This window comes from Salvia miltiorrhiza, chromosome 2 (genome assembly GCF_028751815.1).
Source record: "Salvia miltiorrhiza cultivar Shanhuang (shh) chromosome 2, IMPLAD_Smil_shh, whole genome shotgun sequence".
Classification (NCBI taxonomy): domain Eukaryota; kingdom Viridiplantae; phylum Streptophyta; class Magnoliopsida; order Lamiales; family Lamiaceae; genus Salvia; species Salvia miltiorrhiza.
In genome coordinates this window covers 53125836-53197924 of record NC_080388.1, presented here as the reverse complement: position 1 = coordinate 53197924, position 72089 = coordinate 53125836, and the positions used below count along the sequence as shown (strand labels likewise).

Genomic DNA, 72089 nt, shown 5'->3' with positions numbered 1-72089 from the left:
GACTGGCCAGGTCCAACATAATCACTCCCCAGTCACACGGGATATACTATCCCGAACTTGGAAATTCTGTGTCTTCTAAATCCTCAACATACTATACATAACAAAACTTAAGTTCACACCAGCAAGCTAAAAACTTAAACTTAAGGTCCTATGTTCTAGACTCTTGTTTCGAAAGTTCAATATTTTTCGACTCTCCTCTCATGTTGCGGTGGTGGTGGCGGAGTATTATCCCGCCTATCCTTCACATCACACTCTTGATGACATCTTTGAGGCATTTTTGAAATCACAAAAGGAAAACTCAACTCGACCAACGCTCTAAGCATCCTCGAAACTCAAGTTCAATTTACTAACTCAACTTTAAGGAAACCCTCACGGTCACTTTAACATTCATCTGTAAGGCAATAAGCACTCACGAAATGCTAACAAAAAGACCACTCTGGTCAACCTAATATATCCATCAGTAGAATGCCTCTTTTTAGAGGACTTACATAAAGGGGTTATATAAACCCTACAAAAACCATAGTATCTATCGTAATGTCCCTTCTAAATCGACACCATTAATAGTACTATGTCTTGGTCTGGACCTCCTACGATAATTGCTACCAGTTAACTCATCTAGTTGCTACTTTAGCACACTAGGAACATCCATCTATTTAACATCAGTAGGGTACTAAATTCGCATGCTTATCTATCATCATGTCAAAATCTCAAGTACCAGTATCTCCTAAGTAAGTTATATACATCGCAATGTAATTGCAACTAATCAAAAACGAGGGTGTACCGCGCATACTCTCAAGATCATCCTTAGCTCTAGCCTACATCGTCTTCTCTTCTCATCCTCATCAACTCTAGCCCTCCTCGGCTACTTCTCATCCTCATTATCGTTTAACATTTTATCATCTTTGGTAACTGATACTCAAGGATCGACTCGATATCTACTACACTCTTCTGGAGTCCCTGGTAGGAAACAAGCATCCGGTCAGTAGATCCGCATAGAAAAATCTAAGTATCTGTAACAAATCCCATCTCCTGTGGGTCCAGCGCTCAAGACGACCTGTCCCATCATATTGAGAGGCTTTCTTCCTTGCTCAATCCTACCACTCGATTGGTAGCACGGGGATAAGTTGCACGATGCCATCCTGAAGGAATATTAAACTGAATTAACGTTCCGCTTTGCCCGATGATCGTTTCTTGGATTATTATTAATTTATCATACAACGATTAATCCTAACATGCTCCTATGAATTTAACAGCTGCACGTTGGAGTTCAGAAATACCTGAAGAATTCCTAAGAATTCGTCAATCTGTCGCTGAACAGGTCAGCCAACTTCAACGCTCCGTTTGACCCCTCAAACGACCTCCAATCGTATTTTGTGCAGAAATACGACTTCTTCGTCTTCGAGAGAGCTTTCCGTGGCCGCCTGATTCGTCTGAATCGGAGTTCTGTGGAGGAAGTTATGGCCGTTTTACGGAGACTGCCAGAACATGGTTTCCTGCGAAAATCTGACTCCAGCTCTGATCTTCTCGACTGTATCCCGCTCAGCTTTCACCGTTGGATGGACAACGATCTATGAAAGTCCCAAGAGAGAAATAAGTCCCACACGTTTTTCTTCCCTGCGCCCCACAGCTCTCAAAACCCTAATATTTTATCAGTCTGTTTTCCTGAGAGCTGACAGCTGTATTTAATTAAAATTAAATACGTGTGGGCACAGAATTAGTGTAGGAGGCGTTTTTCTCTCCTTCTAGGGCTAGGAGACATTGGGCCAGTCCAGGGACCAGATACAAGGAATAAAGATGGGCCTCAAATAAATTAATTTATCTATGGTCAGCCCAGACCATAATTAATTTATAAATATCAGTTCATTCCACTAGAGAACCGATACTGACTTACCCCTTTATTGCCGGTGATGAGTCGGGGGCTTGTATTTAGACTTATTAAATCTCCGTATTTAAAATATCCGACATCCATTAATTAATTAGAGCTCTGACAGCTTAAATTAATTAATCTCTTTATAAATCCTTAAGCAGTACCACTCAAACTTTATTATTGCGCCTGAACTTAATCAACCTGCAGGGTTTAGCGCAATAAACCTTATTGAGCTCCTTAAGGGGATGTCATTATCCTATACCGGATACGGGTACTAATACAGATAATCAAATATCATATATTAACCGCTATCACCCAAGATACAGAGTACTCGAGTTAGTATATAACTTTCACCCATAGTAAGTCAAAGTGATATACGAATTAACATATATATCTGAATACTTATTAGTATTAAGATCTTATAAGTCACCGAGATCTTGATTCTTCACTTAAGTCAGATAGAAGAATACATCTCAACTGTGGTCCTATCAATACGTAATGACGTACCAGTATAGACAAGTAGCCAAGACAAACTACTTCCATCTATACTGCAGCCTAAACCAATAACTTGTCCTAGAGTTATTTCGGCTGTGATCATATTATATCTCTTAAGGTTATTCCAATTATATGGTCTTCTGTGATCTACAACACACCATATAATCTACTTATATAGAGATAAAGAACATACATATGCAATCATGAACACAATCAGATAGGAGATTAGATAGTGAACTTAGGAAACATTGTATACAAGCATAAAACGTTCTTGCTTTCAGTATACAAATCCAACAATCTCCCACTTATACTAAAGCAAACTTTTAGTATACAATGCGTCTATTTACCAATCACCTAACACTTCTCCCACTTATACTTAAAGTTTCCTAAGTGGGTGGCATCAATCTGGCATCAATCGCATTCCCATCTTTCAATGACCATTTGCGATAAGCCTTTTGTGAAAAGATCAGTAGGTTTCTCCAAAATGTGAGAATTTATTCTTTGAGCACATAACCTCGATTTACGAATAATCGTATAACTTGGTACTTACTCTCCATGTGTTTGACCCCTTGTGGTTTTTGGATTCCTTAGAGTTTGCAACTGCACTTGAGGTACCACGAAGGTGATGCTCTCACGCAAACTAGGAATCACTCTTAGACCCTGGAGGTAGTGGTCAAACCAAAAGGTTTTACCTCCCAAGGAAAACACATAGCTCGAGGTAATTATTCTTTGTTCCGGTCAGCCTGGAAATCCGAAATCATACAATCCAAAAAGGAACTAAACTGTCTAACTAGTAAACGATCCTTATTCTCTAGTCATGGACTTGAGAATATAATTTTACCACAGTTCAGTATCCTTAACTAGGAATATACAGATATCTTACAATCATGCTAACTGCATAGCAAATATAAGATCTCGTACATAGTAATCCATACATGAAGCTATCTACTGCGGAAACGTAGAATACTGCCTTCATTTCCTCAACCTTAAAAGGCATCTTAAGAAATAGTCTTTATAGATAAAGGAACGCCATATCTAAAAGGTAGCAATCCTTTCTTGGCGGTATTCATACTACAACGAGTATTCTCAGTATCAATGTAAGACACTCGAGATAAGCCCAACATCTTTTTCTAGTGATCCCTTATAACCTTGATCACAAGGATGTATACTGTACCTCCTTAGTCTTTCATATGAGACTGTTCGGATAACCATTACTTTATGTCTTAACAATAGCTCCATATTGTCGCCAATTAGGAGGATATTGTTTACATAAAATGCAAGATAAACCACATCACCGATGACACGAGAGCGATTGACACGAGATGTTTCTCTCCCTCCCTCACGTAACCTCGATGGTTTAAGTGAGCTGCTATGGGTAAAATGATCCGAATGTTCTGAGCATGGCACTGGCGAAAATATCATCATAACCTATACCTTCACACTGGGCATAACCTTTCGCCACCAGTCTAGCTTTAAAAGCTACGACCTTGCTCATTCGGACTTATCATTCTCTTGTATACTCACTTGCAACCTATGGCTTTACGGCATTCTGGTAGCAAGATTTTTCTTAGTATACAACCATATTCTTAATGGATTGCTCCATTGAGGCGTGCCAGAAATCTACATTCTCGTCTTCCACTAATTCCAAGTAGATATCTGGGTCGATTCTCTTATATTCACTACCAGGGACTGAATCCAAAAATTCTCCCAAGAACATAAATCGATCGGGTTGTCCGACAACCCTCCCACTACAATGGATCTGTGGTGGCACATGTGTGTCAACAGTGCGTGCAGTGTCTTGTGGTACAAAACTCTTGCACACTTGGCTTGGGTGATGGAATCGCCTGTCTAATGTCTTCAATTTCTTGAAGCACACTATCTGACTTGGATTAGTGATTATTCCCATAGCCCACTTCTAAGAATCGTGTGTCATTGCTAATAACCACCTTCTGATTCTTTAGGACTAATTGCAAAGATGCATAACTCATCATCGAACATATTTTTTTTCAAGAGTGACCTATTTCTTCTCTCCACCACACCATTTTATATAGGGATTACATGGTGTAGTAAACTGGGTTGGAATCCCAAACACTGACAATGAATCAGAAAAGATCATTCCTAACACATTATTGGCCCTTTATCCCCTTTGTCATGAATGACCTGGTCTCCATCTTTTCCTCTATACAGGATTCGCAGGTTCGAAATAGTACAACCTGGATTGAATCCAATGTACTTATTTAGACACGAGCCTTTGGATCCTATTAAGATAGATGTGACCTATTTCTAGGGTATCAATATATGTGTAAGATCCTCATGAGAGATTAGCCTTAACTTTTCTCTTTCTTTTGTTCGATGATGTAAATGCAATATAAAGGTATTTTGTAGACAAGTTATAGTATGAAGAGAGATGTTCAAAATACCAGAATAGACAACTTTGTCATTTCTTATGATAGAAACACCACTATCAAAAATGACATAAGATCCATCTATTCAAAATTTTGGAACATGATAAGGAACTCTCAAAAACTAAACTATGTCTTTAGAACTTAAAGACAAGGCTTCAATTGCAACAGCTGCGACTCTAGTCACGTTGCCTATGAAGACAATCATCTCATCACTTCTCAGCTTCCTTGTCAGCTTAAAAAGGCCATGCAAGGTGTAACAATCATTATCAGTTCTCTCGTTATCCACTACTCACAACTGAGTAGAAAATGAGCTGATATGTCTCAGTTACTATAGCAAGTGAAGTACCTTAACCCTTTGCCTTGAGTATTGAAAGAAAAAATCTTCAATACTCAATCTTATCACACCACTACTCCCACTATTTCCCTTGCCTTTCTTGCCCCTTGGACCCTTCTTCTTCCCGTCATTCGACGAAGAAGATGGCTCTCCTTTGGCAATAACAAGTGCTTGCACATCTCTTTCCCACAACTTCCTTAGCCGTAACTAGAGCATTCAACAACTCAAAAAGAGTATTATCTTTCTTGCTCATAACAGCGTTGAGGCGGAAGTTCTTAATTAAAAGACTTGGGAAGAGAGTTCAGGATAATATCGACTTTTGCCTCACCGTCGATACTTCCACAGAGCAAGTCAAATCCGTCAAAAAAAATTTGCATGACATGCACGTGCACTGAGCTGTGCTCACTCATAAAAATAACGAGATTACTCTCATCAAATTTAAATGAGCAGCTCAGTCCAACTCTCCAAACATTTTCTTGAGATTCAGCATGATGCTAATAGCATCGTCCATGCCCTGATGTTGAAGCTACAAGGTTTGTGTCATTATACTCATAATATAGCATATAGCCACATTATTCGTCTTATGCCACCTTTTATGTAATTCCTTTTTCTCATCAGTTGACTCATTGTTCGGACCATAAGAACGTGGAGTAGTAAGCAACACAAAGAAAACTTGTGTTAATTTGTGATAAAGATAAAAATCCAAAACTGCGTTTCCATTTTATATATGTGGACCGGTTAAAAGACTTTGTGTAAGAATAAAAACAATAAGAGACATAGACATATCTGAAAGTAACGAACATAAAGCACATAATTCGTAACAATAATATTGTAACCTTTTGATAAAACAATATTAATGAAACCTCCAACCGCTCAAAGAATCCCATGTGCAAGCCACGTTGGGTGGACGTTTACACACGAACTCCTCAACCAGACTATTTACCTAGTCATTTAATTTCCATCCATGTCAACTTAACCTTTTGACAAAAGAAATTAATAGTTGGCACCTTAACTAGACCATATCATCATCAAGAAGGGACTCCTTTGGGAGTTGTACATTGTACTTGATATGATATCTAAGCAATGACCACATTTTAACCTTGAAAATTAAATTCTCGAAATTAGCATACTCACTCGGACCATGCCGCTTTCAATTTAATTTTCTTGGTTATCTTATTTAATTCCATTCTCCGAAGTACTTGTGAAAATTACACAAGTAAGCCACGTTGGGTGGACGTTTACTGCATAACTCCCACTACTTCAATGGTTTAAATATTTTTTATAGAAACCTCTTCTGACAAACTTATGAAAAACAAATATGAAGTAAGCCACGTTGGGTGGACGTTTACTCACATTGCTAATCACTTTGTCTAGAGACCGCATGTGGAGGTCTACATAATTTTAAGAATAAAAATCATTAGGTAATAACCACAATCTAACTCTGAAATTAAATTCTCGAATTTTGACATACTCACTAGGACCATGCCGCATTCAATTTAACTTTCTTAGTTATCTTATTTAAAATCCATCCTCTAAAGTACTTATGAAAATCATACGAGTAAGCCACGTTGTGTGGACGTTTACCGCATAACTCCCACTACTTAAATGGATTTAAATATTTTTTAATAGAAGTCTCAACTTAACAAACTTGTGAAATCAAATATGAAGTAAGCCACGCTGTGTGGACGTTTACTTATATTCTCAATCACTTTGTCTTGAGACCGTTTGTGGAAATCTAAATAATTTTTAATCATCTATAAAATTATTAATACAGCTTAGTCTTTTTCTTTCAAAAGGTTTGATCATGCTCAACACATAATCCTAAACATGCTCATCTAGAACGCAACATGTAAAACATGCTCGCAGAATTCTAAAACATGCTTAAGAAAACGATAAACCTAGCATGCTTGTCTAAGCGCAGTTAATAAACACATATTAACAAGCAAAGACAAAAACAGCATGCAAAGAGCATAAAGGATTAACACCACGACATGCAAAGAACAGAATTAAAACAATAAAGTTCTTCGTGACCCATTCGTGGAATCCCAATTCTAATCTATTACATTTAAAACAGAAAAGAAAAGGCTCAAAAACGTAAACTCGGCCCGAAACGCTTCAAACAGGCCCGTCTTTGAAAATTAGGGTTTGGGCCCCCTAGGGTTTGACGAAACTCGCGCCACCTAGGGTTTGGAATCCCCTAGGCGACGCCGCCTCTCTTGGCAGCCTGCCCTCCGCCGCACAGCCGCGCCCCAACGCTGCAGCAGCCCGCCGGCAGCGCACGGCGCTTCCAGCAGCAGCAACAGCCGGCAGCAGCCCTCGGCGGCAGCCTCCTGTGCGAGCAGCAGCTGCCCGGCGCGGCAGCCCTCGCCTGGCTCGGCCTCGGCGTCTCCAGCAACAGCAACAGACAGCGACAGCAGCGCGGCAGCGGCTCCAGTGTGCGGCAACAGCAGCAACAGCAGCGGCAGCGCGCCGCCCGCCGGGCGCGTAGTGCGCAGAGCGCGCAACCGCAGCCCCGGGCGCGCACCGCCCCTGCCCGCTGCTTCCCGTCGCCCGCCTCGCCACCTTCCGCCTCGCCTCGCCCAGGTAGTCTCGGTGACAGCAGCACGGGTTAGCCCGACAGCCTGACCAGGCGCGCGCGGCGCACGGCGCGCAAGCGCTCGTGCGCGCGCTGCCCTCGACACCGGCAGCCCGTGCCGCACCGTACCCGTCCTGTCCTCCTTACACCGTTCTTTCGTTGTTGATTCGTTGTCATCTTCGTCTCGTTCCTCAGTTTTTACAGATTTACAACGGAAAAACAAATACAATTGAAATCCTAATCTAACCACGGATTTTCTCGTGGTGAAAAACGATTACAACGTCAAACGACGTATTCCACGAATCAACGAACCACGAAGAACCACAGCAGTAAAGACAACGCACATTATTAATCGTACATAAATTAATAATAGAGCCAAGAAATTAATCCTGGGCTCTGATACCAATTGAAGGAATATTAAACTGAATTAACGTTCCGCTTTGCCCGATGATCGTTTCTTGGATTATTATTAATTTATCATACAACGATTAATCCTAACATGCTCCTATGAATTTAACAGCTGCACGTTGGAGTTCAGAAATACCTGAAGAATTCCTAAGAATTCGTCAATCTGTCGCTGAACAGGTCAGCCAACTTCAACGCTCCGTTTGACCCCTCAAACGACCTCCAATCGTATTTTGTGCAGAAATACGACTTCTTCGTCTTCGAGAGAGCTTTCCGTGGCCGCCTGATTCGTCTGAATCGGAGTTCTGTGGAGGAAGTTATGGCCGTTTTACGGAGACTGCCAGAACATGGTTTCCTGCGAAAATCTGACTCCAGCTCTGATCTTCTCGACTGTATCCCGCTCAGCTTTCACCGTTGGATGGACAACGATCTATGAAAGTCCCAAGAGAGAAATAAGTCCCACACGTTTTTCTTCCCTGCGCCCCACAGCTCTCAAAACCCTAATATTTTATCAGTCTGTTTTCCTGAGAGCTGACAGCTGTATTTAATTAAAATTAAATACGTGTGGGCACAGAATTAGTGTAGGAGGCGTTTTTCTCTCCTTCTAGGGCTAGGAGACATTGGGCCAGTCCAGGGACCAGATACAAGGAATAAAGATGGGCCTCAAATAAATTAATTTATCTATGGTCAGCCCAGACCATAATTAATTTATAAATATCAGTTCATTCCACTAGAGAACCGATACTGACTTACCCCTTTATTGCCGGTGATGAGTCGGGGGCTTGTATTTAGACTTATTAAATCTCCGTATTTAAAATATCCGACATCCATTAATTAATTAGAGCTCTGACAGCTTAAATTAATTAATCTCTTTATAAATCCTTAAGCAGTACCACTCAAACTTTATTATTGCGCCTGAACTTAATCAACCTGCAGGGTTTAGCGCAATAAACCTTATTGAGCTCCTTAAGGGGATGTCATTATCCTATACCGGATACGGGTACTAATACAGATAATCAAATATCATATATTAACCGCTATCACCCAAGATACAGAGTACTCGAGTTAGTATATAACTTTCACCCATAGTAAGTCAAAGTGATATACGAATTAACATATATATCTGAATACTTATTAGTATTAAGATCTTATAAGTCACCGAGATCTTGATTCTTCACTTAAGTCAGATAGAAGAATACATCTCAACTGTGGTCCTATCAATACGTAATGACGTACCAGTATAGACAAGTAGCCAAGACAAACTACTTCCATCTATACTGCAGCCTAAACCAATAACTTGTCCTAGAGTTATTTCGGCTGTGATCATATTATATCTCTTAAGGTTATTCCAATTATATGGTCTTCTGTGATCTACAACACACCATATAATCTACTTATATAGAGATAAAGAACATACATATGCAATCATGAACACAATCAGATAGGAGATTAGATAGTGAACTTAGGAAACATTGTATACAAGCATAAAACGTTCTTGCTTTCAGTATACAAATCCAACACATCCAATCTAGTAACAACCATAAGGCTTTCATCATTTCATAGTCTATGAACCTGTGTTTGAAAATCTGCTAGGGTATCTCTGTACCACATACTGTACGCCTCGTCCTCGTATCCGATCTTCCCTGAGTTCGATCTCACAACAGTCCACTTTCGTGCAGTGCCAACAGTCCTGGCCAACCTATAAGGAGAACTTAAAGGTGACTCTAGGAACTAACTCTACTTGGCTCCAGCAACAGAAATAAACAAAACATAACTTAGCAAAACTCCTACTAAGTGATATTGTTATCTTAAAACTCAAGCTCAAAACATCTAAATTCTCATCCCGTCCCGTCTTTACTTAGTAGGGAATCTCTCTAAACAATGATATTAGATCCCTTAATCTAAATCATCGTGACTCAGTAAGACAACTCAACAATTCTCTCTCAAAGCCATCTCCAAAGACTATGGCTCATGATACCTCCTCAAGTACCATTCAGGTTACGTGAGCAAAACTCGCATCACAAAACATCTCAAACATATCGTACAATATCTCATTGCAGCATGCTAATAACTCATCATTAATCATGCTATTATACTCAAGCTCATAACTCAAACCAACAAGTACTTAAAGCAATTGCTAATTCTCTCAAGCTTTAGCTCTAAGTTCTCATTTCATCCTTCTACTTAGTAAAAAAAAAAATCTCTCTTAACAATGACATTAGATTCCTTCATCTAAATCATCGTGACTTATCACAACTGCTCAAACAATTCTCATCACAAAACATCTCAAATACATCACATCATAACTCATAATTATGCATCCTCAATCATATAACATCATATGATATAAACGCTCTCATGATTCATCATGTAACATCAACATATGCTCTTACAACATAATAACTCATTATTAATCATGTTGTCATCCTCAAACTCAAACTATGCACTTTTAAAGTGTAACATCATAACTCATCATATAACCTCAACATCATGCTCTTCAAAATTTAACGTCAAATAAACTTTGAAATTTTACATACCTCGTTGAGCCTGGTGTGATGGTGCGCTGAGCTCACGGTTGTTAATAACTATTAGTCTAGTGACTCATTCTAGACTAAACTCAAGACTTCTAATTCAGAGCTTAACCTTCGCTCTGATACCACTCTGTCACAGCCCGCCTTAACTAAGGATAGTTAAGCCGAGTGATCTACGACTAGGGATGGGGTTAAAGAATAAGGGAAAGAAAGGGGCATCATTTGAAACCGTAAATCTTACTTAACTTAAGAAAAATCATCGTATTTACTCATTAATACTCTTTTGAACAGTCTATGAAAGACAACATAAAACTTAATTAATATCATTAATCAAGTTATACATCATATGAAACCATTCTCTTAAGACTCAAAGTATGACATAACATACTATAACATCAACAACATCTTGCAGCGGAAAGTAGCTAGACATATGTATGAAGACATATTCTAGACAGGTTAACTATTTATTAACAACCCTGGAGACTCCGCTCATTGCAGCACCATCATCACATCAGCTCAACCTGCACATTTAGAAAACATATGCAGGGCTGAGTACAAAAGCACTCAGTGGGCACGTATGCCTAGGTATAAAAATACATGCTTCAAAACTGTAAATTGTCATGCCATCATAAATAGTACAGCAAGGGAGTTTTTCGCTAAAAAGGCCCAAGCTTACTAAGTTCATTTGTGATTCTTAAAGTTCGTCTGCAGACTAAGTTCTCTTGTAATCTATCATATCTGGAACTGTGTGCCGGAGAGGTGGCCACCTCTCACGGTCACTTGACCGGCCAACCCGCTAGATGACTCACGGTCACTGGTGTACACTAGTCCTGGCAGGATAGCTATCAACTGCTCAGGACCCGAATTCGATTGCATCATTGGCAAAGCCACATCAGATAGATATCATACTAAAATTTAAACATTTTATGGCAAGACAATACTTGAAATAACTTTAACTCAAATATTTTGTAACGAAATAACTTGCTCAAATGTAACATTAAACTCATTTGATAGATATATAAAACTGAAATTAACAGTTAAATCATCTCATGCATTCATTCGTATAAGAGGCCTACGACACGCAGGGGATCTCTATATACGTATAGTAAAAGTAATGCCCACCTGATAGCAACTTTTGCTTTGGTAAAGTAGCTCCTTGACTGGCTATTATTACTCTCGCGCTTCACCTTTATTGCGATGATATAAAGTAAGATATTTGCTCGAATAAAATCCTCAATTAATGAGAATGCGTAATTTAACTATGCATGACTCGTATTCCGATAATTATTATTCTGAGATAATAATCTGGGAGATTCTATTATAAATTCTGATTGTCGGATTAAATAAATAAAATTAACTAATTGAGGATCGTCTCATGAGGGTGGATAAATAATTAATCCGCTCATCTTAGAGTATTCTAACTCACTTACTAATTAATAGCCTCGTTCTAAATTAATCAATAATTAGAATTAGCTCAATTTAATTAATAGATTAATCTAGACTACCCTTAAATTGGGCCTGATTTTAAGCCAAAAATAATAATGACAGTCCAAATAAAAATTAACTCTAGCCCAAACTAATTAAATACAGCCCATTATCAATTTAGATCTGCAGCCCACATAATTAAAATGAAGGCCCAATTTTCGGCCCAAAGGTAAAAAAATCAGATGCCCCAACACAAGCCCACACATTTTAAAACTCCTAATTCCTTCTCCTACCTCACCCACTCGATTCTCTCCCAATTTCTCAAAATTGGTCTCAGCCATTTCTCTCTCTCTTTCTCTTCAAATCTCCCTGCGTCTGGACGTCCGCCGCCTCCGCAGCTCCGCCGCGAACGGCCCCGGCGAGGCCGTGTCCGGCCGAGGGTGCCGTCCTCGGCCACCCGCCCCTCTCAAAGAATCGATGCCTCCTTCTCTCATCTCATCACGGTTCGATGCCGCCGCCTCTGGAAGACCAGCGAGCAGCGCCGTCGTCGCGTCGCCTCCGCGTTCGATTTCTGGCGAGACCCCGTGCTTGGAGTTCCACGAACCGCGCTGTGCTTCAAAGGAGATCAGCAAGGGCCGCCGTTGGTTTTGTACATCCGGCGAAGTCGATGCCCTTCGCCCGCCTTCTAATTCTCTCACAGAATGGCTCAATTCCTCCTTTCAAAACGAGCCCTAGCTCTCCGCCGATTCAGGCGAAATCGCCGCGCCGCTGGGCTACGTCCGCCGCTGCTCTTGAATCCAGCGAAGTCGAGGCGACCGTAGGCGCCGCTTCTGAAATCCCGGGTCACCGCCCTGGTTCGACGCCGTTGCGTCTCCCTGGAGTCCGGCGGAGCAGGGCAGTCAACCCCCTCCTCTTCCGTGCGATTAGCGTCGACGTCAAGCCGTCATCTTTCCCCGTTTAAATGAAACAGGTACCTCGAATAAGCCTCCCTCCCCTTCTAAATGCTAAGTTCAATATTTAAGTCTATGTGGAGTCTTGGTTTTGCTACTGATTTGTGAGAGTTTTCTCATTGCCTTTATCTCAAGTGGAGAAAATATATATATGTATAAATTGATTTCTGTATTATGCTTAGTCCCCTTAAGCATATAATCATTTGTATACTCTGTATTCTTTAACTGATCATGGTTGTTGGATGAAATGTGAATGGATTGAAGTAAGGGAGCTTAGTATATACCTGTGAAGTTTGGTGTTTGGATGGCTGCTGTGATTATTGAATTCAATGGGGAAGGAACTGAAATTGCAAATGTTGTTTCCTCAACAAATGCAGGAAGAACCAAGTATGAAATGAAGAAACTTAGGCCAAGACTCACCTCTCGATACTTGGCAGATGGCAGCAGGAATTAACTTCTCTTCATCTCCCTTTCTGGTGGTTGGTGTATGAGAGAAGGAATGAAGTGTTAGGCTGGTGGTTTAATAAGTGAGTTGTTGGCTGTAAAGTCAAAGGATTGGAGATGGTGGTTGGCTGAATTTGAAGGGAGGAGCCGATTGGTCTTCTCTCATTTTTCTTCTTTTTACACTCACGCGTTATCTCCCGCATGCTTGTAGGTATGTAGCTGTAGTGTTTTGTGATAGTGATAGGTTTTGATTGTAAGTAGGGAATAGTGGTGATGTAAATAATTCCCTACAGTCATTGTGTAAAGTTGTATCTGAAAATCTAATTTCTTTGTATCATCGCATATCTATAAAATTGGTTCTAGGTTTTGCTGAATAACTATGCTTCGATGTAACATCTCTACGAATTAAATAACTAATTTAACTCGTTCTCATTAGTCGGAACTAAATCACGACTTTCAAGTAACTAATAGAAATAAAATCTCTATCGCATATAAAATAACAACTTTAACTTGACTTTGCTAAGTCAATTATAAATCTGAAAATATAAATTATTGACTGGCTCAATAATTTATATTGCGGTTTTTCTCACTCGAGTTAACAAGCACAACTAAAATAATAATAGGCATAGTATACATACAATTTAGAATCATAGCTGAATTTTAAACATAAATAATTACTGGATTTCATTTACTGAAGAATGCGATAAATAAATATCGCATTTACTTATCTTAATCATAGAATAAAAGAGCGGGCTATTACAAAAAAGCACGACATATTTTTATTACAATAATTTGATTATCCATATAAAAAATTATACATATAAAAAAATCATAAATTTATGGACCCGAACGGGCTAGCCCGAAACCGAGTGGGTTAGGGTTAGGGTCGAAAAATTTTAGCCCGAAAAATAAAAAAACCGACTAGCCCGAACCGAAATTAACCCGAAACCGAATGGGTTGGCCCGAAATCGAGTGGGTTGGCCCGATTGACATCCCTAGAAATGGCAGGTCCTAATCAAGATTCTTCCTTTTTGGCTGTTTAAGACGCAATCACCAACGTCCAAAAAGAAATCATTGTCCATTTTTGGTTAATCGCAATTTAGCCCTTGCACAATTATTAAATTTAGCCCTTGCACAATAAATAAATGGCAAAAAGAATTCATGAAAGAAGAAAAAAGTCTTGTTCATCTCAAATTTGAACTAACGGATCATACTCAACCTTTCTTTTTATTGTAGGTTAACAGAACCGATCACCTACCCACGGTGGATAGGTGATCGGGTCTGTACTAGCTAATTGGAAAAATATCAAATAATTTATTAACGTTTCAAACTTTAGATAATATATATATATATATATATATATATATATAGGGTGTGGTTCTAGAGAGAACTACATTATTTGTGAGAACGGGAGAACCATCAAATCTAATGCATTCACTGTAAAAATTAATGCATCCGCTGTTAAAATTAATGCACTCAAAAAAATAAAAAAATGCTCCCTTCAGGATTCGAACCCAGGATCTGCATTCATCCAACAAGATGATGCATCCACCGTAGATCTTGATGATCGAATGGCTGAAAATGGTTCTCCGGTCTTCTTTTATTTATGGTTCTTTCCTGAACCTCTCCCTATATATATATATATATATATATATATATATATATATATATATAGGGTGCGGTTATAGTGAGAACCACACTTATCGTGAGAACATAAGAACCATTAAAATCAATGCATCTACTATATAAATTAATGCATTCGCTATTAAATTTAATGCATCCGAAAATAATAAAAATTTTGCTCCCTTCAGGATTCGAACCCAGGATCTGCATTCATCCACCGTAGATCTTGATGATCGAATGGTTTAAAATGGTTATTTGAACCTCTCCCTATATATATATATATATATATATATATATATATATATATATATATATATTTAACAATCTTAATAAGAGAGAACTTGGCTACTGTTGATAGGAATAGTATATTGTAGAAAAAATAGTGCCCCATGGTATTTTGGTAAATTTTTTTTCATTCGTGGGTTTTTTTGCAAAAACAACAAACAAATATCTGTTCTTTCTTTATCTTCTCTGCTCATTTTCCTTTTTCACTTTTTACTTTCTATATGTTTACAGTTTCGCAAGAAAAAGAGAGTGATTTCCTGTAGAATCTTTGCCCGGTGAAAGTGAAAAATCTGATCTTAATCCAACAAACGATCACACTAGACAAATCCATTATACCAACAAAACAAGGAGGTGAGTTTGATTTCTGCACCCTGCTTTTTATCATTAATTTTTTAAATAACCCTAGAATTTTTACAAAAAACAGAGCTCACCATAACAAAATCGAATTAGCGTCTTGTGCCTGGGTTTGTTGCTTTGTTGTTTGCTTTGAGAGTATCGATCGGGAACAGAGAGTCTTGGCTGAGTTTTAGCTGATTTGTGGATTAGTTTCTTGTGTCGTTGTTCTCTGTTTTGAGAGTATTGGCTGGTGTCGGCGAGTCTTGTGGCTGGGTTTCTTGCTTTGTTGTTTGCTTTGAGAGTACCGATCGGGAACAGAGAGTCTTGGCTGAGTTTTAGCTGATTTGTGGATCAGTTTCTTGTGTCGTTGTTCTCTGTTTTGAGAGTATTGGCCGGTGTCGGCGTCGGCACCGGCATCAGCTTTAGCTGAGTTCTGGCAGTTTCTTGTGTCGTTGTCTGCGTTCAGAGTACTGGCCGGCGTCGGCATCGGCATCAGCAGCGGCTATCTTAGCTGTTCATAGTCGGGCCAAGGTGAGAAGAGTGGGTCGACGATGGGGAAGACAGTGAGGTCTACGAGAGAACAAGCTATTTTCTGGTTATTCATTGGAAATTAAGAAAAAAGGGGAAAAAGAAGAAGAAGAAGAAGAGGGCTTTGGGGGTTGAGATATACTCTTTATTGCAAATGTGAAGTAAAGAGAGAGATGAAGGTGTGAGAGAGAGTAGAGAGACCGAAAGAGTTACAGGGTATAGAGAGGAAATTGTGGGTGCAAGTATGCATAAGAGAGAACGCAGATGGAGTATATTAATTGTGTGGATTTTGACTAGGGCTCTATTTTTAATTGATAATAATAATGTATGGTTGGGCTTGCTCATGAGTGCACGTGATGGTCATGAAATATGATTGGAGGAATGGACCTAGAGTTTTAATTTAAACTTATTTTAATTGATTAATTGAATATAACTGATTTAATAATGTATGGTTGGACAAGCTTCGATGCATTTTTCTTTCAAATTAATTTGAATGTGGATTTATTTTTGTTGTGTCTTATTTGAAAATTACAATTTAAATACAGTAAATAAGTAGGATTTTGATGAAACTTTTACATTCTTATTTTTTCATGGGGACTAATTTTTATATAGAATAGTATTAATATGATTTCCTTTTTTTTTTTCTATGTGTAATTTGAATATTCATTCTAATTTTTTTTATCTAAATTATTATCAGACACGTGCTCGTTTATTGACATTCACTTCTTCAAGAGTAGTGAGTATTCTCTGACACTTGAGTAAGTCTCCACAACATGGATTTTCTCTCTTATGTCTTCAAATCCGAGTAAATTAAAATGTATTAGTTTTTAGGCTCAATGTTAAAAAGAATAAACAACTTGAGTTTGCCTATGAAACATCATTTTTTTCAACACACCCACATATTATGTACTAATGCACCATCATAAATATAGAACTATAGTTCTTGAGAATTAAATGTATAAAACTATAGTTGATTCATCATCAACACACCCACTTATGATCTCCAACATTTTTTTTACTCTCTAATTTTGTGTTTTTTCTCCCTTTTTGTTTCTACTCCAAGAAAGCTATTCCACCTCTCCAAATTCAACGGTGCGCTTTGTTTTGTTCCATTATTTTTTTTGTTGTGATCTTTTTAAAAGTCATATCGCAATGTTTCTGTTGTAGTTATTGGTTTGAAGTTTAGAGAATGGGGTTCATTATTCTAGGACTAGGAGCAGATTGGGTTATTGCTTTTAGCCTCTAGGTTTTTTAAGGATTTGTTACTTTTTGCTATACGGGATTATTATTGTCGATTTCTGGTTTTCGACGGGTCCCCTCGGGGTCCACTCGTGTTTGCTCCCATCAAATTTCTGTGCTGGAACACTTCCATCCATTTATTGCAGCTTTGGTGAGTCGCTGCCCTACTTTGATTTCATAATAGTATTTTTGAGTTTCATTTTCTTTTCATATTTTATATCACCAGCTAAATAACTGACTTCTCATGTGTCAGGACATTGACCGCATTTTTCAGATATTTTATTATGGCAAAAAGAAGACGTGTGTTTTCAACGGAAGGTTACTTACTATTGATTCTATGTCTCTATGTGTGTGTGTTTTTTTTTTTGTAATTCATTTGTATTACTTTCCAATTCTTTGTTGCTTTTATTTGTTTTGAAACAAATTTAATATTATGTTTGTGTTCAGATGGCTCAGACGGCCCTGTGACAGCTTCAAGACGTTTATTTTTTAGTTTACCTCCTCCGTCTGTAACTGATATGGCTGTGCCAATTATCTTTGACCCTGAGTGTTCGCATGCTCCAGCTACTGAGTCGAGAAGTTTGCGAGGTGCAGAATATTTGTTGGATTGTGTCTAGATTTTGCACAATTTAATTTGACATTATGTGGCCCTGCTTAGCAAGTGATGTTGCTATTACTTTTTTTTATTGACTATGGTTCATAATTTTCAGATGAGACTTCACAAAAAAGAAAGAGGCGTGTTCTCGTTGTTGACACTGATGGGAGTGTTCCACTCTCGCAAGTGACAGGTTTATGATTTCTCTTGTATTTGTTTGAAATTTCTTTAGAGCTTTTAAGAATTTAGCATATATTTGAAAAATTGATGTGTTTTGTATTAACAATCGTTTTGTTTTCATTTGCTAGGCTCTTCTTCTAAAAGTGGTCAAGTTTTCTTTGGCCCAACAAATGCGATCCCTTGTTCCATATTGTCAAATGGTATTGTTATAATTAATTTTATTTAGTGTTATTGTTTATTTACTTATCTTGACTTTGTAACTACTCTTGCATTTTGATGGTTCCGCAGGCTACTTGTGCCGATTGGGTTCCGATGTGATGCAACGGCCTTTGTCTAATAATGTTAATGTTTCACGGTCTAAATGTTTATCTAAAGCTTCTTGTGGACAAAGACGCTCAAAACGTATGTGTTTATGTCTGTTGATTACCTTATTAAATTATTAACAGTTGCACCTTTGTTTATAATGAATGTTAGTGGTACAGATTGGATGATGTAAAATTTTTCCATATTGCTTGTCTGTAAATTAATGTGCCTTTTGCTCAAAATGGATGGTCAGATTTTTCAAGGAGAATGCTAAAATTATTCTCAATCAAAGGCTTTCATTCTTTTTTATGTTTCTTGTTGTTTATTTAATTTGTTTATTATAATTTTGATATGCATATTGCTCACTTTTGATTTTTTTTTCATTATTGCATAATTAGGCCGCACATCAACTTCACGCTCGGCTATGCAAAAAGATATTGAGATGTTCAGAAGATTAATTGAAATACCCAATAAGGCTTATGAACTACCACATAAAGACCCTTGTCAGCATTGTAAAGCTATTCGATTCGCTAATGAACCTCCCACCTTCTGTTGCGCATCAGGTAAAATAAAGATGCAGTTGCCCAAAATGCCAGATGAGTTATGGAACCTCTATGTAAATGATATGACAACTTTGGGGGTCGAGTTCCGTCGGCGTTGCAGGACATATAATAATTCTTTGGCATTCACATCCATTAAGATGACTTATGATGAAGCTTTGGCTAAAGCTAACAAAGGGGTTTACACCTTCAAAGTGCAGGGTATTGTTCGGCATTATATCCATGAACTAACACCCAAGGATGGTGTGCCGAGGCATTTGCAGTTATATTTCTATGGCACTGAGAGAGAGTTGGATAATCGTGTATCTCAATCTGAAGGATTAGACCGTGTTATAGTTTCATTGTTGGTGAACATCTTGACTAATAATCCATACCATAATTTCTTCACCAATTTGCAAAACAAGGATGACCTGGATAGTTATGCTATAGTGTTGCGTGCCAATCCTAAACTTGACCAACGTGTTTATAATCTTCCAGTAGTTGACCATGTTGCTGCAGTTTGGAACGAGGGTGTGGGAACATCTATGGAACAACCTCGTGATATTAGGGTCAACCTAAGATCAGGTGGTGTTCGCTATGTGCACTATTACTATGGATGCTATGATCCTCTCCAGTACTGTCTAATCTTTCCGTATGGCGAGCCAGGTTGGTATGCTGGAATACCCAAAACTATTGACAACGTTGATTTGAATTTGAACCAAACTGAACAAAATACTGAAGATCATGAAAATAATACCGTTGATCCGCATAGGCACGAAGAAGCTGACACCCTACTTGTTGCCGAACAAAATAGTACGTGTTTAATCGTTTTGATGTATGTTCATTTGTTAGGTCTTCTGCAATGTGGTTTATGTTTCTCTACTACTATATTTTTCATATTATTTTTTGCATTCTATGATGTGTTGCATTGATTTCATTATTAACTTAGTATTATGTCTTTGTGATTATATTAATATACTAGAAAATTTTGTTGCTTATATGGGAGTTATTTAGGCTGAGTTCTTATTATAGAACAATAGTTTTTTTGTTGTTGTTCATGAAAAAAGGTTGGTGCGTGAATCAATTAATAGGAATATTTATTGATAATTTTTTGTTTTATATTGTTTGTTCTACTTTTTGATAAGGACTTATCTATCATTCCATGCAGATTTGTTGAGGAATTTCAAAACTCCTTCATGTGTTGCTATGAGAGAATATTATTGCTATCTGTTTCAAATACGCGCCGACGATATAACAAATATCCTTAGAACTGGTAGAGTAATTCAACAGTTTCAGATTGATACTTATGTTAAGATCGAGACACAAAGACTAGATTTTTTTCGTCATAATCAGTCAAAGTTTGAAATGAGGGCTGAATCGTATCAAGGGATAGTTGAGAGTATAACATCTAATGGTGTTATTAGTGCAAAATCTGTTGGTAAGCGTGTTCTTCTTCCTAAGACCTTTACAGGTGGCCCGCGTGATCTACGTTGTCGTTACATGAATGCGCTGGCACTTGTCGCGAAATTTGGACGCCCGGATATTTTTCTCACTATGACTTGTAATCCAAAGTGGGTGGAAATTCAAAGTGAATTATTTCCTGTTGAGAAGAGTCATAATAGAGCTGATTTGTATGCAAGAGTTTTCAGGGCAAAAAATGAGGAACTAAAAAAGGAAATTGTAAAAGACTCTTTGTTTGGGGTAGTTGCAGCTTATTTTTATGTGATTGAATTTCAGAAAAGAGGCCTTCCACATGTTCATTGGTTGATAATATTACAACCACGATATAAGGTGACTTCAACTGAGGCTTATGATCGATTTGTATCTGCTGAGATTCCAGATCTTGACCTGACTCCACATCTACATTCTTGTGTTATTAATCATATGATGCATGGGCCATGTGGTGAACTCAACCCAAAGAATGCATGCATGATAGGGGAAAAATGCAAAAGTTATTATCCTAAAGAGTTTAAGTTAAACACTGAACATCGGTTGGACTCATACCCTGACTACAGGCGTAGAGATGATGGAAAAAAGGTTTTGGTGCGTGGTAAGTGGTTGGATAACAGATGGGTGGTCCCTTATAATGCTTATTTGTTGGCAAAGTTTGATTGCCATATTAATGTCCAAGTTTGTACGGATGTTAGATCAGTGAAGTATCTTTACAAATATGTTTGTAAGGGTAATGATCAAATAGCATACAATATTGTTGATGTTGAATCTACAGAGCCAATAGATGAGATTTCTGATTTTCAAAAGTCACGGTGGCTTTGTGCTCCGGAAGCTATGTGGCGAATTTATGGATTTGATATTTTTGATATGTATCCATCAGTTTTGCAATTACACGTGCATTTGTCGGGGTATCAACAGGTTTTCTTCGCGGCCAACCAATCTCTTCCGAAAATTGTAGATTCTGATCGTGCTAACAGGACACAACTTACGGAGTTTTTTGAGATGAATAAATTTGTTGAAGTTGCAGCACTAAATTTATTGTATCGGGAATTTGTTGAACATTTTGTATGGAGCTTACAAACTAGGAGGTGGACACCGCGCTCTAGGTTAGGAACAATTGGTAGACTTGTCTCTGTCAATATTACAGAAGTGGAGCGTTTTTATCTAAGGCTTTTGCTGAATCATGTTAGGGCTCCAACATCTTTTGAAGATTTGAGAACATCAAATGGAGTATTGTTTTTGTCTTTTCGGGAGGCAGCTCTTGATAGAGGCTTGTTGGATTCTGACAACGATGTTAGGCATGCGATTCACGAAGCTGCAACTTATCAAATGCCGTCTGCTCTGCGAAAATTATTTGCGATTATACTTGTTTTTAATTCCCCTTCTGATCCCAAAAATCTGTGGATTGAATTTAGAGATGCTTTATCTGCTGATATAATGCGGGATTATCTATTAGACCATGTAGAGGGTTATCGGTTATCTCTACGGTCCATTGATTCTTTTTTGCAAATGATGGGTCATGGGATCGATGAGTACTCTGTGGTCGATTATATAGTTGGGTTGACTCGTGAAGAGATAAATAGTCGTGAATTTGCAGCTGAAATTAATATGCCTGTTGCAGAATCTGATTTAGCTTCGGTGGGTCGTTTTAATGAAAGACAACACTTTGCTTATCTTGAGATAATGTCCAGTCTTGCTTCACCAATTGGCTCAGGCTTTTTCATTGATGGTCCTGGTGGCACTGGAAAGACATTTTTATATAAGGCAATCTTGGCCACTGTTCGTTCAACCGGTGACATTGCACTTGCAGTTGCTTCATCTGGTGTTGCAGCTTCTTTGTTACCAAATGGTCGAACAGCTCATTCTAGATTTAAAATTCCGTTAAATTTAGATGAATCTATGTCATGCTCGATAAGCAAGAATACTGCGCCTGCAAAGTTAATAATTGCAGCCAAGCTAATATTATGGGATGAGGCATCGATGGCAAATCGAAAGGCAGTTGAAGCTTTAAATTTATTGTTGCAAGATTTGATGGAAAACCAGTTATTGTTTGGTGGGAAAACAGTTGTTCTTGGTGGAGATTTCAGGCAAACTATACCGATTGTTCGAAGGGGTTCTCGTGAAGAGATAGTGGATGCTTGTTTGGTATTTTCATCCATATGGCTTCTTATTCGAAAAATTCATTTGACACAGAATATGCGGGCAATGGAGGATCCTGTTTTTACAGATTTGAGGGTTGGTGAAGGCATAGAGCCAAATGTTCATGACGATTATATTAATCTTCCTGATGATATGTGCCTTTCTTACCATGGTTCAGATTCGCCTCTTGACACATTGGTCAATGAAATATTTCCATCATTTGATGCATATTCTAGCGGTTCTTCGAGCCTTATAAATACCGCTATTTTAACTCCTAAAAATGAATGTATGGGGGAAATTAACGAATCATTGATTGGAAAATTCCCAGGCAACATGGTTGAATATGTTAGCACGGATTATGCAAACGATCCAAGTCAGCAACAATACTATCAAGATTATATGAATGCAATTAGTGTTGGTTCATTGCCACCACATGTTCTTAAATTAAAGGTTAATTGTCCTGTTATGTTACTTCGCAACTTAAATCCATTGGAAGGGTTGTGTAATGGAACACGTTTAATTGTGCGTGATCTTGGTAGGCACGTGATTGGAGCAGTCATTGCTGTGGGGACCCATTCTGGTGAATATGTTTTAATTCCAAGGATTCCATTGGAGTTGGATGATACACACATATGTCCAATTACTTTTAAGAGGCTGCAGTTTCCGCTAAGATTGTGTTTTGCTATCAGCATCAACAAATCTCAAGGCCAAACATTGGATCGTGTTGGTGTTTATTTGCCTCATCCTGTTTTTTCACATGGACAGCTATATGTTGCTTTATCAAGGGTCAGAACATCAAGTTCAATAAAATTCCTGATTCGACCGCCAGTTGCTGATATGGATTCAACATGTGAAACAAGAAATGTTGTGTACACTGAAATTTTGCAAGCGGCGACATGATGATAAGTTTGGGTACTTTGTAGAAGGCATGTATTTATAGGGGTGTACTCTTTTTTGGGGTAGTCTTAGTTTGAAATAGAGTATAGGATAGAATTAGTGAAACATTTAGGATCTTATAATATTGAATTCCAATTAGTTAAGATTACTATTTTGCTTGAATTTGTACTATAAAAATATATATTTGAATCTGTTTATTTGATCTAACTGTTATTATTTGTTTTGTAATTAAAATGCTTTTGTTACTTACTGCCATGATCCAATTAGGTTGTCAAAAGAGATGGAAGAGCGTTTGATCCCAATGAATGAGATTCTCCCAGGAATGAAGGAATGGAAATGCAAGGTGAGAGTGATCAAGAAGCTAGGAGCTAAGCAAGCTAACAATAATCCTAATAAATTTCAGAAACTAATCTTGGGTGATGGCTTGGTAAGTTAATGAGTATCACTTACATTTAAGTTGTAGTGAGTTTTTCTTACCCATAAAAAGTGGCATATATTAATTTTTTTGTTCTTTTTAGGGCCACACTCTTGATGCTGTGATATTCCATGATAATATAGATAGGTTCAAACATGTGCTTCAAGAGGGTAATGTTTACATGGTGAAAGGAGCTTATGTTTCTGATCCAAAGCAATACAGGAATCCAATTGTGACATGTAATTACCAATGGACGTTCAGAAAAGATACTTCGGTGAAGGAAGAACCAAATGATTCTATACGTGCTGGGGGACTAAGTTTTAGAACAACTCCAAGTTGCGAGTTCCACAAATTCCTCTCAACAAAGACATTGATCAGTTAAGCTAAGCAACTTAGTTATTGAAGATTTGTGAATGATATTTCTATATTTATTTAGCAATGTTAATTAATCATTTTCTTCTCTTACTTAGATACTGCTTGTGTCATTATTGCTACCCATGAACCTCGGGTAGTCACAGTCAAAGGACAGGGTAAAGTCATTCGTGAGTATGCTGCTATAGATACAGAGTATGTTAGATACACGATGAGTTTATATTTTTGTATTTCTTTACATATGTTTAGTTTAGTTTAAAGTAACATATTACATGGAAATGTAGGCTGGAATCGTTTGTGGTGACATTTTGGGAAGATTCTGTATCCGATGAGATCTATGCTAAATTGGAACCTATTTCGAATAGGATACCATTGTTGTTGTTGAATTTTTCAGTCGTGCCATATTACGGTATGCATGATTTTACTTGGTGAGATAAATTATACATACATAAATTGTTAGGCACAACCGATGATGGTTTGTTTTTAATGTTCAGGATTGAGTCTGACCACCAATGCTCAGTCAATTGTCTTGGATGGCTTTGAGAATGAAATGCTAATTGAACTAGAGAGATGGTATTGTATAATTTGTATAACAATTAAGAACCTTATCATGTGGATATTTTTGTTCTTAACTTGCTTATAATTATCATAAACAGGAAGCAAGAGAATGAAGAGGCCATTAACATCTTAATACAAACTGGTGGTTTTTTTGAAAAGAAAGTATTGCGCTCACCCAAGCAACCTTTGCAGATTACTAAAGTGGAACAAATGTTGCATAATCAAGAGGTGACTTACTTTATATTGTACTTGCACAAGTAACATGAATTTAACATTTTTTTTTTTTAAATTTCTTTTCCAGAATACATACTTTAATGTAAAAGTTAAAGCAAGATTGGAAAATGAATACCAAGACTACTTTTACATTGGTTGTCCAATATGTTCCACAAAGACAGTTGCATCATATGGTACGGAGTTCATGTGTTACTCAACTCCATGCAAGAACATGAGAATAGCAAATCGAAGGTGCTAATCTATTAATATCTCTTTTCTTAATTTATATAGATTTGTACAAGTGTGTATATTGAACACTTGATTTTACAATAGCTTCAGATTTAGTCTCATGGTCTTTGATGCGTCTGGACAAGTGGAAGTCACTTTTTTGGGGAAAGAAGCTCAAAAACTTCTTGGCCTAGATCCTTCCGAGTTTTATAAAAAACAAAATCAGGTGAGTATTCTACTATACAATGATCGATTGTTATCACATTTACAAAAATGAATAATACCCTTTTAAAATTATAGGGACCCATAACGCAGGTGGATTTTCTTAGGCAACGCCTATGCAATATTGTCTTACTCTTAAAGTTAAAAAGTCGAATATTTAAAGATGTTTGTACTTTCACTGCGGATGCTATTGAGATTTTACAAGATGATGGTGCAATACCATCTGAGAAAAGAACCTGAAGCTCATCTGGAGCAAGGTTTGTATAATTTTTTTCTTCTATTCTATGTATTATTAAATTAAGATGATAATAATTTAAGTATTTTATTCTCCAGGGCTGCTAAAAAGTGCGACGAGACAATTGGTTTTTCCCGAGTCATTAGGTGAAATATTTCCAACTAATTTTGTGATAGCAACCAATTAATATTTGTTGTAATTAAATTTAAACATTTTAGTTAAATTAAGTTAAAATTTATTGTGATTTTTTGTAATGATGATTGTTGTAATTAATATAGATAATGATGAAGACATTCGAGCAAAGGATGCTGCCAAAGCTAAAGGCAAGGGGAAAATGTCCCAAGAAAGCCATGTTGAATATATCAAAGGTGAAAATGATTATGATATGCTATTCTTGCTTGATAATAATTATAATTTTGGTTAAAATGATTATGATAGGATATTCTTGCTTGAAAAGATAATAATTATAATTTTGCAACAACAGACACAATTGGAAGCTCATTTGAAGATAGTCTGTCTTCTGATGATGATAAACCAATATCAGGTATCCCATCCACCGTTATAAATAGATACTTGATATTAATTGCAAATTCATTTAATATAACTATATTGCTTCTCCATCACAGAAATCTTCAGAGGTAAAAAGAAAATTTGCTCTATTGTTCTATCCGATGATTCAAGAAATGATAGTCTGAATTGCGTAGTGGAATCGGCTGAAAGAGGTGTGTCACCAAAATTTAGAAATTTATTTTCAAAGAATCTTTGTAATACCCGGGCTTTTGATGACGTGTTTAATTTCTTGAGTTTGAGTAATTAGGGTTTAGATCCCTTGTTTGATTTACTTTGTAAAGAGATGAGGAGTTATATGAAGTTTTCTTGTTATTTTTTTTAAGATGTTGAGATGTTCTTTCGATGATGTGAGAATGATGTGAGATTTTATATCCGTATTTGAGTTTGAGTATTTGAATAATTCGAGATAATTATTTGAATGAGAACGATGAACTCGGAAGTGAGATCTGAGTCCGTTAAGACGTTTTTCAAAATTTTGACTTTTTGACGATGAATAGTAAAATACGGCTATTTCGTCTTTTTGTCGACTTTCAAAATTTTACGTGCACGTCGTCGAGAAATATTCTTAGTTTTTCGATACGAGTCCAATAATGAAAGTTTTTATTTTTGGACGACGAGTGAATAGTAAACTGGGATTTCTCGATAAACGAACCGAGCTTGTTTATCAGAATTTCGAGAACGAGCTTGCGTTTTCTATATTTATATAGAATTACGAGTGTAATGAAAGTGAGTAGGAGTTAAGAGGACGAGTAACGAAGAATATGGGTAGTTAGTCGTTAAAACGAGACGAAACGAGATATTTAACGACTAAGTGGGATAATATACTATCTAACCTACCCTACCCTAACCACTCCACCAACCACCCAACCCCACTCACTCACACATATTATACGGCTGTATCAGCCAAACACTCCACTCACACCTTAATCTCACACATACAACACCTAAAACACACACTAGTTCACGCCATTTTCATTTTAGTTTGAGCTCAAGCTTTTGACCTCCGATTTGAGCACCGAGACGAGCGCCGATCATCTTTTCGATCACGTATCTAAGTAGGTAAGATCTCTACCTACGTTTTGATGGTTTTCTTTTCGATTTTCGTCGACGTCGAAAAACGTCGATTCTCGACTTTATTTTGAAACGACGTTGGATCGTCGTGAAATTTTAGTATGTTGTTCTTGGGTAGATGTTGAGCATGTTTAATGAAGGGAGTAAGAACGGAACGAACCGTAGCTATGAAACCCATGAGGGCAGCCCCGTTTTTCACATATTAGCTTGTCTTTCGATTTTTGTTTGATCGTTTTGACTTGATATTTGTGCTTAGGGGTATGCTAGGATCGATATATATTAAATTCGTATTTTTCCAAGCACGAAAATTGTATAAATTTTTAGAGTATGATTATTTAAATTCGTGAAGTTTGAGACGTTGCATAATGAATATTATTGCGTATATGTGTTCTACGATATCACATGAGCATGCTAATTGATTTACAATTTATGGATGATAATTGTTGAACGAAATTAAAACTGGAATTCTGTCAAAATTTTACAGCAGTTTCAAGCTTATGTTTCGATGAGTTTTCATTGCTTGATGGCTCTGACATTTTAGTATGTTTATCTATGATATGTGTATTTCGTCGCTGCAAAATTTCATGTCTTTTGGATGATGTTTGGTATTTTAAAGATATTTTGAAAACATCCTTGACAGAATCTGTCAACTGTTGGTAGACTTCACAAAAACGTTTATATCTATTAATCCATGAAGGATTTTGCATCACCGTTTTTTTTTTTAAACGAAACTAGACTTCAATACTTTTCTAAAAACATAAGATTTCGATTTTTATGACCTCTGAAACAGAGCAGTTTATTATTTCAAAAAGGCCCTGTTCTGCTGTCATATTTTTCCAACAGTAAAAGTGTATGAGTTTCATTGTTTATTTGGCAGATCATATGAACGTTTTCTCTTGTGAAATTTTAACCAAATCTTCAAGGATACCTTTAGTTTTGGATGATTAAATTTGATGGAATTTTATTAAGGTTTGCCTTGGTTTCTAATGGCCTAAACAAAATTGGCAGAAACTGTCAATCTTTGACAGCCTGCACTAAAAGAGCAATATCTCCAAAAACCTTTAACCTTTTTGGTTAACTACCATTTTTAGAGTGAACTACACTTCATGAAGTTTTTGAGATCAATTGGTATGAGAGTTTATGATGATTGAGTTGGTTGTTATGAAGTTTTAAAGATGACACAAAAACAGCAAAACTTTCTAGAAAATAACTTGATTATATTTGTTTTGATGGATGATACGATATGACTAAATGGTGTGAGTTGTGAGAGTTATGATTAACGCACATAAATGTTGGTATCTGACACTCGAACAATTGGTGTCGAGTATAAATGATAGTTTACTGATAAAGAGTTTTGATGATTTTGAATTGTTTGGTTTGCGTTGAAAAGATGTCAAGATGTTAAGTTTTGAGTCGAGAGACGAGTTCACGTAGTGAGATTCACGCGTTGAAATCTCGTGGCTGACATTATATATGAATAGGTCATGCCGAAATTTTTAGTGAAATTAGAATTTGAGCATAGTCAATTCTTGTTGACCCGTGACTCAAATACATGCCTAATGGAAAGTTTAACTTTCTAATCGGTTAATTAGACGAGATGAGAGCGAATAGATCTGCTAAGAAAGTGGACTTTTCGATGTGTTAAATATTTCTTTTAATTGAAGCGCTGCTAATTATAACATAAGGATGTTATAATTAATGAGTAATGACGAGAGATAATAATTGTTATATTGATTAACAATCAAGAGAGATGAACATTAGAGATACTAATGTTTCATAAAAGAGATTAGATTATTAATCGAGGTTTCTTTTATAACTTCTCACCAATTCTTCATAACGATGAAGGTCCTTTTGGGAAGTAACGACTTGAGGGAGAGAGTGACGTTACTCATTGATACAGAGACACAACGAGGTGGGCATTACTTTTACTATACGTATATAGAGATCCCCTGCGTGTCGTAGGCCTCTTATACGAATGAATGCATGAGATGATTTAACTGTTAATTTTAGTTTTATATATATCTATCAAATGAGTTTAATGTTACATTTGAGCAAGTTATTTCGTTACAAAATATTTGAGTTAAAGTTATTTCAAGTATTGTCTTGCCATAAAATGTTTAAATTTTAGTATGATATCTATCTGCTTTGGCTTTGCCAATGATGCAATCGAATTCGGGTCCTAAGCAGTTGATAGCTATCCTGTCAGGGCTAGTGTACACCAGTGACCGTGAGTCATCTAGCGGGTTGGCCGGTCAAGTGACCGTGAGAGGTGGCCACCTCTCCGGCACACAGTTTCAGATATGATAGATTACAAAAGAACTTAGTCTGATCAGACGAACTTTAAGAATCACAAATGAACTTAGTAAGCTTGGGCATTTTTAGCAAAAAACTCCCTTGCTGTACTGATTATGATGGCATGACAATTTACAGTTTTGAAGCATGTATTTTTATACCTAGGCATACGTGCCCACTGAGTGCTTATGTACTCAGCCCTGCATATGTTTTCTAAATGTGCAGGTTGAGCTGATGTGATGATGGTGCTGCAATGAGCGGAGTCTCCAGGGTTGTTAATAAATAGTTAACCTGTCTAGAATATGTCTTCATACATATGTCTAGCTACTTTCCGCTGCAAGATGTTGTTGATGTTATAGTATGTTATGTCATACTTTGAGTCTTAAGAGAATGGTTTCATACGATGTATAACTTGATTAATGATATTAATTAAGTTTTATGCTGTCTTTCATAGACTGTTTTCAATTGAGTATTAATGAATAAAAATGACGAGTTTTATTAAGATGAGTAAGTTTTACGGCTATAAATGACGCCCCTTTTCTTCCCCTTCTTCTTTAACCCCATCCCTAGTCGTGGATCACTCGGCCTAACTATCCCTAGTTAGGGCGGGCTGTGACAGAGTGGTATCAGAGCGAAGGAAAGCTCTGAATTAGAAGTCTTGAGTTTAGTCTAGAATGAGTCACTAGACTAATAGTTATTAACAACCGTGAGCTCAGCGCACCATCACACCAGGCTCAACGAGGTATGTAAAATTTCAAAGTTTATTTGACGTTAAATTTTGAAGAGCATGATGTTGAGGTTATATGATGAGTTATGATGTTACACTTTAAAGGTGCATAGTTTGAGTTTGAGGATGACAACATGATTAATAATGAGTTATTATGTTGTAAGAGCATATGTTGATGTTACATGATGAATCATGAGAGCGTTTATATCATATGATGTTATATGATTGAGGATGCATAATTATGAGTTATGATGTGATGTATTTGAGATGTTTTGTGATGAGAATTGTTTGAGCAGTTGTGATAAGTCACGATGATTTAGATGAAGGAATCTAATGTCATTGTTAAGAGAGATTTTTTTTACTAAGTAGAAGGATGAAATGAGAACTTAGAGCTAAAGCTTGAGAGAATTAGCAATTGCTTTAAGTACTTGTTGGTTTGAGTTATGAGTTTGAGTTATGAGCTTGAGTATAATAGCATGATTAATGATGAGTTATTAGCATGCTGCAATGAGATATTGTACGATATGTTGAGTTGTTTTGTGACGCGAGTTTTGCTCACGCAACCTTAATGGTACTTGAGGAGGTATCATGAGCCATTGAGTTGTCTTACTGAGTCACGATGATTTAGATTAAGGGATCTAATATCATTGTTTAGAGAGATTCCCTACTGAGTAAAGATGGGACGAGATGAGAATTTAGATGTTTTGAGCTTGAGTTTTAAGATAACAGTACTACTTAATAGGAGTTTTGCTAAGTTATGTTTTGTTTATTTCTGTTGCTGGAGCCAAGTAGAGTTAGTTCCTAGAGTCACCTTTAAGTTCTCCTTATAGGTTGGCCAGGACTGTTGGCACTGCACGAAAGTGGACTGTTGTGAGATCGAACTCAGGAAAGATCGGATACGAGGACGAGGCGTACAGTATGTGGTACAGAGATACCCTAGCAGATTTTCAAACACATGTTTATAGACTATGAAAGGATGAAAGCCTTATGGTTGTTACTAGACTGGATGGCATCGTGCACCTAGTCCCCGTGCTACCAATCGAGTGGTAGGATTGAGCAAGGAAGAAAGCCACTCAATATGATGGGACATGTTGTCTTGAGCATTGGACCCACAGGAGATGAGATTTGTTACAGATACCCAGATTTTCTATGCGGATCTACTGACCGGATGCTTGTTTTCTACCAGGGACTCTAGAAGAGTGTAGTAGATATCGAGTCGATCCTTGAGTATCAGTTACCAAAGATGATAAAATGATAAACGATAATGAGGATGAGAAGTAGCCGAGGAGGGCTAGAGTTGATGAGGATGAGAAGAGAAGTCGATGTAGGCTAGAGCTAAGGATGATCTTGAGAGTATGAGCAGTACACCTTTGTTTTTGATTAGTTTCAATTACATTGCGATGTATATAACTTACTTAGGAGATACTGATACTTGAGTTTTTGACATGCTGATAGATAAGCATGCGAATATAGTACCCTATTGATGTTAAATAGATGGATGTTCCTAGTGTGCTAAAGTAGCAACTAGATGAGTTAACTGGTAGCAATTACTGTAAGAGGTCCAGACCGAGACATAGTACTATTAATGGTGTCGGTTTAGAAGGGACATTACGATAGATACTATGGTTTTTGTAGGGTTTATATAACCCCTTTATGTAAGTCCTCTAAAAAGAGGCATTCTACTGATGGATATATTAGGTTGACCAGAGTGGTCTTTTTGTTAGTATTTCGTGAGTGCTTATTGCCTTACAGATGAATGTTAAGGTGACCGTGAGGGTTTCCTTAAAGTTGAGTTAGTAAATTGAACTTGAGTTTCGAGGATGCTTAGAGCGTTGGTCGAGTTGAGTTTTCCTTTTGTGATTTCAAAAATGCCTCAAAGATGTCATCAAGAGTGTGATGTGAAGGATAGGCGGGATAATACTCCGCCACCACCACCGCAACATGAGAGGAGAGTAAAAAAATATTGAACTTTCGAAACAAGAGTCTAGAACATAGGACCCTGAGTTTAAGCTTTTAGCTTGCTGGTGTGAACTTAAGTTTTGTTATGTATAGTATGTTGAGGGTTTAGAAGACACAGAATTTCCAAGTTCGGGATAGTATATCCCGTGTGACTGGGGAGTGATTATGTTGGACCTGGCCAGTCCGCATGATCCAAATCTCAGTAGACGTGTTTTGGGTTTATAAACCCATGTGTTTCAACTTTCGGTTGAAAAGCCAGATGGGTTCTTAGTCTAGGTCATTTTTGTTCGACCTGGTAGTTACTTCATTCCACCCTCTGGTCATTCATTTGAGTCTCTTGAACAATTTGTTTTGATGTCATTCTAGGGTTGAACCCTTACAACTTTTGAGTTATCCTAGTAGATTCTTTTGATGTATAAGACCAGTGAGAGGCACGTCAGAGGACTTTAACACCCGAGCAACTGGTAAACTACACCTGAGAACAATTGAAGACTACTCTTGAGAAGTATGTACCGAAGAGTACAGTAAGCAGCGAGAGGCTGATTATCGAAGTTTGATGCAAGGAAAGAAATCGATTGTAGAGTATAATTGAGAATTCTGTGAGCTATCACGTTCGCTCATCAGAAGATGGATAATGATGAAGAGATGTCTGAGTTTTAAGTGCTGGTTTAAGGCAGGACTTTAAGGTAGTATGGGCAAGTTATTGGATGCACCAGTTAGAATCCTGTTTAATACAAGAGCCTCGCATTCTTTAATTGGTTGAAACATGTTACCTTCAAACTCGAACCAAAACAAGCTAGTCCCGAGTTGAGAGTAATCACTCGTGTAGGAAGAGCTACTACAGTTTCTCACATGATTTCTAACTTAGAGCTTGAGTTATGATCACTAAAGATGAAAGCAAGAACCTTGCACTTAATGCCTATGTGGAACGTAGACATTATTCTAAGGATGGAATGGTTAGCAGAGAACTTTGGCCCGATTGATTGTAAGAAGAGACAGATAACTTTCCAACCACCTGGGAAGGAACAGACATGTTTTCACGACATTGATAGAAAGAAGAGAATTTCAATCATTTCGGCACTTCAGGCATCGAAATTGGTAAAGAAGAAAGGAGCACAAGCTTACCTAGTTTACTTGAATGATGAAGGAGAATCAAGTAAAAACTTTGAGGATGTAGTAGTGGTAAGGGAATATAGAGATGTATTTCCCGAGGTCTTACCAGGATTGCCACCAACAAGACAGTTGGAGTTCACTATCGACCTAGAACCTGGATCAGCACCAGTGTCGAAGGCACCCTATAGAATGGCGCCTAAGGAGCTACAAGAGCTGAAGATTCAGCTACAAGAATTGCTCGAGTTAGGTTTTATTAGACATAGTGTATCCCTGTGGGGAGCACCAGTCCTTTTTGTCAAAAAGAAGGATGACACGTTGAGAATGTGCATAGATTATCGAGAGCTGAATAAATTGACACTCAAGAACAAATATCCTTTGCCGAGGATAGATGACTTGTTTGATCAATTACGAGGAGCGCATTTTTCTTGAAAGTTGACTTGAGATCATATTACCACCAGTTCAAATTTTGACAGAATGATATACCTAAGACAGCTTTTCAAATGAGGTATGAGCACTATGAGTTCATAGTTATGCCATTCGGTTTGACGAAGGCACCAGTAGTTTTCATGGATCACATGAATTGAGTTTTCATCAATAACTGGATAAATTTGTCCTAGTTTTCATAGATGATATTCTCATCTATTCGAAGAATGAGCAGGAGCTCCAAAACATTTGAAAACGATGTTGGAAACACTAAGAGTTGAGAAGCTTTTTGCCAAATTCACCAAGTGCGAGTTTTGGTTGAACAAAGTAACTTTACTAGGACATGTTATATCATCTGAAGGAATTAAAGTTGACCCCGTCAAGGTACAAGCTGTACATGAGTGGAGATCACCAACTACGCCTAACAAGATTCTCAACTTTTTAGGCTTAGCAGGATACTATCAGAGGTTTATTGAAGGATTTTCCACGATAGCAAGACCGATGACACAATTACTTAGAAAATAAGCTAAATACAATTGGAAAGAGGAGGGTGAAAAGAGTTTTTAAGAGCTTAAAGGAAATTGACTACAGCACCAGTGCTGATAGTCCTAGAAATGGATAAAGAGTATACCATCTACGCAGATGCGTTAGAGAGTGGGCTAGGATGTGTTTTGATGCAAGAAGAAAGAGTTATAGTCTATGCATCACGATAACTTAGACCCCACGAGATAAATTATCCAACGCATGATTTAGAGCTTGCAGCCGTTGTGCATGCCCTGAAAATTTGGAGACATCATCTCTACGGAGTTAGATGTGAGATTTTCACGAACCACAAAACTTTGAAATACTTTTTCAAACATAAGGATATTAACATGAGGCAAATGAGATGGCTCGAATTAGTAAAGGATGTTAACTGCGACATTAACTATCACCCTGGCAAGGCCAATGTAGTAGCCGATGCATTGAGCCGAAAGGTCTCGTCAAAGTTAGGATGTCTTCTCACGAGAGAGGATGAGCTTATAAAGGACTTTGACAAGATGAGGATAGAGATGATAAAACCACCAGGGACGATAGCAAGTATTGTTGCGACGATGCCTAGTTTGAGGAAAATGGTGATTGAAGCACAAGGAAAGATGAGACAATGAACAAGTTACGAGAAAGGATAAGAGCAGGAGATCTCAAGAGTTACAAAAAAAAAAAAAAAAAAATCAGACAATGCTATCTTATTTAAGGGGAGAAGATGCATTCCCCGCGATGATGAACTTAAGAATACGATCATGAGTGAGACTCATGACACGCCTTACACCGCCCACCCAGGAGGCACAAAGATGTATCAGGTTGTAAAAAAAATAGATTTTTGTGGGACGGAATGAAATGAGACATAGCTTCGTTTGTAGAGCGATGCTTAGCTTGTCAACAAGTGAAAGCATTACACCAACGACCATATGGGAAGTTAAAACCGTTGGAGATTCCCGAGTGGAAATGGGATCACATAGCGATGGATTTTGTGACAGCTTTACCCAAAAGTCAAAGAGGAAATACAGCAATTTGGGTGATTGTAGATCGACTAACAAAATCTGCACATTTCTTACCGATCCTAATCGCGTATGGACCAGATAAGTTAGCACAATTGTACGTTCGTGAGATTATAAGATTGCATTGAGTACCGGTGTAGATCACCTCAGAAAGAGAAAATAAATAAATTTCATCACATTTTTGGATGAGTTACAGAAAGAGTTGGGTACAAGGATGAATTTTAGCATAGCAGGCGATAGAAGATATGATAAGAACTACTATCCTTGATAGAGGAGTAAATCGGGAGAATGTGTTGCCACTAATTGAGTTTGCCTATAAGATGTGAGACAAAGTTTCGAGATAGGAGACAAAGTTTTCTTGAAGGTTTCACCCTCAAAGGGGATGAATAGATTTGGAGTTAAAAGACAGCTTAGACCTAGAGTTATAAGTCCTTACGAGACATTGCAAAAGATAGGTCCAATAGCGTATAGGTTGGCTTTGCCACCTAGCTTTGGAAATGTGCATAACGCGTTTCACGTGTCACAATTGAGAGGATATATATTTTCGACCCAAACCATGTGGTTTACTAAGAAGAAATGATCTTAGAACCAGACTTGAGTTATGAAGAGAGACCTCAGATGATGCTAGATCATAAAATTCGGCAATTGAGTAATAAGTCGATTGCATTGGATAAGGTCCAATGGAGATATGATAGTTAGAAAGAAGTGGAAAGAGAGCTTGAGGATAAGATGTGAGAGAAGTACCCGAAACATTTACAGGAGGTACAAATTTCGGGACGAAATTTATTTTAAGGGGGAGGGTATGTAATACCCGGGCTTTTGATGACGTGTTTAATTTCTTGAGTTTGAGTAATTAGGGTTTAGATCCCTTGTTTGATTTACTTTGTAAAGAGATGAGGAGTTATATGAAGTTTTCTTGTTATTTTTTTTAAGATGTTGAGATGTTCTTTCGATGATGTGAGAATGATGTGAGATTTTATATCCGTATTTGAGTTTGAGTATTTGAATAATTCGAGATAATTATTTGAATGAGAACGATGAACTCGGAAGTGAGATCTGAGTCCGTTAAGACGTTTTTCAAAATTTTGACTTTTTGACGATGAATAGTAAAATACGGCTATTTCGTCTTTTTGTCGACTTTCAAAATTTTACGTGCACGTCGTCGAGAAATATTCTTAGTTTTTCGATACGAGTCCAATAATGAAAGTTTTTATTTTTGGACGACGAGTGAATAGTAAACCGGGATTTCTCGATAAACGAACCGAGCTTGTTTATCAGAATTTCGAGAACGAGCTTGCGTTTTCTATATTTATATAGAATTACGAGTGTAATGAAAGTGAGTAGGAGTTAAGAGGACGAGTAACGAAGAATATGGGTAGTTAGTCGTTAAAACGAGACGAAACGAGATATTTAACGACTAAGTGGGATAATATACTATCTAACCTACCCTACCCTAACCACTCCACCAACCACCCAACCCCACTCACTCACACATATTATACGGCTGTATCAGCCAAACACTCCACTCACACCTTAATCTCACACATACAACACCTAAAACACACACTAGTTCACGCCATTTTCATTTTAGTTTGAGCTCAAGCTTTTGACCTCCGATTTGAGCACCGAGACGAGCGCCGATCATCTTTTCGATCACGTATCTAAGTAGGTAAGATCTCTACCTACGTTTTGATGGTTTTCTTTTCGATTTTCGTCGACGTCGAAAAACGTCGATTCTCGACTTTATTTTGAAACGACGTTGGATCGTCGTGAAATTTTAGTATGTTGTTCTTGGGTAGATGTTGAGCATGTTTAATGAAGGGAGTAAGAACGGAACGAACCGTAGCTATGAAACCCATGAGGGCAGCCCCGTTTTTCACATATTAGCTTGTCTTTCGATTTTTGTTTGATCGTTTTGACTTGATATTTGTGCTTAGGGGTATGCTAGGATCGATATATATTAAATTCGTATTTTTCCAAGCACGAAAATTGTATAAATTTTTAGAGTATGATTATTTAAATTCGTGAAGTTTGAGACGTTGCATAATGAATATTATTGCGTATATGTGTTCTACGATATCACATGAGCATGCTAATTGATTTACAATTTATGGATGATAATTGTTGAACGAAATTAAAACTGGAATTCTGTCAAAATTTTACAGCAGTTTCAAGCTTATGTTTCGATGAGTTTTCATTGCTTGATGGCTCTGACATTTTAGTATGTTTATCTATGATATGTGTATTTCGTCGCTGCAAAATTTCATGTCTTTTGGATGATGTTTGGTATTTTAAAGATATTTTGAAAACATCCTTGACAGAATCTGTCAACTGTTGGTAGACTTCACAAAAACGTTTATATCTATTAATCCATGAAGGATTTTGCATCACCGTTTTTTTTTTAAACGAAACTAGACTTCAATACTTTTCTAAAAACATAAGATTTCGATTTTTATGACCTCTGAAACAGAGAAGTTTATTATTTCAAAAAGGCCCTGTTCTGCTGTCATATTTTTCCAACAGTAAAAGTGTATGAGTTTCATTGTTTATTTGGCAGATCATATGAACGTTTTCTCTTGTGAAATTTTAACCAAATCTTCAAGGATACCTTTAGTTTTGGATGATTAAATTTGATGGAATTTTATTAAGGTTTGCCTTGGTTTCTAATGGCCTAAACAAAATTGGCAGAAACTGTCAATCTTTGACAGCCTGCACTAAAAGAGCAATATCTCCAAAAACCTTTAACCTTTTTGGTTAACTACCATTTTTAGAGTGAACTACACTTCATGAAGTTTTTGAGATCAATTGGTATGAGAGTTTATGATGATTGAGTTGGTTGTTATGAAGTTTTAAAGATGACACAAAAACAGCAAAACTTTCTAGAAAATAACTTGATTATACTTGTTTTGATGGATGATACGATATGACTAAATGGTGTGAGTTGTGAGAGTTATGATTAACGCACATAAATGTTGGTATCTGACACTCGAACAATTGGTGTCGAGTATAAATGATAGTTTACTGATAAAGAGTTTTGATGATTTTGAATTGTTTGGTTTGCGTTGAAAAGATGTCAAGATGTTAAGTTTTGAGTCGAGAGACGAGTTCACGTAGTGAGATTCACGCGTTGAAATCTCGTGGCTGACATTATATATGAATAGGTCATGCCGAAATTTTTAGTGAAATTAGAATTTGAGCATAGTCAATTCTTGTTGACCCGTGACTCAAATACATGCCTAATGGAAAGTTTAACTTTCTAATCGGTTAATTAGACGAGATGAGAGCGAATAGATCTGCTAAGAAAGTGGACTTTTCGATGTGTTAAATATTTCTTTTAATTGAAGCGCTGCTAATTATAACATAAGGATGTTATAATTAATGAGTAATGACGAGAGATAATAATTGTTATATTGATTAACAATCAAGAGAGATGAACATTAGAGATACTAATGTTTCATAAAAGAGATTAGATTATTAATCGAGGTTTCTTTTATAACTTCTCACCAATTCTTCATAACGATTAAGGTCCTTTTGGGAAGTAACGACTTGAGGGAGAGAGTGACGTTACTCATTGATACAGAGACACAACGAGGTGGGCATTACTTTTACTATACGTATATAGAGATCCCCTGCGTGTCGTAGGCCTCTTATACGAATGAATGCATGAGATGATTTAACTGTTAATTTTAGTTTTATATATATCTATCAAATGAGTTTAATGTTACATTTGAGCAAGTTATTTCGTTACAAAATATTTGAGTTAAAGTTATTTCAAGTATTGTCTTGCCATAAAATGTTTAAATTTTAGTATGATATCTATCTGCTTTGGCTTTGCCAATGATGCAATCGAATTCGGGTCCTAAGCAGTTGATAGCTATCCTGCCAGGGCTAGTGTACACCAGTGACCGTGAGTCATCTAGCGGGTTGGCCGGTCAAGTGACCGTGAGAGGTGGCCACCTCTCCGGCACACAGTTTCAGATATGATAGATTACAAAAGAACTTAGTCTGATCAGACGAACTTTAAGAATCACAAATGAACTTAGTAAGCTTGGGCATTTTTAGCGAAAAACTCCCTTGCTGTACTGATTATGATGGCATGACAATTTACAGTTTTGAAGCATGTATTTTTATACCTAGGCATACGTGCCCACTGAGTGCTTATGTACTCAGCCCTGCATATGTTTTCTAAATGTGCAGGTTGAGCTGATGTGATGATGGTGCTGCAATGAGCGGAGTCTCCAGGGTTGTTAATAAATAGTTAACCTGTCTAGAATATGTCTTCATACATATGTCTAGCTACTTTCCGCTGTAAGATGTTGTTGATGTTATAGTATGTTATGTCATACTTTGAGTCTTAAGAGAATGGTTTCATACGATGTATAACTTGATTAATGATATTAATTAAGTTTTATGCTGTCTTTCATAGACTGTTTTCAATTGAGTATTAATGAATAAAAATGACGAGTTTTATTAAGATGAGTAAGTTTTACGGCTATAAATGACGCCCCTTTTCTTCCCCTTCTTCTTTAACCCCATCCCTAGTCGTGGATCACTCGGCCTAACTATCCCTAGTTAGGGCGGGCTGTGACAATCTTGGTTCGACGTGTATTTGATTTTTTACATATATAATAACAAAAGTGTATGTGATGAAAAAATGCACGCACCCAATAAGAAATTTTCTAGATTTAATTTTCATATTTTATTCATCTAAGAAATCGGGTTCAATTCATATACTATGTCAGGTAACATTGGAAAAATCAAAAGAAGATTTGTTAGCAAAAGAAAAAAAGTCGTGCACTTTGATCTTTCTGATGAAGATTCAGGTATCCAATTATTATTAAAAGATTAAGTGCATTTTGCTAAAGATTTTCATGATATGTTTTCCACCAGAAAATGATAATCATGGCTTAGTGAAAATGAGGATTCTTCTTATCACTTTGAACAGATGTTGGTGAAACCTTTTATATTCTTTTCCATGAGTAGTGAGTGTTTTACTTTTTATTGCAATAGAGAAATTGTATAACTAATATAAGAATAATGATTGATCTAACAATATTATATTGGTTTTGTAATGTTAGAGGATGTTGATACACATGAGAACTTTGATGATGCACATTTGGATATGCCTCTATCAGGTAATAGTTAGAATTTATATCCAGCAAATGATGAAATATTATTGTGTCATTGTTAGAAATTTCAAGAATAAAAAAGAAAGTTAAAAACATTAGCATGAGGCCATAAAGTCAGGTGAACATGAAGATCAAAAATCCTTAAACATGTGCATCTAAACATTCTAATTTTAAATTGATATCGTCTATGTTTATTCTATTCATGTTTTGAACTACCACTTGTTACTATTGTGTAATTACCATGAAATCTGAACCAATACACATGTGTGACAGTTACTTGCTTAGCTCCAACAACTTATAAAACGTATACAAATATAATTAAGGAACTTTATTTGTAGATGAATTTGTGGCGAGAGCAACCGATGGAAAAATTGTCGAAGATTCTCATATGCAGTCATGTCTACCTTTGGCAGGTAATTATTCAACCAATTAGATAAACTTTTGTTTCTAATATTCTTCGTTGTTAACAATATTAACTCAATCATTTAGGCACACTATACCAAGAGAAACAGGACCTTGTGGAAGAAACATCAAAGAAGACTAAAATAACCCAAGCTAAGGACAAACAAGTAACTAAGGGTACAAAACTGAAATACTAGAGAAAAACTATTGTCATTACATAAACACTTAATCTTTGAAGTGTGTTCTTGTATGATTGATGGGAGTTTCTGTGCAACATTATCAGCAAAGAAGGCGAAGAAAATGAAGTCTAATAGTATATCTAATCCATCCCACCAACTTACTGAAGTGGTTGTCGAGCATAACAAAGGTTAGTATTCTACATGAGACAATGGTGTTAATAGTTGTAAATCAAATCATCAACGATATAGGATATTATGCAAATACATTATGTTTGTCATTAACTAATTTTATTAATATTATCATCAACTTTTAGGCAAAAGAGTTCCACAAACACCAACACTCAAGTCAAGGAGTGGCAGAACAATCAGGCGAAGAATATTGGACTAATGAAGTGAAAGATTTTATGAGACTTTGAAGAAACTTTTGTATCTATTATATAATAGGATTAAGCCTTAACCTACATGGCATGCTTAGAATTGCTTCATTTCAAAAACTTACCATATATATATATTCTTCATTATTAATTAATTAATTAACTATTACATTCCATATAAAGATTCATTAATCTTAATAAATGTAATTAATTGTTGATGTATATATATATAATAATATTAACATTACATATAATCTAAATTAATAAATTTTATTATTTATTTTTTCTAGATAAAAATTTGATTTACATGTCTGATAAGAAAAAATTTATAATCTATATACGATACATTACATATAATCTAAATTAATAAATTTTATTATTTATTTTTTCTAGATAAAAATTAGATTTACATGTCTGATAAGAAAAAAATTATAATCTATATACGATAAATTATTTTAATTGAATGTTAGTGATTAGATGTATATTTGTTATTAATTTTATATTTCTCAATAGCGTACATATTATATGTATATGTTGCAATATATTATATTGTATGAATATATATAATATTTATATTCTTAATTTTCAATAAAATTAATTTTAAATTAAGTTTCAATTGAGACATGCACGTACGTATATGTAAATTATAAACGGGTCCGGTCATTGATTTACATGTTTGCACAAATTCTATAAACTGATTACTTTAAAACAAAATCTTATTTTATGTCTATCAAAATAATTAAAATTTTATTTCTATTTTTAATAAAATAAATCCATACATTTTATTTATATAGGGAAGAAAAATATATTTTTCATTTCTGCAAACTTTATTTGTTTATGTTCGTCCATTACTACAATAATAATAATAATAATAATAATAATAATAATAATAATAATAATAATAATAATAATAATAATAATAATAATAATAATAATAATAATAATAATAATAATAATAATAATAATAATAATATCTATTCTATAATACGATTAGGCCTTAGCCTATGTGGCAGGCCTCAAATTCTTTCTTTTCAATCTCAATCTCCAACGTGGCATTTGAGAATTCAATCTATATATTCACATTCTCACTTTTAAAACAAAAGTCACGCCTCCCTCTTCCTCACCCCATCGCCGTCGTCCCTGAATCCGGTCGGCGTCGTCTCCCCCTTCAGTGTCTCTCTCTTCTGTCAATCCTTTTCTATCTCTAAAGTCGATTGCACACTCAAATCAAGCCCTAATTCCCCCCTTAAACTGCCCGCCTCTCTCTCTCCCTCTAAATTCGGGCGTCGCCGCCGTCCTAAGGGCGGCGTTGGTCCGCCTCATCTCTGACTCCCTCTTCCATTCCTTAATTAGTTCGATTTTGTTTCCACTTCTTAAATCCATGAGAATTCTCCATTCGAAGCAATTAATACAAGAGCCCTAAGATTTCTTTTTCCTATAACCCGTTGCCGTTCCTTCTTCTAGACTCCGGCGAAATAGTCGCCGCTGAGCTTGCGGTTCGTCCGCCGCCGAGTCACCGCTGAGCCCTGGAGTTCGTCCACCGTGCCGTCGACCCCCACCCCACCGACGACTTCTCTATTTTGATACCTTCATTAATTTCCTGATCTGCCGTGATTCTTCCTACACACCTATGGTAAGTATTAAATTAGTTTCCTAATTTAATAACGTGTTTCACTATTTTAAATATAGAATGATTATTATTTTAGAAAGAACAAATTTTGGAAAGAATTTTGGCATCTGCTATCAAGCATGTTGTGATTGTTGCATGGAAGCAATATGATTTATCAACTCTGATGAGGGGTGAAATATGCAAGGTCCTAAGATCAGGACAAGTGACTTTGCTTGGAATACCAAAGATGAGCAGCAGAGAGCAAAGAAGCTGTGAGAAATAGGCAGAGGAAAAAGTCCAGAGCAGAGCTTACCAGAGCAGAGTTGGCAGAGCAAAGCTTCCAGAACAGAGCTGCCAGAGCAGAGTTGCCAGAGCAGAGCTTCCAGAGCAGAGGGCCAGAGTCAAGTTGCCAGAGCAGAGCTAGCCAGAGCAGAGATGCCAGAGCCAGACCTAACCAGAGCAGAGATGCCAGAGCAAAGCTTCCAGAGCAGAGCTTCCAGAGCAGAGCTGCTAGAGCCAGAGCTAACCAGAGCAGAGGGCTAGAGCCAAGTTGCCAGAGCAGAGCTGCCAGAGCTAAGTCATTAAAGTCAGAGCCAGAGCCAAGCCGCCAGATCCAGAGTCAGAGCTAAGTCGTTAGAGTCAGAGCCAGAGCCAAATCGCCAGATCCAGAGTCAGAGCTAAGCTATTGGAGCCAGAGCGTGGAGCCACACGCCAGAGACAATTCGCCAGAAGGCGGAGCTACTTAGCAGAGTAGAGCCAAAGAGTAGAAGTCTGCCCCATGGAAAGAAATACAGAGCTACTAGACAGAGCGGGATGATGAGGACATAATCCAGCTCTGTAATTAGGGGACAACGACCTGACAAGTTATAATCTAATAATAGCCTTAATTAGTTTAATGACGAGCATGCGGAATAGATGACCAAACGAATTTACTACTTTACCCCGACTGTAATGCCTATAAATACCTACGATGATGAAATAAATCACACGCTCTCTCTTTTACTGCTTTAAGAACTCTTCTCTTTCATTTCTCTCTAGAGTTTGAACTAATAAAATATCTAAATTGTTAGAGTTATGTTTGTTAGATAGTTGATAATTGGAGTCATGGTTGAATATAATTTCATATTTGATGATGCTCTCTCAAACTCTAGATGAGATGATGCTCAAAACTCCAGACGAGATGATGCTCTTTCAAGTTTTAGACGAGATGATTCTCTTTCAAGTTTCAGACAAGATGATGATCAGAAGTTAGAGGTGATCTGTCAAATCTGCGACGAGATGATGCCCACAACTTGTTGGTCTTAAAACTCCAAATGATACGATGTTCGATAAATCAGTTATGGTCTTTTAAATATCAGGCGAGATTATTTTCATAATTAGTTATGCTTTTAGAAGTTCGGAATTATATGATACTCACAATTCAATTATGATTTTTCAAACTCCATATAAAATTATGGTCAAAAGGCAAAATAAAAAAAATTGAACAAAAATTAATAAATCTTGTAACAACATATGCAACAAATCAATCCTCCATCATACCTATGTCAAATTTATATGTATTTCTACTCTTTTTTTTTTTCTTACGCGTCAACTTTTTATAAAATTTCATATGAAAACTAATAGGTATTTTTATGATCTCAACAAAATTAATAATTTAATTACTAAAAGTTGTTGAGATTAATATAATTTAAATGTATTACTAATTTAATTTAATTTAATTTAATTAATTATATAAATAATTTACATAAAAAATTATTTTATATAATTATAATAAGAATAACATAAAATATATAATTTACAAGAAAATATGTACCCGTCGAATTTCGACGGGTAATACACTAGTGTACTTTGTACAATTATCTAGCTATGACTTTTGGCTCTACTAGCATTTTGAGGTTACCTTTTGTATGTACATTGTATATGCCTCGATGCAGTTTTTGTTTAATGTGATATGTATATATAACGCGTAATGTCTGAAAGGATACTTGAATAGTTTATATATAAATTATGTTGTGTAGATTGTTGCTCCTAGCTATACAAATTAAATACTCCTAACTGTATTACAATTGTGACCTATAAGTCATAGTATAATATGTTAACACTTAAAAATGATTCGACCAGCCGTGTTATTGGTCCCATAATTCACGGAGCAATTATGGAAACACCGCGTCCTACGCGGTGCAGAATTTCTAGTATATATATATATATATGTTTAAAAAATAATACTACCTGATATTTATAATTGGTGATAAAAGTGTCTCAATTACATTTTCGGATATCGAAATATTTACGTGTGACGTCGAATTCACGGAATTCTCGCTCCATGTAGATTATTCGAATATACTGACTTAGGAATAAGCACAAGCTTATATGATTTGTATGTGAGAGATCAATCATCCTGGTTATTTTTATAAAAATTGGATTAAATAGTTGTTTTATTATTGAAGTGGAATTTCAATTTTTTAAATAATCTCATGAAACAACAACTCGAAAACTCTACACCAGCCTCTAATTAACATGATATATAGATTTTTTGGTATAGAAAAATGTGGTTACGACAATTTTCTCATAATCATATTTTTTTCAGAGGGGTTTCTCACAATCACTAGAGGTTGTGTGCAAAATTGTTCTTTTAAAAATCTGTCATTTTCAGTATTTTGCCTAAAATGCTGGGACGTGTGAGGGTCGGTCGGGACTACAGCTATAAATAAATCAAGCCACTCGCAAATTATTCGGAGCTCGATTAAAAAAAAAGTTCGTTTAGTGAAACATGATAAATAAACAATTAAATCAAATTTGAGTTTAATAGTATTTGGTTCATTAGCTTGTCTACTCGTAAACATTTTCATTAAGTGACTCATCTTGAAAAATATAAATTATTAATAGGTTAAAGTCATATTTAATCTATTAAATTAATAATAATTATATTAAATCTTCAATTAATTCTGTTTGTTATAAGAAAATAACTAATATATATATTATTTTAAATGAAACAATTTATTTTATAAAAATTAATATAAATATAAATTAAAAAAGTTCGTATAGGCTCGATTAAGCTCAGGAGCTTCAAAGTATTCGATATACAAAGTTCAGGATTCGCCTTAATACTAAATAAATCAAACTTGAACATAGTCGAAAGGGAGTTAGGATTTTAAAAATAAATAAGCAAAATTATATTTTTATATTTTGAACGGATGAAATTCCATTTTTGTGTATAAAAATAGGGAAAATATAATATACAACCCAAGCTTGTACTCTCTGTTCATGAAATTCTTTTTTCCTCTGTCTCTAAAATATTTTCCTAATTTATTTTTGAAAATAATTTCACTCACTATCACACCCTTAGAGCATCCACAATAGGGGGCTCGTTTGTGGGCTCAAGCCCCCTTTTTGCGAGCTCCCCCCATTGCCGCTCCCGGTGCTCGTGAGCCCGCCCCTCCTCCACGCTCCGAGCTCAAACTGGAAAGAGGTTGGGCGCGTGCTGTGCACTCTCCCATTGCCGAGTCATCTCCTTACAAATTTAAGAGCCAAGGTTGACTCTCCGATTGTGGAGGTGGGCTCTTAAATGGTGGGGACCATATTTAAGAGTCCACCCTTGACTCTCTATTATGGATGCTCTTTATAATTTCCACATGTTTACATACATTGTCATTGATGGACACATTTTTTTTAATTGATTCATTAGTCACTATTATTACTTTTTCTATCATCATTTTTTAAAATTTATAGGATCAAATACAAAATTAACTTTTATTAAAATTCATATCTATTTTTTTTAGGAAGATATTTCACGGATGGGGGAGGTTTATATGCCGGAAAGATCACCATGTCGTGCCTGAGGCTGGCTCCGCCCTGTGTGTCGGTTAAGGTGGAACTTTTGATATATCTACCTATTTCGTGGGACTAAACTGCAAATATTACTAACAAATATTTGTCATTTCTCTCCACCTTAAAAAAGGCTGATCTCACCCTCCAAAAAGAAAAGAAAAAAAAGGCTGATCTCAGATATGTTGTTGTGTAATTTCTGTTACATAGCACTATTAGTGTAATAAAAAATAAATTCGAGTGTGATGACACCTCCTTATCTTCTGTTTGTTGGCCTTCTCTTTCTTGTCCATTGTCTCATCATTTAGCTCCATTTAAATACTTCCATTTTCCATCAAAACCCCAAAAAATGAAAAAAAATAAAAAAAGTTAACAGTCCTATCTTAGTGCCCAACAAAACTGTTTCTTTTCATTTGGTGGGAAACTTGTGATTTTTCCAAGAATTTGGAAACTCTCTTTTTTCCATCTCTTTTGCTTTAATCCTTTTTTGGGGTTTCCTTTGAAACAAACGGAGAAATTGATCGAGCTGCATGCTTTTCTTGGATGGAGAAAAAAGCTTTGAGCTTTGTTTGGAGCTCTGGTTTTCTCTCTGGAGGAATCTTGAAATCTTTGCAGGTGAGTGACTGGCTTTGTTTTGCTTTTCTGTGGTGTATGCATGTTTCGTTTGTGTGTGTGTGTTTGTGAGAGAGAGAGAGAGAGAGAGAGAAGTTGCAGAGAGAGCGAGAGAGAGAGAGAAAAAGTTGCAGATATGCATCTTTATTTATATGTTTGATTCTTGATTGTTCTTGTGCAAGATGAGACTTATGCATTGAATGAATTATGAATTATGAATCATGGATCAGAATATCCCTTTTGAATTATTTTGATTAATGTTTTTTTCGGGGGCTAATCTTTCATTAATTACTGCTAATTGTTAAAAGTTCTTAGATTCCAATAAGCTTGTTGGTATTTAATTTAGGTGGTGAAAAAACTATTTTTCTTTTCCTTCACTTGAGTTGCTTGAAAGGGAGCTTTGCCTCTTCCTTACTAAGTTGTAATCCACAATTAGATGTAAAGTTGACATCTTAACACACTCTCTCTCTGGTTTAAGAACATTCTGTATCCAATTATTGCTCATCAAATTAAAGCAAGAGTATTAAATTAATCACTCTTGTCATATAATAGTACCATTTAGAATTTAAATAATTGTACTTCTTGGAATAATTATATATAATCATTTAAAAAAAATCAAAATTAATCTGACCTCATTTATTTGGTGCAGTGTTGATGTCTGCTTCTGTTTGTACTGATCTGCACAAGCCCATGCCAATAATAGAGATGATATATACAGACTGGAATCCTTGTCTCCTCATGTGAAAAGACCATTCTGCCCCTCCCAATTCCCCCCAAATGGCCAAACCATCCAAATCCATTTCCCTCCAAATCCTAACTGTTTTCTTGATCTCATTATCCTGTTTCAAGCCATCCCAAAGCCTAAAATCAGAGGTGGAAGCCTTGCTAGAATTCAAGAAACAGATAGTTGATCCCTTAAACTACTTGGAATCATGGAAAGATTCAGATTCAGATTCCCCTTGTAGATTCTATGGAGTTCATTGTGATCAAGAAATGGTCACTGGGATCTCTCTAGACAACCTGTCCCTCTCAGGGCAGATATCCCCATCGCTCTCCGCCTTGCGGGGCCTCGCCTCCCTCGTCCTCACATCTCACTCGCTAACGGGGCCTCTCCCGGGTGAGCTGAGCAAGTGTTCACACCTCAAAGTTCTCAATGTGTCTGGTAACTACTTGACTGGCAGCATACCTGACCTCTCCATGCTGACCAACTTGGAATCACTTGATTTGTCCGTTAACTCGTTCACGGGGCCACTTCCGAGGTGGGTCGGGAACCTGACCGGTTTGGTGTCATTAGGCTTAGGTTGGAACACTTATGATGAGGGTGACATTCCTGAGAGCATTGGCAACTTGAAGAGGTTGCAATGGCTCTTCTTGGCTAACTCGAGCTTGAGGGGCGAGATCCCTGAATCCATCTTTGATTTGGAGGTGCTAGGCACGTTGGATATGTGCATCAATAAGATCACGGGGAGGTTTCCGGCGTCCATCACCAAGATGAGGAGGTTGTTCAAGATTGAGCTGTACACGAACAACCTCACGGGCGAGATCCCAGCCGGGCTGTCCAATCTGACCGATCTCGAGGAGTTTGATGTGTCGGACAACCAAATGCATGGCGTGATCCCAAAGGAGATCGGGGGATTGAAGAAGCTAACCGTGTTCCACTTATTCAAGAACAACTTCTCGGGAGAGATTCCAGCGGGTTTCGGGGAAATGCAGCGGCTCAACGCATTTTCCATCTACAAGAATGCCTTCACGGGCGAGTTTCCACGGAATCTAGGACGTTTCTCGCCGTTGAATAGCATAGACATATCTGAGAACAGGTTCTCCGGTCCGTTTCCTAAGTACTTGTGTCAGAACAAGAACCTCCAGAACTTGCTCGCATTGGGGAACGATTTCTCTGGGGCGTTTCCTGATGGTTATGCTGATTGTAGCCCCCTGCAGAGGCTGCGGATCAGCCAGAACCGGCTTAATGGGGTCATCCCAGACGGGGTGTGGGCGCTTCCAAACGTGCAAGTCATGGATTTTAGTGATAATGCTTTCACGGGAAGGATATCACGGGGCATTGGGGCGTCGTTGCAGCTGACGGAGCTGATGCTGTCGAACAACAGATTCTCAGGCGAGCTGCCTCGAGAGCTCGGAGGTCTTGCCCTAATGGAGCGTATCAACTTGGACAACAACAACTTCTCCGGCCGGATTCCATCAGAACTCGGGGCATTGAAGCAGATCACGTCGTTGCATTTGGAAGGGAACGCCTTATCCGGATCAGTGCCCGCGGAGTTGGCTGACTGCCCAAGATTGGTGGACTTAAATCTTGCTTCCAATTTACTGAGTGGTGGAATTCCGAGCAGCTTCTCGAGCATGGCCTCGTTGAACTCGTTGAATCTCTCAAGAAACGAGCTAACAGGATCGATTCCAAGGGACTTCGACAGGCTGAGGTTCTCATCTGTGGATCTGTCGAACAACCGTCTATCAGGAAGCGTGCCTCCTTATTTCGTGATGGTGGCTGGTGACAAGGCGCTTGTTGGGAACGACGGCCTCTGCCTCGATGACGACGACAACGAGGAGGAAAAAAAGAACAAATCAACAAACTCTGCCTTGCCTGTCTGTGTTCATCACAGAAATGGCCACAAGAGCTTGATCAAGAGCAAGCTAGCGATGTCATGCATCATACTGGTCGCCCTCGTTGTCTTTCTCATTGGGCTGCTGCTCGTGAGCTATAGGAACTTCAAGAGAGGTGAAGCAAACGGACGAATGGCAGATGAGAAGGGTGTGCTCCCTTGGAAGCTCGAGAGCTTCCAACAAGTGGAGTTCGATGTGGATGATATATACGATGTGGATGAGGATAACTTGATCGGGAGCGGGAGCACTGGGAAAGTGTATCGCCTCGATTTGAGCAAGGGATGTGGAACTGTTGCTGTGAAGCAGTTGTGGAGGGGCAATGGGGTGAAGCTTATGGCTGCAGAGATGGAGATTCTTGGGAAGATTAGGCATAGGAATATACTCAAACTATATGCTTGCTTGATGAAGGAAGGCTCGAATTTCTTGGTTTTTGAGTATATGTCGAATGGTAACTTGTTTCAAGCGCTGCACAGAGAGATCAAGGCCGGGAAGCCGGAGCTGGACTGGTATCAGCGATATAGGATTGCAATCGGGGCTGCAAAGGGGATCGCCTACTTGCACCACGACTGCAGCCCGCCTATCGTCCACAGAGACATCAAGTCGACTAACATACTGCTCGATGAGGAATACGAGGCCAAGATTGCTGATTTTGGCGTTGCGAAGGTTGCTGATCAGTCCTCTCCGAGGGGATCCGAGTGGAGCAGCTTTGCCGGAACCCACGGCTACTTTGCACCCGGTAATTAGGGTTTCCAAAGAACGCTTAAAAAACAGAGCATTTTCAACATAGCTAGGCCTAATGCTTGTTTTGGTTTTTGTTTTTGCTATGCAGAGATGGCCTATTCACTCAAGGTGACGGAGAAGAGCGACGTGTACAGCTTCGGGGTCGTGCTGCTGGAGCTTGTGACGGGGAGGAGGCCAGTGGAGGAGGAGTACGGGGACGGGAAAGACTTGGTGTATTGGGTTTCGACTCATCTCAACAGCCGGGAGGCTGTGATCAAGGTTCTTGATCACAAGGCGGTGTCTCAGCTCGTTGAAGACGACGCGATCAAGGTGCTGAAGATTGCGACGCTATGCACGTCGAAGCTCCCGAATCTGCGGCCAAGCATGAAGGAGGTGGTCAAGATGCTTGTGGATGCTGAGCCTGGTGCCGCCTTGAGGTCTCCAGACAGTGTGGGGAAGCAAGGTTTTTGATTTGGTTTTCTTGCGTAGATAGTTTGTATGGTTTTAGTGTTTTTGAGATTTTAGGGTGATTGAAATCTCACTATATATATATATATATATATATATATATATATATTTTATATGGATTATTAATGTCTCATTTTGTATGATTTGAACAGAAAATTTTACTTCTGTAGATTTTTGATTCATGCAGGCAGGAAGTGCTGCTTGGGGTTATTACTAGTATTTATATATCGAATTAAATAAATTGACTCTAGGAGCTTGCAAAAATGGATCTCTTTATCATATATAGTAAAGTGATTTGTTTTTTTGTGCTTGATTTACTTTGATAAGGCATATGGAAATTGTACATGTAGATTGTTGTAGTTGCTAGTCTTTTGGCATACGAATTTAGGGTTCGAGAAAACCGTGGGGGTACCAAATTTAGGGTTATTGCCATGTAAGTACATAAAGTTTTAGCAAATTCATGAATTGCACATGAAGTTTAATTTTGATATTACAATATATAAATTTTCAATTTGTTAAAATTTTACCACAAAACTAAAATTCCCATTTTTTTGTAAATTTTGAAGAGAGGTGCATAATTTTTTTTTTAAGCTTGAATTTGTGCAGTGTTTTAGCTTGTTTCGTCAAACTTATTAAAATTCGTGGATTTTTAGCTTGTTTGACTTCGAAATTGATTTCAAATTTGGAGATTTTAATTTCGTGCTAAAATCATAATAAATTGAAAGTTTATGTATTAATCATTTGATATACCAAAATTAAAAGCCCATTTGCAATTCATGAATTGTTTAAAATTTTGTGTATCCCTAAAATATATTATAAGAATATGAGTTATTTTTTGGAAGATTGATGCAGTGACAGTCATACCCTAAAATTAAATATTTCTTCAGTCACCCCAATAATTTCTTAGGAGGGACGGGCATAAGTTGTAAGATAAAGTTGTTAAATGTATTGGAAGTGATGAAAAAATATTATAATTAATATTGAAAATGGTGAAAATTTATAATTAATATTTGAGTGATGAAAAAGTAAAAATTAAAAATAAATAAGATATTATTAGTGGTGGAATAACGTCTCAAAATGAATAAAAAATTATCTGGTGAGGTTTATTTATTTAATTGGGGGAGGGAGGAATATATATCTTTCAAATGGAGTACATGCTTAATGATTACCAACTGAACAGTAGTAGTAGTAGTATAAGACAAGGGGATTTAATTACTTAATAAAATTAATGTATGTATCCCAAATTATAGTTGAATAAGACTGAATAGACTTTTAACATGATCTTTGACGATTTCAAATATTTAATTCACGTTTATGAAAATGTCGCTGGGATCTCTACCATGTTGGCAGAACAGTGAACACATACGAGAACAAAGATGAGGAGATATCATTTTATACTCAAAGCATTCCAACTTTTTTATTATTGTAGAACAATGTATGTGAAATTACTACACATTAATACTTATATTATTTATTTTGTTAATAATTCTAAAAAAATCACTGAAAATTTATCTTTTTTTTTTAAATTTTATTATAATGTTAATTTCGATTGACCAATCATCAATTGCTAGAATTAGACCACGACTGGAATCTAGTTAACTCAACATCTAAACCAATTTCTGATTCCGACATCAATTTGATGTTTGGAGTCCTAGTTTATTTTATTTTTATAGTTTTTTTTCTTCAATTTTAATTTCTCATGTTTAGTCTAGTTTTAAAATAGTGTAAAATTTTGAAGTAGCCAAAATGAAACATAAAACACAATTTATGATCACTCATTGAAAAAATATAAAATTTGGCCATTTTTATTGATTTCAGACGTTTTTACCATTAATGAGGCGGACCGGGTAGGATCAGGTACGCGGGTCACGTGCCGGGTCGGGTTAGGCACTTATGACACTATTAGTGCCAAGATTTTACTTTGTTTTATTTGGAATTTTCGTTAGCACTTTTGGCACTAGTTGTGCCATAAGAGCATCCACAGCGCTTGAGGCGAAGCTTGCGTCGATCCGGTGCGCTGGAGTGCCGCCCGCGCTGGAGACCCGGCCAGTTCCGAGGCCGAGGCGAAGCCTAGACACGGGGCGTTGGTGGAATTCGGCGAAATCGTGCGCTACACGCGCACGGTTTGATTAAAAAAAAGTACAAAACCTGGGAATTTTGGCGAAGGAAAGACTTGGAGTGAATTTTTGCTGAATGTTTTGCTGGAAAAGAGACGCAGATAGGGGTGGAGGGGAAGGGGGAAGGAAGGGAGTTGGTGGGGAAAGAGAAGAAGAAAAGGGGAGTCGGTGGGGGTGGGGAATTTTGTTTTGTTTTGTTTTTTTTTTCTTTTAAAATCTTAATTATTTAAATTATGTAATTTTTTTAATATTTAAATTATGTAATTTTTATTTTTATTGCATTGTTTAATTTAAATTTTAATGAAATTTGGAATTTAAAAATAAAAGTGTAGAAATGTGAATTTTGTGGAAATGGGGATTTAAGCACCCACCTAAGACACAATGCATTGGAGAGGGGTGTGTCTTAGGTGGGGCTCACTCCTAAGACACCCCTCTAAGCAACAAGCATTGTGGATGCTCTAAGTGCCAACGAAAATCCAAAATAAAACCAAATAAATAACCAAGTAAAATGGTCCTTCTAGCACTTATGACACTATTTAGTGTCATAAGTGCCAAGGAAAATCCAAAATAAAACCAAGTAAAATCTTGGCACTTATGGCACTATATTAGTGCCATAAGTGTCAACGGAAATCCAAAATAAAACTAAGTAAAATGATCATTTTGGCACTTATGGCACTAATAGTACCATAAGTGTCATACGTGCAGCACAAATACAGAAACAACAGCATCATCTAAATCCTAAATGGAGCATCTAAACCCTAAATGGATAATCTTAACTCTAAATGAAATATCTAAACCCTAGGGGGAAGTGTTTAAAATGGCCCTTTTGGCACTTATGGCACTATTAGTGCCATAAGTGCCATACGTCATACGTGCATCACAAATACATAAACAACAGCAACAGCAATCATCACTGACACACCCAAAAATTAGAAAAAATCAAAAACTCGAAATTCCCTCGACCGAAACGATGTCGTCAAACAACGACAGCCCGTCGTCGCCTACGGCGACAATCGCCGTCAACACTACGCTTTTGCTTGGCGACCAGAGCCCCAACAATCGCTCCCACTTCCTCGGCCTCCACGGTGCCGCTCTCTTTCTCCGCCGCGCCAGCAGCCGCGGCCGCTCGATGCGAGAGCCCTCCGTCCGCGTCCGCGAAGCTACGGTGGAGTAAATCGAGGAGCGCCAGAGCGATTGCTGGGGCGAACGACTGTCGATGCCGCTGCGGTTGTAGATTATGCAGTGCGATGGGTAAAAGGGCAAATTAGGTATATTGCCTAATTAATGGCCAAAATTGTCTTTTTTTAATTGACGGCTAAATATTGATTTTGTATGCTCAATAGGGCTATCCGGCCCTATTGTTTCTTTAAAATATTCACTCCTTCCCATTTAATTTGCTTGAGTTTTTTTCAATTGTTCCATTTGATTTGACATAATTTTTTTTGAGAAATCATTTTACACTATTAAATATGAGTTCACACACCTTACGTTATAATCTCATCATCTTATATAGCTTTTTTGGTTTTGAAATGATCCATTTGATTTGACATATATATATATATATATATATATATATATATATATATATATATATATATATGGAAAATCAATGGAGACCACTCTCCTATATAGAAAATGAAGATCAAATCAGAGCCATTGATCTCACCAAAATCAATGAATCAGATTCATTCGAATTCTTCAAGTTTAGGAAATCCCTTAAATTTCTCATTTTCCAATTCTGAGAACCAACGAACATTATTATGAACTTACGAACATAAGTATGTTTATTTGTATGTTCATTTATTTTTATACGAACATATCGACGATCATAAGTATATTTATTTGTATGTTCATTTGTTTTTACACGAACATATCGACGAACATTAATATGTTTATTTGTTTTTTATACGAACACATCGACGAACGGTAGTATGTTCGTAAGTTCATAATAATATTCGTTGGTTCCCAGAATTGGAAAATGAGGAATTTACAGGATTTTCTAAACTTGAAGAATTCGGATTAATCTGATTCATTGATTTTGGTAAGATCAATGACTCTGATTTGGTCTCTATTCTCTATATAGGGAAGTGGTCTCGATTGAAGCTGACCCTATATATATATAATTTTTGAGAAATCATTTTGTACTATTAAATATGAGTCCACACACCTTACACTATCTATACTATATTAAAAAGAGAGTTTCTAATTTGAAATAAATATCAAAATTGAGTGGCAAATTTGTAGTTATAATAAAATTGAAGGTTTATGTTTAAATTATATATTTTTCTTTTTATTTTTATTTTCTTTAACTTCTAATTTGTTGTTACACTTCTTTCCAAAATTGTGAAATTCGATTAATTATAAAATATTTAATATGCATATCAAATTAAAGATCACGATAAGAGCTTTAATATGATATATTTTATGAAAATATTTGATTTAAAATGTAAAAGTTAAATTTGTTTAAATATTAATATTTTATAAATTTCTCTATCCTCTCTCATCTTTTTTGAATAAATATATTTTTAATTTTTTTATTAGTATTTTATTTTTAATTTTTTAAACTTATTTTTTTGTTTTTGTTTTTCATAATATCAAATTTTATAATTGTGAATTCTTTTTTATTTTTTCAATATCAATTCAAATATATTCAATTAAAATTAATTTTTTATTATATTTATAAGTATAATAATTGAATTAATATTAATTTGAAGTGAGAATGATTAATTAGAATTCGGTCATTCAATATGATTTACAATGATTTTTGCATAGGATTTATTTTTCAATTTTTAATCAATAATGAATTACTACTTAAAGTTAATGAATCTAAAATTAGGGTACATAATTTTTTGTGATAATGCATTGAAATGATGTTGACCTGAAGAAACGTTGGTTTAGTCCATTCCAAAATTGCTCATCTCTCTTTTCCAAAATACGTCACCGTTTCTTCTTTGGCAAAGGAGGCTCGTTTTCTTTGACTACGCGACGCGCTCTCTCTCTCTCTTCAAATCACTCAGTTTCAGACTCGGTCTTGGTCCTCACTCTCTCTCTCTCTAAACCGCGTAAATTCCCTTCCCTCCTCGCCTCCCAACTCCTTAAAACTCCCCCCAAAAACAAACCTTTGTTAATATAATAAAGAATCTTCATTTCTCTCTCTCTCTCATCGTTCACCACCACCACCATGAGAAAACCTTCTTGCAGCCCTTTCCAATGGCCATGAACGTTCCCCTTCTCTGCCTCCTCCTCATCTCCCTCCTCCCCTTCTCCCATTCCCTCTCTCCCTTCGCCATATCCGAAACCAATGACCAAACTCTAATCTGCGCGCTCGTCAAATCCCAAGACTCATCCTTTGCCCTCAGCTGCACCCTTTTCCCCCAAAGAGCTCAAATCAACCTCACCCCCGCGCCGCCGTCGCTCTCCGCCATCGCCGCCGGAGACGGCTTCCTCTGCGCCCTCAGCTCCTCCCACTCCACCAACAGATCACTCATCTTCTGCTGGAGATTCTCGGACGCTACCAATCCCGGGAATCGCAAGCGAGTTTACAACGGCTCGGTTTTAACCGATTTGAGCTCCGCAAACTCCCGCTTTTGCGGCGTCCGCGGCCGCGACTCCGCCGTGGAGTGCTGGCCGATAGGCAGCGCTGCCGGCGACGGAGGAGCCTTTGCTTCGAGTCTCGCGGTGGGGGAGGATTTCATGTGTGGCTTGTCGGCATCCGGCGAGGTCGCGTGTTCCGGTAGTGATCGCAATGTGGCCGATGATGTGCCTGTCGGCCGTTTCAATGTGGTCGCTGCCGGATTCCACCGCGCCTGCGGAGTTAGGGAGAATGGGAGCTTGGAATGTTGGGGTGGAAATTTGGCGGGAGAGGCACCTGAGGGCGAATTCAAATCGGTGGCGGTCGGGGAGGATCGTGTCTGCGCGATAAGGACAGATGAAAGGGTTGTTTGTTGGGGGGAGGAGGGCTTTAGTTTGCCTCCATCTTTGAGGAATGTGTCGTTTGTGTCCATTCAAGGCAAGAGAAAGAGATTTTGTGGTGTTGACAACTCTAACTATAGTTTGTTGTGTTGGGGTGATGAGGTCTTGGATTCGGATTCATTTGTGTTTGATGGTGTTGTGCCATTGCCTTGTAGGCCTAGGGAGGAGTGTGGTTGTGATTGTTGGCCCAATTATGGCGAGTATTGCGGCGATCGAGGGCTGGTCATGTGTCAGCCTTGTGGTCCACTGTTGCCGCCGTTGCTGCCGCCATCTAGTGGTGGCAAGAAGTGGAATAGTAAAATGGTGGCTTTTATGGTGGTTGGGTGTTTCGGGACTTTGTCATCATTGGTGGTCTTGTGTGTGTTTTTATTTTCGAGGTATATCAAGATTAGGGGCAGCCGGATTCACGACTCTGGCCGCCTGGAAGAAGGCGAGGGCGAGGGCACGGCCGACCCACCTCTGTCGGGCCCGCGTCCAGCTTTGGAGAAGAAGCTTAGCCACTTGATTAGCATGGGGAATGGAGGCCATTTGGAGGAGTTCTCTTTTCAAGTGTTGCTCATGGCAACTGATAATTTCTCTGAGGAGCTTAGGATCGGCAGCGGTAGCTTCGGATCGGTCTATCGTGCCACATTGGAGGATGGCCGCCAAGTGGCGGTCAAGAGAGCCGAGTCCTCGACCTCTTCCTCCTATGCAATAGCCGGCAAGCGGGGACAAGAGGATAGGGATATTGCGTTTGTGAATGAGCTCGAATTTTTGTCCCGCCTCAACCACAAGAACCTCGTGAGATTGTTAGGATATTGTGAGGAATCAAACGAGCTAGCGCTTGTCTACGAGTACGTGGACAACGGAACCCTAGCTGACCATCTTCACAGACTCGAGAGTTCCCTACTCGTGTCGTGGCCCCGACGAATCAAGGTGGCCCTTGACGCAGCCCGAGGGATCGAGTACTTGCACGAGTACGCTGTGCCACGTATCATCCATCGAGACATCAAGCCATCCAACATATTGCTTGATGCCATGGGGAACGCCAAGGTGTCCGACTTTGGCCTCTCATTGTGGGGCCCAGAGGGCGACGAGTCCCACTTGTCCCTACGGGCCGCGGGGACCATGGGGTACATGGACCCCGAATACTACAGGCTTCAACTTCTGACAACCAAAAGCGACGTCTACAGTTTTGGGGTCGTGTTATTGGAGTTGATCTCCGGTTGCAAGGCGATCCACAAAAACGAGTTAGGTGAGCCCAGGAATGTGGTGGACTATGTGGTCCCTTACATAATCCAAGACGACATCCATAGAGTCTTGGACCGGAGGGTGGCACCTCCAACTCCATTTGAGATCGAGGCGGTGATGTATGTTGGGTACTTGGCCGCTGACTGCGTCATGCCGGAGGGTAGTGATAGGCCAACGATGAGCGAAGTTGTAAATAGCTTAGAACGAGCATTGGAGGCTTGTTTGGCGCCACAAGTGTTGTCTAGATCAACCAGTGTCTCATCAGAGTAATTTTTTTGTGAAATATTTTTTTTATGTAAATCTGAATTTGAATCAAATTCATACAAAAATTGGTATATATATATTGTAGAACCCGATAAAACAGATCGCCACACTTTTTGAACCATAAGAGATTTTAATGCAATGTGTCGATTTTGTAGAAGTTTGCCATTTGCACCTAACATAAAACGACATCGTTTCACTGTTGAGGTGGAAAGAGTTTTTTCAACTTCACTTTTGAAATGGAGTAATACATCAATATTATGCTCTTTTCAGTTTTCATATTTCAATGATGAGTTTTTAAAAATATTAAAAACATCGAGTACCAAATTGTATTGTTTTATAGATCGGATAGGTTTTGTTTTGTGATAAAAAAAAAACAAACGTTGAAATTCAAGATAATAATTACAAATCAAAGTTTCAACTCGATTCAATTCCATTACACTCTTAGCGCTACTCTTGGCAACTGCAGAAAGTCAAACGCAAGTCTGCAAACTTAAAAATCACATAAACACAACAAACTCAAAAGTGGAAGGTCACATTCTTGACCAACAAAACCCTATGATTGATTTGAATTATCAACTAATACTATTAAGACATCAAATATTCAAAAATAGGACCAATGCTCATTTCCTTTGTAGAAAAAAAAAATCCAGTCAAATGGAGTAATAATGAAGACATAAAAAGATAGAAGAGAAATACAGCTGCAAGAGAATATGTCAACTATGTACTAACATGGCCTATGCAAATTCAAATTCAAGAACATACTAGAACGTATCATTGAACAAGTCCTCCCAATGTCAAGAACGTATCATCGACTTCTTTTTCTTGCATAGCATCGATAGATTAAAAAAGGTCAATAATTAAAAGCACGAGCCCGAAAGAAAATGCAGCAACGGCACTAATTCAAATAGCTTCATCTATGCACATGGATGCATTGAAGAAAAATTGGTATATCGGTATAGAAAGAGACGATGTTCTTTATTCTTTCCCGATCATCCCTGAGCAATGAATGAAATATGATAATTTTTTCATCAAGGCAATAGCTATAAATGTGATTTCTTTCTCTCTATATATGTACCTCTCGTTTGCAACGAATCTCACTCCATTTTCCGAGTTGAGCCGGTTTTATGCAGCCAAGGCAGCTTCCTTTTTTGTGAGAAGCTCTGTCAATACGCCGTCAATTTGTGAAAACACCTCCTCTTTGGGAAGAGTTCCGTCTACCTGCATTTAATGGGGCGGAAATAAAGTTCCCGACTAATGCTATGGTCACTCAAGCAAGCGGAGAAACTCAACAACGAGCACTAATAATTCTAGCTGATCCTTTATTGTAGGAAGATAAAGAAGTTCGAGAGAAATTATCATATCATACTTTGACTATTCGGTCATTGTATAACGAAAGCACAGACTCCACGTTACTGTTGTGAGTGAGCAAACGCAGTTTAACCTGAAAGCGGAATAGCATCGTGAATACGAAGACAAAGCCGTGAATACAAAGTAAGCTGACAGAAATAAAGTGTGCACACCTTTTCTTCAGTGTCGTCAAAGCGTTGAGTAAGTCTTGCAGCGATTTCTTCGGTTTCTGGGGGAGAATATGTAAGATGGTATATCTTCCCAGTAACCGGATCTAGTCTGCGTCCAACAACTCTCTCAACGAGGATCTCTTCAGGGACCTGTTAACGCGGCATTTGTTTCACAATAAAATTTAAGTAACATCGAAGAAATAATACCCAATACGAGACTTAGCTATTGAAGGAATAAAGAATTTCGACACAGCATGAGAAAGTGAAGCAAACACTATAAATAAGCGAAAAGAGCACAGCAGCAGAACCTCACTTCGAGAAGAATGAAGATATCAGGATTGAACCCGAATTCCTTGAGAGCGGTAGCTTGGGATTTGCTCCTAGGATATCCGTCGAGAAGCCAGCCGTTCTCCTGAGAATCTTGCCGTGACAACCGCTCTTTAACCATCTGCAACCAGCAAGGAAGATGAGTTCGTTTGTACTTGTGTGATCACATAGGTTTCTTTGATTCTCTCTTTTCGTATCCTCTAAATTTCGTATTCTTTAAAAACCGTCAGTGGGAAAATGAACAACATATAAACATGGCTACCATGACAACTATTTCGTCGGGAACAAGCTTCCCCATTTCCATGAATTCCTTAGCACGCTTCCCATTTTCAGTCTCTGCAGCAACTTCGGCCCGGAGAAGATCTCCTGCTGCAATGTGCACCAAATCATACTGCAAAGCATAAAAAATAAACGAGTAAGTAAGTATTAATTCTCTAGTAGAATGCTAATATTTATGAATTAATTTATGTCATGGGCTAAACATACAATGACTTATTACCCTAGCATGCTCCAATTAATTATACTGCAGCACATAAGTATTCAGAAAATTTACCTGCGAATTGCTAAAAACAACTTAGTAAAACGTGTTATTGATGTAATATGTTTAGAATGAGAACAAAGTGAAAAACCATTATATCTTCAAAAGGGACAAAGCGAAAATGCTTATCTTTTAGTGGGAAAAAATTTAGATCAACCAATACATAATTCACCATAAAGCTTGAGGAAGACAGTGTTTTAGATATAATTACACACACAGCTTAACAAATTAGAGAAAACGGCAATGCAAAAACTACTATCAATGTTTGAAATCCTTTGTAACAGACAACATTGAGATGATCAACGAGGGCCATGTCTTCTAATGGTCGTCTAGAGGGGAAGATAAGACAAGGCACACACTACGCCCGAGACTCGAAACATAACTGACATGGTGGTGCACGATAATCACGAGCAATCAAACTAAAAGTGAACAACAAAAATAGTTGCTGAAAAATCATTTGCTGTTTATTCACTGGATCCTTCACGAACATCCCCTTTTCCCTATATCATTCAGAAACCGACTCTCCTGCCCGACTTCTCCTATTCCTCTACTCCACTAAGCCCTATGGATTTTCCAACCCGTTCTTCATCTTGACCTAATCCCAACTTCAAGATAATGTATGTAGCCCAAGATGTTATAACTAGCTTTTACTAATCAAATTCGTAGAAATGTATAATACTTTTCTTATGATATCTGAAAACAACTCTTACTTCGTTCAAATGAGTCCAAGTATATATCGTATAATATAAGAACTATTTTCAGCCCTTAGATCGTGAAGATCTACGGTGGATTGATCATTTTGGCAAATGAATTTGTGGTCCAATGTTTGAATCTTATAGGTAGCAAAAATTCAATTTTTTGAATCCATCATTTTCATAGAGCATTCATAAGGTTTCATAGTGTTTCATCAGAATGTATTTTATACAATCAATCTGGTTTGTATAATAACTCAACGACACACACACACACATATATACACAGCCTTATTTAAAATGAGAACACCATTCTCAGCCCTTTGATCGTGAAGATCTACTGTATAGCATCATCTTGATGGATGGATGCATCACATAGGTTCGAATTGTGGATGGAGAAAAAATTTCATTTTTCTTTTTAATGCATTAATTTTACAGAAAAGTACATTATTATCAAATTCTCACGAAAAATATAATTCTCGCCGTAACCAACCCCTATGTATATATACTACCAACCACTGAAATGCAGAATGCAGTTGCACAGTATTCCAAAACTCCAATCAAAGAAGAAAAAATCAAACTGCAAAAAGAAAATACTAAAACAAGAAGTACCTTTTTTGTAATAAGCTCACATTGGGTTCCTTTCCCAGAAGCAGGCGCTCCTGATATCATCACCCTCAAAGGCTCCGCCATTTGACCAGAAGCAACAACCTATTTTGATTTTTGGAGACATTAAAAATTCAGCCAAAAGAATTTCATTACCAATAAAAAGAATCTTTACCAGCAAACCGGGAAGAGCTTTCGATTTCCTGAAACGGGTTTGCGATGGATTTTGATTCAAACGAATAGAGAGAGAAGGGAGCGTCGAAGATTTCGAAGTGGGGAGGAGCTGATTGGGAGGGCAAGTTAAGGGCTTGTTTGGATTGAAAGATGCTGCTTTGAGATTCACAGAGTTGCAGCTGCAGGAAGAAGCCATCCTCTTCGGTTCCCCCCAAACAGTCCCTTAATTTCCGGTGAAGGTGTGAAATGTTCAACGGAAATGAAACTATATACTACAAGAATTATAATTATTGTTGTTATTATTTTAATGTAATCATTATTTATTTGGTTACGATGTTTTTGGATGGTTTGATTTAGTAGAGATATATCTAAGAAAGGCGGAGAGTCGTCCACGTGGCGCGTAGTCGGGTCGGGGCAAGTAGGACGTACGAGTTTGGAGTTGGGTCTATAATGAAGGGCTTCCTTTTAGGGTTTGGTAAATTAATCAAGATTGTGCCATAATTTTTTGTTTATTTGAATATGGTTGCTATTAATTTTATTAAATGAGTTTGGGTCAATATTGGGTTCTAGTCCACACAGTGAAGAGTTGAAAAAATAACAGCGAATTAAATACGTATTTTTTTTATAAATTAACATGAAATAAAAAAATTTAAAGATCGCTCCACAAGAAACTCAAATTTAAGACCTTGACTTTAAACATTAACCCCTTATCGCTTGGCCAACACACATATTAAATACGTATTATTATCTTGTAGTTTATCGCAAACATGCATTCTTTCCATGAATTCTAATTTCACTATTCCCCAATCTATATGACTATATCTACATGTTATATAAATGAGGAGTTTTTTTCCTCTATTTTTTATCACTTTTCCATCAATTTTTTCATTATTTTTTTTCTCTCTCTCTTTTTTAATAATTTTACTTCTTTTTTAAACATCATCAAATTTGATTTATAAAAAAAATATTCAATATACATATTAAATTTAAGTTCGTTTTTCTCTCCATTCTCCCATCAATTTTTCACTATTTTTCTCTCTTTGTTTTTATAATTTTAATTCTTTTCTAAACATCGTCAAATTTGATTTATGAAAAAAATATTCAATATGTATCTTAAATTTAAGTTCGTGACAAAATCTTTAATATGATATAAAAATCATAAAAAAATGAGTTTAAAACAAATAGGTTATGAAATTTAAAATATTTTATTTTCCTTTTGTTAAAATTTTACAACTTTTTATTTATGTTTGTGTATGAAAATGTTTATTTATTATTATGTGAATACTCTAGAATAATAACTTGTAATGTTAATTTTTATTATGAAATAATTTAAAATTATTTAATAACTATAATTATCATTACGTTTTATACTTAGTTAAAAATTAAGTTTTTAAATTCAAAATTTTTCTGAGTAATTGATATACTACTTTTTAAAAAATATGTTACATTTATTTATATTTTAATTATATTTCATATTAATATTTATTTATTTAAACATGTCATTTAATTTTGATTTCGCCGTGCATAGTACGAATGAGGGTACTAATTAATAATAATAATAATAATAATAATAATAATAATAATAATAATAATAATAATAATAATAATAATAATAATAATAATAATAATAATAATATTTTACTGATTATTTTGTGTATTTAGGGAGATGTTTGGTCCAATTTGGAAGAATGAAAAAGGATGATCAGTGGTGGAGGAGGTTACTAGGCGCTGGAGGGTGGTGGTGGAACTGGAGAGGGTGACAAATTGACAATTGTGGCAAATGGTCGTGGTGGCGGTAGGATAATAGAAAAGTTTGATTAATAGAAATTGCCCAAATGAAAAATCAAAAATTGAAAAATGGAGAAAAAACAAATCGATTCAAACATCTAAAAAATAATCATGATTTTATTTTCTGAACTCAATCTGATCAAAGAAGGATAGCTGAGTACTAATCCTACTTCGATTTCAATCTTATTTCAATTTCATTATCCTCAATTAATTTGATTTCATGTTTGATAATCTCTAATTCGATTTCATCCAATCTAACTCCTATTTGATAATCCCCAATTAAAAATTTCATCTAATCTAACTCAAATTTCATAATCTTCAATTAGATTTCATATAAATCTAACTCCAATTTGATAATTTCAATTTGATTTCGTGTAATCTAATTCCAATTTCATAATCCTCAATTAGATTCTAACTCCAATAAATTAATCTCCAATTTGATTTCATCAAATCTAACTATAATTTCACAATCTTCAATTCAACTTCATTTAATCTTACTCCACTTTGATAACCTCCAAAATCGTGCGACCTTCACCTTTGCACGACATTGATGTAGAATACAGTGTGAAATACTACTAAAACATGGCTAAAAAAAAGCTTCCCTTGTACGCAAAAAACAATACTCCTATATAGTTTCATCAGAATCGATTACCTACCCATCATGGGCATGCATGACGTTTTCACCATTGTTTAATCATGTTTGTGTCGTTGTTTATTATTAGTCTACTCATATTTAATTGCAAAAGTTCTGTAGTGTGGTAGTGATTTTGTGTTAATTTGAGCTTAATGGTTAATTGTGATGCTTTAGGTGTTAAATGAAGAATGTCGATGTTAAAGCATTTGAAGATTGTGAAGTAAGCGCACAACGATGCAAAAGAGAGTGTTTAAGCCTTGCTAACCATGGCTCACAATGAATCGGGGGTGATTAGAAGAAGATTGGGAAGAGAAGGCAGTGAGCCGCGGCGCACTAGTCAACCGGGTTGACTGCTTGAAGGAAAACGGGCAGAATATGAAGTGAGCCGCAGCGCACTAGTCAACCGGACTGACCTTAACAGTTTTCTGACGGGATTTCTCATAAGAAATGCGGTTTTTAGAGTTTCAAATATATCTTTTTCACTTAGAACTTCCATCTTTTCTCTCTTTTGAAGCAAGAACAATAGGAGAACTTTATATTATCATTTTATTTCACTTTCTTTACGCATTGGAACGGATTTGCACTTTGAATTTCGCAATTATTTCTTTATCTTTCTTCTTTGCTTTAATTCCATGGTTTACTCTTTCTCCTACTTTGAATTCTACAGCATGATGAACTAATTTCCATAATCTAGGGTTGGAGATTCAATTGGGTTTAATTGATTTGCTTGTGATGTATTGATGCACTTTATCAGATTCAATTGTTTGATATTCGATTTAGCAATTGATCACTGCTTGATTGTGTTTGCAACGTGTGAGATCGAGAGAAGAACTCGTTGCTTGACCGTTGTTGAATTGGAATTAGACTTAATCGAAAACGTATAGTCTAATAATTGATGAATTCATATGATTTAATTAGCGTAGACTCATGCTTGAATGTGAAAACTATGGTTTGAGCACCTACGTTAGGAGAACTTTGAGAGTTTATTAATTGTGCATGATCTTCACTTGTTTATTGATTTCCCAAGAAGATGATCTGTCACCCTATAATCTTTAATCCTTGAATTTCCGTTTGTTTTATTATCTTGAATTTATTTCTCGTTGTTTTTGATACACTAGTAACACTACTTTGAACTACTTGAATAGAATGTTTAGGATTTTTATGTGCTTTCTGTGTGTAACGCATAAATCACTAGCCCTGTTAAGCTTTCCTTGTGGATACGACTTGGGCAACTTATCACTCTATGATTGACCTCGTTTCTCTTGCGAGCAATCTAGAGGTATTGTAGTGACCCAAAATATTTTAACTTCAAATTTTTAAATTTTTAATTTCTTTAATTATTTTTACTAATTAAATTTTAAGTCTTATAAGTCGCGCCTAGATATTGCATGAGCATGAGCATTTTTAATTTATAATAAATTCTAATAATTCATTATTTTATTTATTATTATTATTATTATTATTATTATTATTATTATTATTATTATTATTATTAGGGCAAATTGCATGAAAATACCTCACTTTATATCAAAATTTGATTTTTTGACAATCTTTTCAATTGTAGCAAAAATTTGAACTACCTTTCAATTTGTTGCAATTGACTTCCAGAGTAATTTTTCGGCCAACTTAATGCTGATGTGAATTCCCGTAAAGTTGATGTGGCATGCCTCGCCGGACGAAAAATTACATGAAAATACCCCACTTTATACCAAAATCTGGTTTTTTGACAATCGTTTTAATTGTAGCAAAAATTTGAACTACATTTCAATTTGTTGCAATTGACTTCTAGAGTAATTTTCCGGCCAACTTAATGCTGATGTGGATTCCCGTAAAGTTGATGTGGCACGCCTCGCCGGCTAATCAAACGACAACGTCTCTAATTACCTTAAGCGATGTCGTTTTCCACGATTTTAAGCAAATTACAATTTCTAGTTTTATATATTTGTCGATTAGGGCTTCAAATGTCCTCATTTCTTCTCCCAAATATTCTCATCTCAGTTGAAATTCTTGTTCCATAAATTCTCATTTGCAGCAAAAATCTTTGAACTGGTGGATTCTTCTTCTCAAACGGGACGACTGAGCTCATACAATTTCCCTTTACCTCCAAAATTCTGCAGATGCGAAGAACCAGAGCCGTGCATCTTGCAGGCTTCAAATAGTGTGACTAATCCGGAGAGGCGCTACTTCTCATCATGTACAAAAATACCCACATCAAGTATCTTGTACTCTTTAAAATATACTTTTATTTAATTCATATGTTTTTTTTTTCTTTAGAAAATTTATGGAACAAGAATTTCAATTGAGATGAGAAAATTTGGGAGAAGAAATGAGGACATTTGAAGCCCTAATCAACAAATATATAAAACTAGAAATTGTAATTTGCTTAAAATCGTGGAAAACGACATCGTTTAAGGTAATTAGAGACGTTGTCGTTTGATTAGCCGGCGAGGCATGCCACATCAACTTTACGGGAATCCACATCAGCATTAAGTTGGCCGAAAAATTACTCCGAAAGTCAATTGCAACAAATTGAAAGGTAGTTCAAATTTTTGCTACAATTGAAAAGATTGTCAAAAAACCAGATTTTGGTATAAAGTGGGGTATTTTCATGCAATTTGTCGTTTGATTAGCCGGCGAGGCGTGCCACATCAACTTTACGGGAATCCACATCAGCATTAAGTTGGCCGGAAAATTACTCCGGAAGTCAATTGCAACAAATTGAAAGGTAGTTCAAATTTTTGCTACAATTGAAAAGATTGTCAAAAAACCAAATTTTGGTATAAAGTGGGGTATTTTCATGCAATTTGCCCTTATTATTATTATTAGTAAGATTTACCCTAATTGACTTTTCCTTTCTTATTAAATCTAAATTTTGGTAAGATTTCTTCTTGATTGATTCTTCTACCAAAAATAAACTCTCAACCTTTAGTATAAATAGCCACTCTTTTATCCCTATTTTTCCTCACACTCAAAAATCTTTCGAGTTTCCTCTGGCTGAGGTAAACTTCTTCTTCCTTTTCTTTTGCTTCCGTAAGATAAATAGTTTCTGTATTTTTCTTCCTATTTCTTTTTGTTTGTATCTTGCGTTCTCGTCTAGGAAGACAGTACACTCTCTTGTTTATAGGTCATGCCTTTTCTTCCTATTTGTAAAAGGTTGTCAGTCTATGCAATAGCTTGCAATCATTATTTATTTGTTTATATAGTACTCCCTCCGTCCCAGGCCAATAGGCCCAGTTGATTTCGGCACGGAGATTAAGAAAGTAACTTTTTGGTAGGTAAATGGTGTGGTCCACCACCAATTAATGTTTTAAGTGTTCTCTTATTTTCCTTAATCACATTTGTTCAATTAATCAAACTGAGAAATGCTTCACAGAACCCTAAATCAAAATGAGAAATCAAACTTTCGAATCTGCAAATTCAGCAAGAATAAAAATGAAACAATCAGCAATCAAAAATCAAAACAATCAGAGAACTGAGAAAATCAAAACAATCAGCAACAATCAAAAATCAAACAATCAGCAACAATCGAAATTCAGCAACAATCAAAATGCTTCAATTAATCGAATCTGCAAATGAAGAACCCTAAATCAAGAACTGAGAAGAGGAGAGAACGGCGGTGGAGACGGAGAACGGCGGCGGTGGGGGCTCCGTGTGACCGGAGCTCTGTAGAGTCAGTGGCGCCGCTCGTTGTTGAGAGAGAGAGAAGGGGGAGGGGGCGGCGGTGACGGAAGAGCGGCGAAGACCGGAAGACCGCAGAGAGCGGAAGAGGAGAGGGGGCGGGGGCACCGTGGCGTTGAACGAAGGAGTCAGCGGCGGCGCTCGTCGTTGAGAGAAGGGGGAGGTGGAGCTTTGATTTTCGCCTCTTCCTCCGCACCGGTCACCGCCGCTTCGTCTTCTTCTGCGACCACCGGCTCCGGTAACGAAGGTCTCCGACACGTCTACAGCACCGACACGTCTTCTTCCACTTCGTCTTCAGATCTGCAAATCAAAAACCCTAGGTTGATTTTGATTTTGATTTTGATTTTAGATCTAGGGGAAGAGGTTGAGAAGAAATGAGGGAGAAGAAGATACGCCGGCCTCGCCGCGCCGGAGGCGGCGAGAGCCGGCGACATTCGCCGGAGAGCAACAGAGAGTGAGAGACGCAGAGAGATGGAATGAAAGAAGGGAGAGAGCAGAGATGAAGAAGAAAAGAAAAGTGGGCGACGCAGAGAGAGAGAGAGAGGGAATGAAATTAGGGTGTATATCCTCTTTAATTATGTAGCTAATTATTTTAATTACAATCCTAATTATTTCTATTTTAAGACTGAGCCTATTGGGCTGGGACGTCCCGAAAAGGAAAACGAGCCTATTGGGCTGGGACGGAGGGAGTATATGTGTAATATGAGATTATGCGTATATACACTTTTTGCTAGGAAAATGTGCACTCTTCTCTTTATGCACATGTTTATTAATTTTAACTCTATGTTTGGCATGATTAGTATTTAGGCAATATATATATATAGATGGAAAAGAGTTTTGTTTATATACATATATTAGAAACATTTTTGTTTATGTATATGTATGTTATATACGTGTTTAGAAGGGGTATAATTTCATTAGGATATAATTGTGTGTGTATATATATATATTTATAATTCATCTTCATATGCATTCATTGATTAAGTATATTTTAATTATGATTTATAATTCATTTTAGGAACGGCGCGCGACACTTGATTATTTAATTTCGAGTTTTGCACAAGAAAGGTTAAGATGGGGTTATAACGTTGCATTTAACATTTATCCTTATTATACGTTTTACTCAATTTATATGTGTGAGAAGCAGGCAGAGCCTCCGGGCTATGAGACAGAAAGTTATAGCCTACGGGCTATATGAGACAGAAAGTTATAGCCACGGGCTATATGAGATAGAAAGTTATATAGCCTTCGGCTAAGAGACAGACAGTTATTGCTTTCGGGCAATATGAAAGAGCAGACAGTTTGTATTGCACTTATATTTTGTTGTGATTCTTATAATATGGATAAATGCACCCCACTGAGTTTATTCGTACTCACCCCAAAACAATATTATTTTCAGGAGATGGCTCGGGCGATGCGAGGCAGGGCGAATGATGGTCAAGATAAAAGAAGAAATAATATTTTATTTTCAATTAGAATAAAGACTCAGTTTATGATGTTTAATCACATTTCTCAGTTGGATTTGAGTTTTAGTTATTTAAGTATTGAAATCTTATTATATTTATTCAAAGTGCATTTTATTATTTTAAAGAAAATTGGGGCGTCACAGTATGGTATCAGAGCAGGTCTACGTTTCTGTAGACATGCAATAAAATCTTTTTAAGAAAAATGACCATCATCGCAACCGCCGCATCGCTACCGAGTAAGGTAAAAAGTAAAAGAATATATTTATAATGCTTTAAGTTTTTTTTTTCTCTCAATAAAGTTGGGTTTTATTTATTTTTCCCCATGTCCTCGAGATTACTTGTTTAGATGGTTAGAACACGCAAAACCTATAGAATGAGTATAGCGGTGTCAACAAGTGTACAAGAATTGGGACGACGAATCTCTTAGTATCAATGAGAATTAGTACCTATCGTTGTTTTTGTCACACAAACTCTTATTTTATACCGCACTATTTTAGATTATGGCCAGATGTGGGGGTAACAGGAGACCTCCGTCAGACGAAGAATCTGATAGCGAAGCCACTCAATCGATGGGGAATTGGAATCAAAATCGAAATGACGTTAATACGCTGGCCCACATGCTTGCACAAGCACTGAGAGGAGTATTGCCTCAGCAACCGCATCAACCTCAAGCAGAAGGTAGAAATGGAGTAGTAGCTCAATTTCGAAGCATGGCACCGCCAATTCTAAGAGGGAATGAAGGACCCTTAGGGATCAAGGAGTGGATGCGCCAGATGGAACGCATTTTCAACTACATGCGTTGCAGGGACGACTTGAAAGTGACATGTGCAGCCTTTCAACTAACAGACGATGCAGAATACTGGTGGGAGTCCAAAACTGCTGCCCTTACTGAAGAGCAGATGAGAGCCATCACCTGGAGAACGTTCAAGGAGAAAGTGATGGGAAAGTATTTCCCAAGGGCTTTTCGCAAACAAAAGGAGATAGAGCTCATGAACTTGGAGCAAGGAAACATGACCGTTTTGGAATACGAGCGGAAATTTACCCAACTAGGCCATTTTGCTCCCCACTTAGTGGACACCGATGAAAAGAAGGCTTGGAGATTTGAGAATGGGTTACGCCCTGAGATTGGAGGGCACTTAGCAGCTCTAAACATCACATCATACTCGGAAATCTTAGAACGAGCCCAAGCAGTCGCATCACACCAGAAACTGGACAACTCTGTGGCTCGACCTCAACATACTGGAGAAAAGAGGCACTAGGATGATCGAGACAAAATGAGGAACCCCCAGCCAGAAAAGAAACCAAGGAGTAATGTGGGAGGCGACCAATAATTGGCGCCATACAAACCTCTTTGTCCACGTTGTCAGTGTTACCATTTATTATGAGTTCAGTCTTCAGTCTTCAGTCCTCCGGTCTTCAGTCTTAAGAACAGTATCTAAACTAGAAAAAGAACTCTAACACTTGAGTTCGAACAGTTCTAGTTTATTACAAGAAAAACCTAGGGATTTTGGTATCATCAAAACTAGGATTAAGATATTTCATTAAGTTCCCAACAACTAGTGTTTGAAGGTAGCCACAAAGGCTTGAATTATGAAAAGCACAACAACAGTCCACGCGTGTCTTGATCTTCAATTGTATTTATAGACGTGAACTTGAATAGAGTCGTTGGAAA

At 37.1% G+C, this 72089-nt stretch overlaps 4 protein-coding genes and 5 long non-coding RNA genes across 10 annotated transcripts; 7 read left to right on the top strand and 2 right to left on the bottom strand.

Annotated features, from left to right (window-relative positions):
- Positions 1–10907: 10907 nt before the first annotated feature.
- On the bottom strand, positions 10908–13488 carry LOC131010190 (uncharacterized). Its single transcript, XR_009096498.1, has 4 exons — positions 13408–13488; positions 13272–13328; positions 11735–11799; positions 10908–11133 (listed from the first exon to the last, which is right to left on the bottom strand). It is a non-coding gene; the product is annotated as an uncharacterized LOC131010190 (long non-coding RNA).
- A 1894-nt stretch (positions 13489–15382) lies between these two features.
- On the top strand, positions 15383–17753 carry LOC131010198 (uncharacterized). The gene is made up of 3 exons (XR_009096505.1): positions 15383–15690; positions 16901–16961; positions 17267–17753. It is a non-coding gene; the product is annotated as an uncharacterized LOC131010198 (long non-coding RNA).
- A 1467-nt stretch (positions 17754–19220) lies between these two features.
- LOC131009735 (uncharacterized) lies at positions 19221–25153 on the top strand. Its single transcript, XM_057937142.1, has 8 exons — positions 19221–19725; positions 20228–23519; positions 23815–23974; positions 24066–24339; positions 24433–24529; positions 24619–24743; positions 24829–24907; positions 24991–25153. Exons 1-8 carry the CDS (start codon positions 19221–19223, stop codon positions 25151–25153), a joined length of 4695 nt encoding a protein of 1564 aa, XP_057793125.1.
- Positions 25154–25197: 44 nt separating this feature from the next.
- On the top strand, positions 25198–25776 carry LOC131010196 (uncharacterized). Its single transcript, XR_009096503.1, has 3 exons — positions 25198–25357; positions 25439–25559; positions 25634–25776. It is a non-coding gene; the product is annotated as an uncharacterized LOC131010196 (long non-coding RNA).
- Positions 25777–27288: 1512 nt separating this feature from the next.
- Positions 27289–30143, top strand: LOC131010194 (uncharacterized). The gene is made up of 3 exons (XR_009096502.1): positions 27289–27419; positions 29277–29343; positions 29949–30143. It is a non-coding gene; the product is annotated as an uncharacterized LOC131010194 (long non-coding RNA).
- A 6875-nt stretch (positions 30144–37018) lies between these two features.
- LOC131010193 (uncharacterized) lies at positions 37019–39924 on the top strand. The gene is made up of 3 exons (XR_009096501.1): positions 37019–37149; positions 39006–39072; positions 39678–39924. It is a non-coding gene; the product is annotated as an uncharacterized LOC131010193 (long non-coding RNA).
- A 7230-nt stretch (positions 39925–47154) lies between these two features.
- LOC131010180 (receptor protein-tyrosine kinase CEPR2) lies at positions 47155–51678 on the top strand. Its single transcript, XM_057937604.1, has 3 exons — positions 47155–47613; positions 48260–50962; positions 51056–51678. Exons 2-3 carry the CDS (start codon positions 48388–48390, stop codon positions 51415–51417), a joined length of 2937 nt encoding a protein of 978 aa, XP_057793587.1. The 5' UTR covers positions 47155–47613; positions 48260–48387; the 3' UTR covers positions 51418–51678.
- A 4864-nt stretch (positions 51679–56542) lies between these two features.
- On the top strand, positions 56543–59070 carry LOC131010181 (serine/threonine-protein kinase-like protein CCR4). The gene has a single exon (XM_057937605.1). It carries the CDS (start codon positions 56742–56744, stop codon positions 59001–59003), a length of 2262 nt encoding a protein of 753 aa, XP_057793588.1. The 5' UTR covers positions 56543–56741; the 3' UTR covers positions 59004–59070.
- Positions 59071–59595: 525 nt separating this feature from the next.
- Positions 59596–63172, bottom strand: LOC131010186 (adenylate kinase, chloroplastic). Of its 2 annotated transcripts, XM_057937611.1 has the most exons (8): positions 62853–63172; positions 62684–62782; positions 61104–61232; positions 60828–60962; positions 60518–60664; positions 60364–60438; positions 60073–60215; positions 59596–59992 (listed from the first exon to the last, which is right to left on the bottom strand). In XM_057937611.1, exons 1-7 carry the CDS (start codon positions 63045–63047, stop codon positions 60120–60122), a joined length of 876 nt encoding a protein of 291 aa, XP_057793594.1. In that variant the 5' UTR covers positions 63048–63172; the 3' UTR covers positions 59596–59992; positions 60073–60119. The 2 variants fall into 2 exon arrangements, with proteins under 2 accessions (XP_057793594.1, XP_057793595.1); XM_057937612.1 differs by having other exon boundaries at positions 59596–60215; positions 62853–63141.
- Between the last annotated feature and the right edge of the window lie 8917 nt (positions 63173–72089).

Excerpts from the sequence above, each read along its gene's own strand:
- LOC131009735 (XM_057937142.1), top strand. The coding sequence starts at position 19,221 with ATGACTTATGATGAAGCTTTGGCTAAAGCTAACAAAGGGGTTTACACC. Across the intron at positions 23,975-24,065 it reads TAATCTTGGGTGATGGCTTG|GGCCACACTCTTGATGCTGT; the intron begins GTAAGTTAATGA and ends TGTTCTTTTTAG. Across the intron at positions 24,530-24,618 it reads TATGCTGCTATAGATACAGA|GCTGGAATCGTTTGTGGTGA; the intron begins GTATGTTAGATA and ends ATGGAAATGTAG.
- LOC131010180 (XM_057937604.1), top strand. The coding sequence starts at position 48,388 with ATGGCCAAACCATCCAAATCCATTTCCCTCCAAATCCTAACTGTTTTC. Across the intron at positions 50,963-51,055 it reads CCACGGCTACTTTGCACCCG|AGATGGCCTATTCACTCAAG; the intron begins GTAATTAGGGTT and ends TTTGCTATGCAG.
- LOC131010181 (XM_057937605.1), top strand. The coding sequence starts at position 56,742 with ATGGCCATGAACGTTCCCCTTCTCTGCCTCCTCCTCATCTCCCTCCTC.
- LOC131010186 (XM_057937611.1), bottom strand. The coding sequence starts at position 63,047 with ATGGCTTCTTCCTGCAGCTGCAACTCTGTGAATCTCAAAGCAGCATCT. Across the intron at positions 60,963-61,103 it reads CCGACGAAATAGTTGTCATG|ATGGTTAAAGAGCGGTTGTC; the intron begins GTAGCCATGTTT and ends TGCTGGTTGCAG. Across the intron at positions 60,665-60,827 it reads ATATCTTCATTCTTCTCGAA|GTCCCTGAAGAGATCCTCGT; the intron begins GTGAGGTTCTGC and ends CCGCGTTAACAG.